The 72,089-nt window shown below is 38.6% G+C and overlaps 1 protein-coding gene across 21 annotated transcripts; it reads right to left on the bottom strand.

Annotated features, from left to right (window-relative positions):
• Positions 1-41,122: 41,122 nt before the first annotated feature.
• SLITRK2 (SLIT and NTRK like family member 2) lies at positions 41,123-53,106 on the bottom strand. 21 transcript variants are annotated; one of them, XR_004262127.1, is made up of 6 exons: positions 52,396-52,485; positions 50,384-50,446; positions 49,035-50,177; positions 48,753-48,901; positions 43,607-48,522; positions 41,123-43,044 (listed from the first exon to the last, which is right to left on the bottom strand). XR_004262127.1 is itself a non-coding variant. In XM_032256106.1 (5 exons), the coding sequence occupies exon 5, from the start codon at positions 48,477-48,479 to the stop codon at positions 45,942-45,944; it is 2,538 nt and encodes an 845-aa protein (XP_032111997.1). In that variant the 5' UTR covers positions 48,480-48,510; positions 48,753-48,901; positions 49,035-49,088; positions 50,384-50,446; positions 52,913-53,106; the 3' UTR covers positions 41,123-45,941. The 21 variants fall into 21 exon arrangements, 19 of the variants coding, with proteins under 19 accessions (XP_032111997.1, XP_032111983.1, XP_032111994.1 ...); XR_004262128.1 differs by having other exon boundaries at positions 41,123-43,827; positions 44,757-48,522; XM_032256106.1 differs by lacking the exon at positions 52,396-52,485 and adding an exon at positions 52,913-53,106 and having other exon boundaries at positions 41,123-48,510; positions 49,035-49,088.
• Positions 53,107-72,089: the final 18,983 nt, after the last annotated feature.

Below are 72,089 nucleotides of genomic sequence, written 5' to 3'. Positions count from 1 at the left end.
TCAAAGATTGAAGGAATATCATTTTGCTAAGATGAGAACGAACCAGGGCAAGAACTCTGACAGCTCAAAAAGCCAGAGTGTCTTCTTCCTTCCAATCACATTAGTTTTCCAGTAAGAGTTCTTAATCAGGCTGAGATAGCTGAACTGACAGAAATAGAGTTCAGAAAATGGATAGGGACAAAGATCATCACGATTCAGGAGAAAGGTGAAACCCAATCTAAGGAAGATAAGAATCATAATAAAATGGTACAATAACTGGCAGACAGAATAGCCAGTGTAGAAAAGAACGAACTGCCCTGATAGAAAGACATTACAAAAATTTCAAAATGCAATCACAGGTATTAACAATAGAATAGACCAAGATGAGGAAAGAATCTCAGAACCTGAGGACTGGCTTTCTGAAATAAGAGAGTCAGGCAAGAATAAAGAATGAAAAGGAATGAGCAAAATCTCTGAGAAATATGGGATTATGTAAAGAAACCAAATGTATGACTCATTGATGTCCCTGAAAGAGATAGGGAGAATGGAAGCAACTTGGAAAACATTTCATAATATCATCCTTGAGAAATTCCCCAACCTAGCTAGAGAGGCCAACATTCAAATTTAGGAAATTCAGAGAACCCTTGCAAAATATTTACAAGATGATCCCCAGGACACATAATCATCAGATACTCCAAGGTAAAAATGAAAGAAAAAAAATGTTAAAGACATCTAGAGAGAAAGGAGAGGTCACCTACAAAACGAAACCCACTGGACCAACAGCAGACTTCTCAGCAGAAACCTTGCAAGCCAAAGAGAGATTTGGGGTCTATGTCCAACATTCTTAAAGAAAAAGAATTCCAGCCAAGAATTTTATTCCAGCCAAAAAGCAAAGAGGAAGTAAAAGCCTTAACAGACAAGAAAATGCTGAAGGAATTCATTACCACCAGACCTACCTTACAGGAGCTCCTCAAAGAAGCATTAAATATGGAAAGGAAAGACTATTACCAGCCATTACAAAAGCACATTTAAGTACACAGACCAATGACACTATAAAGCCACCACAAAAACTAGTCTGCCTAATAACTAGCCACATGATGACAGGATCAAATTCATACATATTAATGTTAACTTGAATGTAAATGGGCTAAATGCCCCTAATTAGAAGACATAAAGTTACAATGGATAAAGAACCAAGACCCAATGGCATGCTGGGCCTTGCTTCTTTATCCAGATTGTTATTCTGTGCCTTTTCTCACCTATCTCACATGTAATGACACTCATAGACTCAAAGTAAAGGCATGGAGAAAAATCTACTAAGAAAATGGAAAACAAAAAAGCAGGGGTTGCGATCTTAATTGCATATGAAATAGACTTAAAGCCAACAAAGGTCAAAGAAGATAAATAATGATATTACACAATGGTAAAGGGCTCAATTTAACAAGAAGACATAACTATCCTAAATATATATGCACCCAACACAGCAGCACCCATATTGATAAAGCAAGTTCTTAGAGACCTTCAAAGAGATTTGGACTCCCACACAATAATAGTGGGAGTCTTCCACATATGACAGACAGTATTAGAGATATCATCAAGGCAGAAAACAAAGATATTCAGGACCTGAACTCAACACTGGATTAAATAGACCCAATAGACATCTACAGGTCTCTCCACTCCAAGACAGCTGAAGACACATTCTTCTCATTGCCACATGGCAAATACTCTAAAATAGACTAAACAATCAGATATAAAACAATCTTCAGCAAATGAAAAAGAACTGAAATCATACCAACCACTGTCTGAGACCACAATGCAATAAAAATAGAAATCAACACTAAGAAAATAGCTCAAAACCGTATAATTATATGGAAATTAAACAACCTGCTTCGGAATGACTTTTGGGTAAATAATGAAAATAAGACAGCAATCAAGTTCTTTGAAAATAATGAGAACAAAGATCCAACATATCAGAATCTTTCACACACAGCTAAGTCAGTGTTAAAACGAAAATTTATACCACTAGACACCCACATGAAAATGTAAGAAAGATCTCAAATTAACAAGCTAACATTCCAACTGAAAACACTAGAGAAGCAAGAGCAAACCAACCCCAAAGCTAGCAAGATAAAATAACCAAAATCAGAGCTGAACGGAGGGAGATTAAGACATGAAAAACCACTCAAAAGGTCAACAAATCAGGAGTTTGTTTTTTGAAGCAATGAATAAGACAGACAGCTAGCTAGACTAATAAAGAAGAAAAGAGAAAAGGTCCAAATAAACACAATCAGAAGCAACAACGGGGATATTACCACTGATCCCACCAAAATAAAAATAACCATCAGAGACTCTATGAACTCTGCTATATACCCAAACTAGAAAACTTAAAAGAAATGGATACATTCCTGAACAGTACACACACTCTCCCAAGAATGAACCAAGGTGAAGTTGAATCCCTGAACATACCAATAACAAGCTTCAAAATTGAATCGGTAATAAAGAATCTATCAACCAAATAAAGCCCAAATTCTACCAGATGTACAAAGAAGAGTTAGAGCTGTTTCTATGAAACATTCCAAATAATTGAGGCAGAGGAACTCCTCCCCAACTCATTTAATGAGGCCAACATTATTCTGACAACAAAAGCTGGGAGAGACACAACAACAACAGAAATTTTCAGGTCATTATCTTTGATAAACTTTGATGCAAAAATCCTCACCAAAATGCTAACAAGCTAAATCCAGCAGCACATTAAGAAGCTAATCCACCACAATCAAGTAGGTGTTATCCCTGGGATCCAAGTTTGATTCAACATATGCCAACCAATAAATGTGATTCATCACATAAGCAGAACTAAAGACAGAAACTGCATGATTATCTCAATAGATTCAGAAAAGTTTTTTGATAAAATTCAATATCGCTTTATGTTAGAAACTCTAAATTAGCTAGTTATATCTCAATATAATAAGAACCATATATGACAAATCTACAGCTGGCTTCTTACTGAATGTGGAAAAGTTGGAAGCATTACCTGTGATAACCAGCACCAGATAAAAATGCCCTCTCTCACCACGCTTATTCAAGATAATATTGAAAGCCCTTGGCAGAGTATTCAGAAAAGTGAAAGAAAGAAAGGACATTCAAACAGGAAGAGAGGAAGTCAAATTTTCCCTGTTTGCAGATGACATGATTTGATATTTAGAAATAGCCATAGTCTCAGAAGAAAAGCTCCTTAAGCTGATAAACAACTTCATTAGTTTCAAGATACAAAAGCAACATAAAAAAATCTCTAGCATTTCCATATACCAACAACAGCCAAGCCAAGAGCAAAATAAGGAATACAATCATCTTCACACTTGCCACAAAAAGAATAAAATACCCAGGAATACAGCTAACCAGGGAGGTAAATGATCTGTACAATAAGAATTACAAAATACTGCTCAGGGAAATCAGAGATGACACAAACAAACGGAAAAACATTTCATGCTCATGGATAGCAAGAATGAATATAGCTAAAATAGCCATACTTCCCAAAACAATTTACAGATTCAATGCTATTTCTAATTAAATTGCCAATAACATTCTTCACAGGACTAGAAAAAAAATTGTTTTAAAATTTCTATGGAATGCAAAATGATCCCAAATAGCGAAGGCAATCCTAAGCTAAAAGAACAAAGCTGGAGGCATCACATTACCTAACTTGAAATTATACTACAGGGCTACAGTAACCAAAACAGCATGGTACAGGTACGAAAACAGACACATAGGCCAATGGAACAGAAAAGAGAGCCCATCAATAAGGCATACAGCTACAACCATCTGATCTTTGACAAAGCTGCCAAAAACAAGCAATGGGGAAAAGACTCCCTATTCAATAAATAAAGCTGGGATGACTGGCTAGCCATATGCAGAAGATTGAACCTGGACTCCTTCCTTACACAATATATAAAAATCAACTCAAGATAGATTAACAATTTAAATGTAAAATCCAAAACCTAGGCAATATCATTCTCGACATAGGAACTAAAAGATTTCATGACAAAGACAGAAAAGGCGATTGCAGCAAAAGCAAAAATTGACAAATGGGATCTAATTAAATAAAGAGCTTCTGCACAGCAAAAGAAACTACAGGTATTGATCGACTTACGACCTATGCAACTTACGACCATTTGACTTTACGACCACAATCGCTAGCCACGACTGCTCCGCGTCTGGCAGCGCAAATGTTGCCCAGCTGGGCATACGACAGTGCGGACCAGCTTCCAGCAGCACTACCATCTCCGTGTGCACCATTTCAACTGTTATCCCAGACTCGGTACAGCAATTTGTGTTTTGTGTCTTGGATATTTTTCATCAAACCCCTCCCAATAAACTTCTTATACATTTCGAAGCAATGGACCCAAACATTGAACGATTTGCAAGGATTGAACGGATGGCTCATGATGTGTTTCGTCCGTATCGTGAAATTTATGAAGAAAAAAAGAAACGTACAATTCAGACAAAGCTCACAATGTTTATGAAAAAACCAACTCCGGTAACCCCAACTGCTGCCTCAGGTGACGACATCAACGATCCGCAGCCAAGCACCAGCGGCCAATAAAATGTTTCGTACATGTTTATATATTTTGATATGTTTTGCAATTGGGAAAATGTTTCCTATGGTATTTTTTACACCTGTATTTTGTATTTTTGTATGCACCTGTATTTTGTAATTTTGTATGTTTTGCAAATATTAAACCAGTTGTACTGGTAATGCAGTGTTTTACTTAAACCTGACAAATGTAAAAATAAGAAAAAAAATGGTGTAGAGATGATACAAATGGCATAAAATGAACAAAGAAAATTATGATATATAACAATAATGAAAGAAAATTATGATAAAATATGACTTAAAGATTTTTATAACATCATTTCACAGTACTGTACATATAGCCTACTCAACTTACGACCAAATCATGTTACGACCAGTCTGTCGGAACCAATCGTGGTCGTAAGTCGAGCACTAGCTGTATCAACAGAGTAAACAGAAAATCTACAAAATGGGAGAAATTTCTTTCAAACTATTCATCTGACAAAAGTTAAATATGCAGCATTGTAAGAAACTTAAACAGATTTACAGAAAAATTAAAAAAAAACATTAAAAAGTAAGCAATGGACATGAACAGACACTTCAAAAGGAAACATGTGCGGCCAGCGGAGATATAAAAAAAACTCAATATCACTGATTGTTAGAGAAATGCCAATCAAAGCTACAATGAGATATTATCTCACACCAGTAGAATGGCTGTTATTAAAAAGTTAAAAAAAAACAGATGCTGGTGAGGTTGCAGAGAAAGAGAACACTTATACACTGTTGCTGGGAGTATAAACTAGTTCAACTCTTGTGGAAAGTAGTGTCATGATTCCTCAAACAGCTAAAAGCAGAATTGTCATTTGACCCAGTATTTCCATTACTGGGTATATACCCAAAGAAAATAAATCATTCTACCGTAAAGACACATGCATGAATATGTTCATTGCAGCACTATTTGCAATAGCAAAGACATGGAATCGACCTAAATGCCCATCAATGACAGATTAGACAAGGAAAATGTGTTACATATATATCATGGAATATTATGCAACCATATAAAGGAACGAGATCATGTCTTTTGTGGGAACATGCATGGAGCTGGAGGCTATTATCCTAAGGAAACTAACATGGAGTCAGAATGCCAAACACTGCATGTTCTCCTCTATAAGTGGGAGCTAAATGGTGAGAACACATGGACCTATAGAGAGAAACAAGGCACACTGGGGCTTACTGGAGGGTGGAGAGTGAGAGGACAGAGAGGATCAGAAAAAAAATCTGTTGGGTACTAGGGTTAATACCTGGGTGACAAAATAATCTGTACAACAAATTTCCATGACACATGTTTACCTATATAAAAATGTTTATGTGTACCCCTGAACCTAAAATAAAAGTTTTGTTAAATAAGAAAATCACCAAAGTCTCGTAATATTGAAATTATTTCTATATATCTACTCTGTGTTATTTTAGAAAGAACATATCCAACCGAAGTATCCAAGTATTAAATCTTTACAATATAACTTCCCAAATTACTTTTCAAGGTGCCAGGGACAGGACTGTGTATCCTGAACTAAGGCCAGAAATTGCAAATTTGTTTGATAAATAATTGACTTAACTGGCCATCCAATCAAACATTTTGTCCTGGGAAATTAATTATATTTCAGAAAATATGTTTGTGTAAGGACACTTTATGATGTTGTCGAACATATCTCCATTGTTAACTAACACGTGACTATGTGTGTGTGTATGATATATACACCTCCCCACACACACACACACACACATAACATCTGTGCGCATGTGAGAAAGATTGGTATGTTCAAACAATTTTAGAAGTGATTAAACTTAAGCATTTGAGGAAAAGTATCAATTCTAAAATTAAATTATCTTTGGAAACTCCTTAAGTTACCTATACAGTTCAGAACATCTTTCGGTAAGTCAAGCATAACTAGTTCTTCCTTCAGTGTTGATGTGGATTGCTTCTTCATTTGGTCATTAGATGTATTAGTTGGCTTGTCTTTAGAGGCTATATTAGTAGTCAGGGTTCTCCAGATAAACAAAACTAATAGGATTTGTGTGTGTGTGTGTGTGTGTGTGTGTGTGTGTGTGTGTGTGTGTGTGAGAGAGAGAGAGAGAGAGAGAGAGAGAGACAGTGATTCTGTAATAAATTGGCATATGGAATGATACAGGCTGACAAGTCCCCAGAGCTGCCATCAGCAAGCTAGGGACTCAAGAAAACAAACGATATAGATTCAGTTTGAGTCTGATGTCCTGAGAAACAGGAAAGTTGGTGGATGATTAACTTCCAGTCCGAATGCTGGCAAGCTCGAGATCCAGAAAAAGCTAATGTTTTTCATCAAGTTTGGAGGCATAACAAAATGATGTCCCAGCTCAAGGTAGAATTAATTCCCTCTCATTCACGGAAGAGTTGGCCCTTTACTTTATTTAGGCCTTCAACTGATTGCATGAGGACCCCCCAACATTAGGAAGGGCCATCAACCTAGCCATTCAAATGTTAATCTCATCCAAAACACCCTAACAGGCACACCCAAAGTAATGCTGGACCAAATACCTGGACCAATGGCCCAGTAAAGTTGACACATAAAATTAACTATTGCAGTGGTTATGTTGAGTAAAAATGAGGACTCTTTTAAACTCTGGAATCATACTCTGCACAGAGAGATACTTATGTTTCAAAAGTCACAGCGCTAAGATTCTGAAAATATTTGACTTATCTACACCATCTATTGAGCTCATTCTGGGGACATAGGCTCGCAAAGTTTACTTACCGAGTAAAATGCCATGAAGATTGACCCTCATCATTTTAATTATTCTTGTTTTCTTCTGTTCACTCGTTCATTCCCTCTCCCTCTCCTCCTCCCTGTCACCCACCAGCCCTCCCTCTTTCTCTCTTCCCAGCCCACATGTTTACAATTTAAGTTAAATGCACATATGGTACATCCTTGCTATGTATGCTTCTCCCATTTCTTGCTATTGCAACAGGATGTTGAATGGATCTTTTCTATATGACTCTAGAACTTTTGTTTTAGTTAATAATTAATACTCCAAATCTGAGGACATTGGGTAATGAATACCTCCACCTTCCAAAGAGTATTTGCTAGAGACATTCCCATAAGACTTATCAAAGTGTGGTTAATTGATCTTATAAGCCTGCCCATTGCTACTAGCCTGTAGAGAGAGAAGACTAGAAATTTCTGAATTCATTAAATAAGGTGCATTCATTTAAGTGGGGCAGATTCATAGCTGGAAGAGGTAAGCCTGTTCCTACCTGTTAGTGCAGGGATATAGTTTTATGCTTTCCATAGCTTGATCCTTAGCCCAGGAAAGGGGCTCCAAGACAAACACTTAGAACACTTGGGGTTCTCTGCAACTAGGGAGGCTTATACACGATTCCCTGGTTGGATGCTTGCTAAGCTACCAAAACCACCACCCCTTACCCCGACATTGACACCAGAGTGGAAAGTAATGGGATAACTCTTGGGAAGCTGGATACATGTCTTTAAAAATGTGAACATAGAAACTTGTGTGTGTTTCTCACCTGAACATTGTTTGGCATTACTTGTAGTGGCAGGATGAAAAGAGAGTGTCAGTGGGGCAGCCTTCACTTTTCCCACTTGGCATTTCAAGATTTTGGAGTATTCTTCCCAAACTAGTAGATGCCATAGAAGGGAGCCAGCCTTTAGCCATCTTGCTTCTTATGATGGTCTTCTACAGAAATGGGACCTGGGAGATAGTGTCATGGGGAAGAACTGAGCAGGTTCACAAATTTTTGCCAAAGAATACTTTGCCCACATTTTAAGGGACCATGTAGTACTAAAGACCCTACGGGAAATTTTCTGAACAGTCTATAAATGTGCCCAACAAATGAACTAGCATTTGGGTCACTAGCCACACAAGGAATTTACAGCTGAATAAATAGTCTTCCATCCTTTCTTTCAACCACCTCTCTCAGCCTGATACTGGAGAAAAATGGAAAATAACAAATGAAAAGCAAATGACTAAGGCTACTTTCCATCTCAAGTTCAAGTACCTAAGCCACAGGTCAGGCCTGAACTTGGAGAGGGAGATGAGTGCAGGAAATAGAAGTTCTGTATTGCATGTGAGATTGAACTTGGAAAGGGCTGAACTTTCAATCCCTGGAAACATGTCATGAGGCTTTTTGTTGTTGTAACTATATGGGAAAAAATAATTCTATGGAAGTTATGCTTTCAGCTGTATGGCAGAAGATCCATCAAAGCAGGGTAGGGAGTAGTGCTGGGGGAAGAATGAATTCACTTCCTATTTGTGCCTTACCAATTTCAGTCCATTCAATAAACGGGTGTCAATTTTGGAGTAAGGTCTGAAGGGTATATAGAGGGTGGGAGAGGTTTGTGAGACGAACTGAGTATAGTCTGTCACTCTGATTTATTGGAGGGACATTATTGAGAGTCACAATTGTTTTCAGCCAGTCTGGAGAATAGATTTCATCATTTAGATGTGCTCTTGGGGAAATTATTTTCCAACCTCTTGGAAAAACCATTATCCAAAGTTGGGATTACTTTTGGGGAATATTATTGGATTACAGTCTTTGAACAATGGCTATGACAAATGGTCTGAGATTTGCTGTAAGTTGATGGAATTCCTATGAGGTCTCACCTGGAGATCATTCATGCCATCCAAGCAAACAGCCCCTCAGAGTCTAACGCAGGATTTTTTAGTGCCCTTGAAGGCTTTCAGATGAGAAAGAGAGATCTGGAGGACACAGTGCTACTTGGTGGGTCAGAGTACTGAGCTGAACCCAGCCTCCAGAAAAAGCAGGCTAGTTTGGGCTGTGCTTTCTTACAGGTTCTCAGCAGGTGTGGATTATGATAAAGCTCCGAATGTAATGAGAAAAGTGAATTATTTATCTGGAAATGAAGTGGAAATGAAGCCAACTGGACTCTGCAAGCAAGGGTGTGAAAGAAATGCTTTGGTGTAATACTGATGCATCTTAAACAAGACACAGCCATCATTACCAGATGAGGGCAACTAGGACAGCAAGACTGGGGAATATGGAGCTCCTAGGGAAGTACCAGAAATGGTCAAGATTGACTCAGATGTAATCCCAGTTGCACCTGCAGATATCAGCTGATGGCTTGTGAGAGATGTAACCGAATAGCTATGGAGTTTCAGTCTGAGTGCATTATATAGTAGGCATATTGGTTTTAATTCCTATTGAACACTGCCAGCACATAACTAATAACTAGCCAGACATCTAATGGAAGCCCCACATTGGAAGGAGGGAGGGTGAGAAGAGTAATTTTAAGTGAACCAAAGGAACTATTTAAAAATCTAAACATAAACGAAGGCATATATCTCTGCTCGGTAACTACATCATTAATTGTTTCCTGGTCTAATTCAAAGAAAGAAGAATTTTCTGTACAATCTCAAAACTCAAGTTGTCACTCACTTATTTTGTGAAGAAGACCCATCCATATAGGAATAAACTGAGATTCCTCAAATCATCAGATGTGGGAGAGATATGGAAGACACCAAGTGTTGAAATAGACATGAAAATTATATTTTCCATTAAACAGATTTTAATGGAAATCAAACCAAGTTCCTCTCTGGCTGCTAAAAGAGAATACTTCTTTCCCACACCCGAACAGGAGGATCTGGATTAATGAATGACCCCTAGCTCTCTCACTCTCTCACCTTACTCCCTCTTCCACAGGCAAGGGAAAGTAACCTAAGATGATCTGCAAGTCGTAAGAAGAGCCTGGAGCTGGAAAGCCTAGTTCCTTTTCCTGTATTTCCCTACGAAGAAAGATGCTGCAGTAGGCTTTGTGTGAGTGGGTGGGTTTTTTTTGTTTGTTTGTTTGTTTTTCTCGTTTTGAGGGAAGAGACTAAATTTTCTCTGTAAGTTGTCATTGTGTGTTAACAGGGATAGTGTCCTTAAGAGATTGAAGCAATCCATCAACTGGTCAAATACAGCAGGGGTTGGGAACCCTTGATCAGCATGAGATTTTGTGGCACTCCCACTATTCCCCATCCAAACCCATAACCTTGAAAATCATATAATTGGGGGGAACATTTTGGACTTTGGCATGATGTAGAATGGAATCTCAAGCCAATCTTATTCAGCTCTTAACGAGAAAAAGAACTGTAGTTGGTATCTGAGGTGTATATATTATTATTTGCAAAATCATTCTTTCAAATAGAATATTTTAAAATGCTTTTTCATCACTTTCATAAGGGAAGACTGAAAGTAACTATTTCCTTCTCTTTCACAGGAATGAGAACTAATGTGTTACCCTTGTGGTAAACACAGTAAAATGATCTGATTTCCCACTGATGCTAAATGACACTTCTCACTTGCCTGAGAGCAGCCAGTCATTGATTTTCATATGAAAAAATAATATGAAGCACATAATTCATACACATGTTTGGCACACAGTAAGTATACGGTTAATATGTGTTGAATTAAATTCAGTTGGAATTTAGAAGTTATTCCATGATCAATAGTATATAATCCACAGAGGCATGTGACATAAATTAAGCATTTATATATGGGAATGTGGTTCATTGCCTGTGGTTATCACACATATAATCAATATAGATATAGATACAGGGAGAAATTATGTGACATCTATTGTCAGTGTTTTTGGTTTGGTTTGGTCAAGAATGCATTTGTGGGACTATTTATTTCTTAGGAGGGGCCTTACATTCAAGTTGTCTGCCTGAAAGTGACTGGTTGACCGATGATCTTCAGAGACATTTACCTTTGGCAGGAAACCAGCAAGCTTCCATTCAGGCATTCATACTTCTTTAAGATCTTCTTTATCTTTCTTTTTACATGTCATCCAAGGAATCACTATGATTGTCCTTCCAAGTGCCAGCTGATATTTTCAGCTTCCTGTCTCTTTGCCCAAGGGAAAAATGCTGATTTCCTCTTTGCTATTTGGCAAATGTCAAAAGAAAAAGACTGGCTACACTATGTATTCCTTTCAGCAGCATGAATGGACATCCTGTATTTTTTCCTCCAAAGAAGATTTAACTAGCTAAAACTTAATTAGCCTAAACTCAAAGAGTTTTTCCTATTATTTCTCTATTGCTTCTCCTTCATTTGTTCCTTTCTGTTTCAAAAATTCCAATCCTATGTACTTAAGAATTTCATGGCCTTTACATCTTTGCATGTTATGTTTCTATCTCTTAACCCCTTTCTCTAGGTTTTAGGAGAATTTTTAAAATTCTTCTGTTTTACAGATTTGGTTTTCTACTGTTTTACAGATTTGGTTTATCTATTGTTCATTGCCTTGATGGTACTGTTTTTTTTTTTTTTTTGATTCTGTAGTTGTGTATTTAAAAGCCATCTGGCCTGATTTCTCGTTGCTTTGTTTCCATCTATAAAAATGTTTTCTTAAAACTCTTGGAGAACACAAAACATCATTTTTCTAATGTTTTCTTCAGTTCCATAGATTAAGCCTATTTCAGTGGTAGACATCTATCCTTATTCCTGGAACTGGTCTTTTTTCTTCTGGACTACTGAATCTTTTCATGTGTCTGGTGAATTCCTCCGTTTTCATGTCCTAACCTTGTACTTGCTACTAAGTTCTTCTAGTTAGTACACATGATTTATTTTTGAAAAGAAAAGTGAAGTTTGACGTTTTTGAAGTTTTGTTTTGCTAGATTGATGATCGAGTCAGTTGTAAATAAATATGGAGGGGATTCCTGTGCACAGTGCTGTGGCATCAGTTTCTCTCCATGTTTGTGTTAGTATCATAAAGTCAGCTTGAAGAGCAACACCTTCAAAAATTGTCATTACTGCCCCTTATGACCTGTTACAGCACTGGCCTCTCTCTTGTTAGCACATCACCCCTGCTAGGGGTGTCACATAGGCGAGTGAATACTCTAGTTGTCACTTAGTGGTCTGGTGCTGGAGTAGTTCTCAGATCATTGTATTGTACCCTTCTCCCACTGTCCCACAGATCCAGGCTCTTACTTACGTTCACTTCCACAGGGGGCATGGGGATTTGAAGAGGGTCTACTCAGGGATCCCGTGTATTTACCTCTCATCTGGGTTTTTCATTCATGTGTGAAAGGATGAGAGAATACTATAGCCCTAGACCTTCTCCTATCCATGTCACAGCTTTCAGAATATTCCATTTGCTGCCTGTTATGGGATCCTTCTGTTTTCTAGTAGCAGTTTAAACTTTTCTTTTTATTTATTTGTGATTATTTTAATTAACAGGAGTGTTTAGTGCAGCATTGTTAGTTTACAGTGCACAGTCAAAAACTGGCAAAAAGTTAAATAATTTGTATCCACTAAATACAAGACCATTCAAATTAATGTAAATCCACACTTGTTTCTAAGTGAAAAAAAAAAAGTTACAACATTTATTGGATAGCATGATGATCGTTTTAAAAAATTAAATTACATGTAAGCAGAAAAAGAAAAATCTTGATGTCAGCTGAAGTCATTCTAGCATTTAGGATTTGAAAAAAAATGTGTTGATCTGCCATCCCAAGTCTTGTGGAAGTCCAGTGTTTCGCCAATATGTTTGTGAATTCCTGACAGTTTATGTTCTCATGATCACTTCTGATTCAAAATCTAGGCTTCTTTAAAAGTCTTGTGCTTCTCCTCCTCTTCCTGAAACTTGGTTGCTATTCCTTTATTTGATTTTCCCAAACCATTTTTTTATTCACTCAGCAAATATTCAGTTAATAAAAAAAGTTACTTTATTTAATGGTTGGGTCTTTACGTTCAAAGACAGTTTATTGTTGTTAAGGAGGAGTTTCCTACTCTCATGAAGATTACATTTTCAACCAAGGCATTTGTAGGTGTGTTGCTCATGACTTGAGTGAATGTGGGAGTAGCTATTTAACGTCCTTATTCTTGAAATTCCTCTGCCTGTTCTTTCACAAGAATTCCTAACAGTTCCCTTTCCTTGAAGGTGCCACCTTCCTTCCTGACTGCTCAACTTTCAATTTCTTCACTTTCTCTTTTATTGAATCCCTGTCCTTTATTTTTACTTCCCAGAATGGTTTATTTATTTTATTTCATTTCCTTCCTCTAATCACATGCACGGGACCTCATCATTCTCATCCTCAAGTACTTATTAAGGTATTTATCTAGTCAAATACAGTCCCTTTCCTAAAAATAACTATCTCTAGTATTAACTGTTAAAGTAATTACTGCCTCACTGCATGTATTTGTAAGTGTAGAGAAATATATAAATTGTGACATCCAAATTTATATATTTTCCAATATAAATTTATATTATAAAACAATCTTTAAAAGCAAAGAAAAAAACCTTACTAAAACGCTCAATCTCTTCAGCTTCTGTAATTAAAAATAGAATATAATAGACCTCAACTTATCATATCAGGTTCTCAAACTTTTTTGACATGCATTTTATTTGTAAATCAAATAAGTTTACTGAAAACGGGACTGTAGTATATATTTTAAAATTAATTTCAACAACATAAATCTAATTTGAAATAAACACACAATTTGGGTATATACATATTACTAACAAAGAAAGGATAGACTAAAACATTAAAGTATTTTAATTAGAGGGGATAAATTGGGGTTTACTTTAAATCTTTCTGTATGGTTTCAATTTTTATCATCAGGTTTATGCATTACTTTTATTTTAAAAGTTGAAATGATAGAGGGCAGAAAAATGGAGGTTGAGAAGTTTGAAATAAAAGTTGAAAAGAAATGCATACTCCAAATATAAAGCTTCTCTAGAGCCTTTCCATTTATTTTCCATTAGAAAGCATCCTTCGTAGGTGATTCTGAGAAAAATCCTGGCTGACTGAGTTACAGAGCAGTGCCTTACCCAACCTTGACTAATGACAGTCTAGTAAAAACGTCTGCTACTAAGTAGTTACATGACTCTAAGCAAGTCATTTCAGCTAATACATATTTTGTGATCTGCAAAATGAGGGATTTAGACTATGTATAATTTCCAAGTCCAACATGTTTGTGACTCCTAAAATTAATTAAAACATCCAGAATAAAAGATGAAGAGTATGTGTCAGTGGATAGAGACACAAATATCTGGTTCTGAACGTAGAAAACAAGGGCCCATTCCACTGAGAAAAAACTGTTAAAGGCTCATGCCTGTTTTGACAATCTTGTAACATATAAGGTGCAGAGCTGACACTATCTTAACCCTTCCTTGCCAAGCATTTTCTATATAGATTGCGATTTTTTTTTCCTATGGCAAAAGTGATCTCATTTTATAGAATATGTAAGTAACCTATTTGATTTCCAGCCAGCTATGCTGAGCATATTTACTCTGTAGAGAGAACGATTCTGGAACTTAGATGTAAAAAGCACTCAGTTCTGTGCTATTCCCTGGTAATGACTGACCCACAGGTGCCTCAAGGAGATGTCAGATACTTCTCAACGTCACACTTCAACTTTTCCATCAATTTGAAAAATACTGCATTGCTTTAATTCTTGAAGCAATGTCCCTAGCAAGATGAAAGAGTGCTACTTCTCTAAGTGCAGGGATTTGGCAATAAAATATCTGGCCCTTCTTGTGTCCAAATTAAAACTAATGTTTTTATAGTCCTATCACTTTTATGAACATAACACAAGACAACTTGCTCTGCTTCAGCACAAGCACACAGAATTCTAATCTGTAACATAAATAAGGATATATGAATCTGCTTTCAATAATATTCTATTCTTCTTATTTAAAATTACAGAGCGACCCCAAAACAGTGGAGGTGACAGTTTTATAAAAATCAGTACCTATCCTTCTGGGCAACTGAATTTAAAAGCTTTCTGCCTGTGCAAGAAAGAGGAGCAAACTCTTAAGAAAAAGTATTGTTGTCTTTATTGGATTCAGTTTTGTTGCTGTCATTTCAAGCTTAGTTCCTTAAGCCAGGTTCCCCCTATTGCCTCTTCCATATGACACTCACTGTGAGTTCTTCAGGCCATTTAAAAATGTCTACTAATTTATTGTTCCAAGTATGTTCAAAGTATCTAAATCATAATGCACTCATTCTGTCATATTTGTTTAAATGCATATTGGTATGTAGGCTTAGTTTTCATTATTAAAAAAAGATACCACCCTTTTTGCTCTGTCTAATCTAAACAATCTTTAACTGTGTCGAGCAAGGAATTAATTAGTTGTATATTTCTCATGTTAATTTCTCTGGCTTTCCCAGTTAGTTCCAATGGAGGTTTGTTTTATTAGCTTAATAACACTTTTTTTCCTTCTGTGCTACTAATATTTTTCATTAAAAATTTAAGGATTTCGGATGAGGCTGAATAAATGAAAGTAATTGAATGACAAGGCCGATATACGGGCCTCTCCAGGTACCCAGCTGCTGTAACCCCATGAAGTCTGTAAGCAGTACCGGCTCTGTCCCATGTGTGCCATGGCAGCTTGGCAATGGATAGATCTTGTATCAAGACAGTCATCTCTGCATGACCAGAGGGGTAGGAGGAAAATGCAGGCAAATGGACTATTTCTTTAAAGGCAAGATTTCAAGGGGCTGACCTACCAAATCAGGGACAATGACTAATGTGTTCTACAGAGAGAAACAAAGCAGAGGAACAACTATTCCCAAAGGTTAGATGCCATCCATTGAACTCCATTAAGCAATCAAATACCAGATGACTCAGAGTCACACTGCTTCTTATGTTGGGAACTGTTCCACTCCACCCACCTCATCCATTAATGCCTCAGCCCCTCAGCAAGGAAGATCTCTAACCTGAGAGGGTATGTAATTATGAGAATGCTAATTGAGAGAGGGCTAACTTGAAGAGGGTTCTAATAGGCTCAATTTTAGTTATTATTCTTCAGGGAAGAATACATTAGAGAAGGAGAGTTCTGGAAGTAGCAGCCCGGGGAATAGTTGTGACTGAGGAGTTTAAACGATGTTCTTTAAGATCCACAACATCTTAAAGGGACCGAGAAGGACTAAAGAAAACAGATGTGAGGTCACAAGTTCTGGTGGTGCTAAAGTAGCCTATTTCTTCTTCTCTTTTTTTTTTCTTTTTAGAAATTGTGGTAAAATAACATAAAATTTGCCATCTTAACCATTTTTAAGTGAACAGCTTAGTGGTATTAAGTAAATTCATAGTACAGTGCTACCAGCACCACAATCCATCCACAGAACACTTTTCATCTTCCCAAACTGAAACTCTGTGCTCATTAAACACTAGCTTCCCAATCCTCCTCCCCGAGCTCCTGGCAGGCACCATTGTACTTTCCCTCGCTATCAATTGGACGACTCTAGGAACCTCAAATGAGTAGAATCATACAGTATTTGTGTCTTTGTTACTGACTTATTTCACTTAGCATGATGTCCTCCAGGTTCATCCCTGTCGTAACATGTGCCATAATTTCCTTTTAAAGGACTGAGTAGTAATACTCCATTGTATGGATAAACCACTTTTTTATTTGCCCTTTCATTGGCTGATGGATACTTGGGATACAATGGACTGTTTCTGACTTAAAATCAGATTGTTCCTGGACACTACCTAGAATTAAGTTGCTGAAAGTATGTATTATAGAAAAGTTCCTGGGCCACCCGCAAGGTCACAACAGGTCAGCTTTCTGAGAAAATAAACAAAATGACAAAAACAAAAAATAAAAAATAAAACAAACAAACAAAAAAAAACGCTACACAGCATGATTGAATTGCTGTTTGGTGGGAAGAAAGGAAATGGCACCCATCTAGTGCACTTGCTTGGTTGCTTGTGGTTTTGATAATACTCTTATACTAGAGTGATAATCACAAGTTCAAATAAAATTCTGAAAGCCCAGGTTCTCTCTTAAACATATTTAATAATTTCATATTTCTGTCCGATGAACTAAATTTCTTGGTATTGTGTGAAAGTTCACCTTGTAAAGATGTATAAAATCCTGTAGGCTTTTGATGCATTATGGATGTAAAGTGGTGCTTTTTTAAGAGCAAAATGCATATTTCATACTTTCCAAAACAGCTTATGTTTTAAAAGATAACATTCATTTGTCTTAAAAAGATCTTTTCGGAGCCTTGCGAATGTAAAAAAGCATTCGTAACAGGCTAGTACACGGGTTTTCAACTTGCAGTTATGTCATGATCTGGTATCTGATCCCCTCTCCTAATCCTCTTTTTCTTTTCTATCTCGTCTATATTTTTCACTCTCCTTCCAAAGTCAATTTCCCCCTTTTTTATTCTTTGTTACTTCTTTCTTGGCCTTGCCCATGCCTCAGCCTGCTGTATACTGCTGTGTGTCTTCGTAAACATTATTCAGCCCTGCTGATGGCTCTGAGAGAAAGAGCAGATGTGAGTGGAACGTGACAGCCAGTTAAAAGGTCCTTAGACTCCCTCTCCCATGCAAATTAATACGTGAAAATTGCCCTAAAACATGTTAGGTTACGATGAATTATTAGAGACAAATAACATACAGATGGAATCTTCTTGCTAATAGAAGGAAATTTCAAATAGTTATTTTGTTTTTAAGAAGATTAATTGCTGGTTTGGATCTTTAAGGCATTTACCGTACTAAATAATACAAACAGTTAGTGGTAATATAAATTCCCCTCTATTATGGGTAATTGTCTGAGAAGGCAAATGTTTTCAGTAAGACTTTTCCAAGGGTTCTTTTCTCACTTGAGCCTTGTAGATTTTTGGATTTCTCAGTAGTCTTAACTGTCGTCTATATTTAAATTTGGCTCATTTCAAATCCATGCTGATATTAACGTGAACATGAACATAAATAACATGACAACATTTTCCCACGCTTTCAATAGCTGTTGACTTTGGTTACTGCCAAATAGATTTGATTATATTCATCGAACCCTAAGTCACTAAAATACCCGTTGCTCAGAAGAAAGAAAGGGTTGCCACTGGTTATATGAACTCATGGTTTAATAAATTTTTCTCTTTCTGTCTGTCTCTCTCCCTATCCCACTTTCTCTTTTACCCTCTTTTTGTGCTCTCTGTCTCTCTTCTCTCTGTGTGTGCATCTGTCTTTTGTTTTTTTTTTCTTTCTTTCCCTGCACGCGCGCGCGCACACACACACACACACACACACACACACACACAGTGCTTCTTTCCACTTAAGCTTGGCAATCTTAGGCAAATGCATTCCTCTCTCTTGCCCTGACTTTCTCTCTGTGTAAAAAGAAGTTAGACTAGATGATCTTTAAGACCTTTTCTGGCTCAAACATGCTTTGCTTTAAAGTCTATGAATAAACATGACACCGATATCCACATTGCTACTTCTCTTTTAAAATGACCTATACTCTGGGAAAGAGAGTTTGATGAATGTTGTAAAAAATCACTTCCTGGAAATGAGACAAGCTATTTTCATAATGAATATGATTTCATGCACCCAGCTTTTAAAGAAGCATTTTACTTGCCTGGTTGCTAAATTGAAGATTATCATGGCATTAAGAAAATTAATGGTTAACATTTATGGCCATTTACAGAATCCACTCCACATTGATAAGTTCTGAAACATAGCCTAGTGGCTTCCCCGAAAAGGTTGCTATTTCTTTTGTGCAGCTGAAAACCTTAAAGGAGAATTACTAGTGAATTGAGATATAGTGCTATAGTCAATGTATTTAAATGTAAATTTGTCATATGTCAGTATGTACTGAACACACCATAAAGCTAACCGCAAGTGTTTTATTTACTTTTAAAAAGTGACATGTAATAATATTTCTGGGCAAATAAAGTTTATTTAATTGATTGATGATGATATTCACCTCTTTAAAATGAAGTGCATCTAAAATACATATTTATCTTTCTGAGCCCAAACCAATGGAAAAGCATGCTGATTACTGGCTACATCAAGTATCACCCATAGCTTTATAAGCAGAGACTAATGGTAGGGGGACCTGTAACCAAGATATTAAACTATTGATTCAGGAAGACACGTAACACTTCCAATTTTATCTTCAAAATATCTCTGAACGTTAGCAACAGTAAGCAAATAAAATGTGATGCAATATGGATTGTGCTAAGTTATCTCTTCCTCAAACCTCCATTCATCAGAGAAACTGGAAAGCATGCACAGCTCCAGACACTGGAAAGGAGAATCACCATAATTGTGGAAGGCTCTTACTTTGCTGTCTTCATAGAACATCACTGTCCAGGAAGGAAAACATACTGTGAACCCAGTTGGTCCCATGAGTCCGAGACAACACAATAGATGTCTGGCTGGCCTCTCTTATAAGTTATAATATTGCTCTTGATTTTCAAATAGAATGCCTACATGAGCACTTTGAAAATGAACACTTGTGTTGTGGGATTTGGGCTGTTGGAAAAATCCCAATGTATGTAACCTAACTGGGCTCAGTTTTAAATAATAGAGAAAGCCTTCTCTATTTATTTACATTTCTTTCTTCCTTTTTTCCTTCTTCTCTTACATAGTCAGTTATTAAATGTTGAAAAACAAAAAAGAATGTGTAAAATTTATGACATGGTAGGTGAAATCAAAAGAAGGGATAAAATATCGAAGAGAAAAGAAGTTTGGTGCCAAAGTAATCTAGGTGTGACCTATAATTGCAGATCATGATATTCTACATAATATGGCCACGAAATTGTCTCCAAGAGCCCTAGCAGCCATTAGGGAAAAAGAGAATCTATATGCTGTAAAATCCACCGTGTACATGAAATAGAAATATATTAATTATGCAATGGCTGTGTAATCATTCTTTGTAGACGGAAAGGCCAGGAATTTTTCCCAGGCATTCATGTAAATAGTAAGTAGTATTGGTCATCTAGTGACTAAAGTCTCAAACAGTATCTCTATACGTAACAATGAGTGACACTGGGTTTTTATTTACCATGGCCCTTTTTTTGAAACAGGGACTTGCTTTGTTGCCCAGGATGGAGTGCAGTGGCATAATGGTAGCTCACTGTAGCGTACACCTCCCAGGCTCAATTGATCTTCCCATCCCAGCTTCCCAAGTAGCTGGGACTGTAGGCACATGCCACCATCCCCAGTGCCTGGCTAATTCTTTCTTTTTTAGAAATAAGGTCTTACTATGTGGTCCTGACTGGTCCCAAACTCCTGGACTCAAATAATCGTCCTGTCTTGGTCTCTCAAAGTGCTGATAAAAGGTTATACTTAGCCTGAGCCATAGCAGCTGGCCACCATGACCCTTAATAGAGGTTAAAGGATTAGTATCATTCCAAAGCATAATTTGGGAAAAGACATTCTACTGGATGGCCAGTAGGATTATATTTATGTGCCTAGCTATCAGCTAATATACCCAAATCCTGGGATGTATCAGCAGAGTGGCTGGACCATGTACGCTCTTAGAAATTTTTCCACATAAGGCGATGTTCTTTTTAATTCAGCTTTTGACCAGAATTGAGTGACAAAACTTGGGATTGTTGTCTCATAAATAGTTAGAGCCCTGCTGCTTTATGTTGCAGTTGAATTTATAATACAATCAGACCTACATGATTTTACCAACAGTAGAGCTGAGAAAAGTGTAAATATGATTTTCTTGAAGTTGAGGAATGATGAGATAAAGACAGTTGAAATATATTATGAAATTAAAGGTCCTAATTAGATTACTTGAAATATATTAGGAAATGAAAGGTGCTAATCAAATTAATTGAATACTTGTCAGGCATTGTTCAAAATACTTTGTATGCGTGATCTCATTTACTCATTATATCAAACATTATTATACCCATTTTCTACATGAGGATAGTGAATATCAGGGAAGTTAAGAAATTTGTCCAATAACCTACAAGTTGGAAGTGATGAAGCCACGATTTAAAACTTGCCGGTATGGTTCTTCATTCTTAACTACTTGCCTCCTTGTGAGTGTGCTCCCCTCATTACGCCAAAATGATACCTCTAAAAGGAGCCGAGAGTCACCAGACAGCAGATAGTTTCGCAAAAACAGCTTGGCTATGATGCCGATTGGATTATCCAAGTAGAACAAAGTAGGTACTTCCCAAATCCTGAATTTACTTTGGCCTGGCAGTCAGAGGGAAGAGATCAGCAGTTGAAATCAGGCTTCCTGGCTTTCAGTCCTTTGACTACAATCCTTGGTAAGTGTCTACTCCTATTTGGCTCAGTTTCCCCAACTGTACAACGAGAGCTTTTAACTAGAATCTAGAGTGTCTTAACCAGGGACAGAGAGTAATACCACCTGGGAAACTTTCTTTTTTTTTTTTTTTTTTTTTTTTCCACTATCCTGATCTTTGTTGGAACTTTCAAAGTGATATGGAAAGGAAGTCCTGGGAAGGGAAGAGCATGGTCCCTTTATACGCTACACAAATGGGGGAGGGAAGTGCTGGGAAGAGGCGGGCATGGTCTTTGGCTAGGGCTCCACTCCCATGGACCTAAGTAAGGACAGGTATTTCCTGCCCAAATGTCACGTTTCCCAAGACTACCTTGGCCTGCCACACCCCCATCCTGTGCCTATAAAAATCCACAGACCCTAACAGGCAGACCCAGAAGCAGCTGGAAGTCGAAAGGAGCACATCAGTGGGAGGAACACACAGGCAGCTGAACGTCCAGAGGAACACACAGACAGGCACCGGCACTCGGGCAAGCCACCGATTGGCAGAGGCAGATTGATGCGGAGCTTGGCTGAGGCGGTAAGAGGAGAGCCCAGGTTCACTGCATCCCCTTCTGACTTCCCCCGAGCTACCTCCATGCAATAAATCCTTGCACTCATTCTCTAAGCCCAGGTGTGATCCAATTCTTTCAGTACACCAAGGCAAGAATCTGGGATACAGGAAGCCCTCTGTCCTTGTGACAAGGAAGAGGGTCTAATTGAGCTGGTTACCACAAGCCACCTATATAGATGACAAAATGACAAGAGCTATACTAAAAGAGCACCCTGTCACACATACCCAAGTGGGGCTTCAGGAGCTGTGAACATTCACCCCTAGACACTGCAGTGGGGTCAGAGCCCCACAGCCTTCCCGTCTGCATGCTCCCCTAGAGGTTTGAGTAGCGAGGCACTGAAAAAGTGAGCCACACCCCCATCATGCCCTTCGTGGGGGACAAGGGAACTTTTCCCATTTCAACAGCACCTATGCTCAGGCCCTGCTCCAGACTTCCTGAGCTCCCATTGTGAGTTAGGTGCGGAGGAGGACACAGCGGCAAGTTTTCCAAGACAAGTTTATCCTTTGGAAAGACCATCATGGTTTGATGCATAAATAAATGATTCTGCCTCTGTAGATGATTTAATTGTGCTAAAAGCTAGAGGTACTTGTATGAATGTAGCTCTTTGTATAAAAGCAGGAACATTATTAACACTATTACTCTTTCATGGTGAAGGACACTTGAAAAGGGGCCATGGGGGAAAGCAGAGAAGCAACAGCTAAACCAAACCTATAAGGACCCAGGATAGGCTGCTGAAGTGAGCAAACCCCAAGCACTGGCTACTGAAGTGAGGAAGGCATGAATAGCAGTAGGGAGTCTGAAAGCAGATCTAGGCAAGTTAAGAATCGCAATAAAGCAATGACGAATAAAGACAAGCACACTGGCGTCTTCTGTGCTACCGGTACTGACTTGAACACTCAGATTTGCCATTTACCAGCTGTGTCACAGAGGCCATGTTTATTTGATTTCCCTGAGCTTCAGTTTCTGTGATTGGCATATGGAGACAACAGTACACTAGAGTCGTGGGGGTTTTATTTGGATTATTTCTTGCTCGCACTTTTTCTTTGAAATTTATTATATCCTTTCTGCTTGCCAGGTACTTTTCTAAGTGCTTTTTGAGTGTTATCTCATTTTACCTTTTTTTTTTTTCAGACAGAATCTCACCCTGTCGCCAGGTTGGACTGCAGTGGCATGATCTTGGCTCACTGCAGCCTCTGCCTCCTGAGTAACTGGTACAACAGGCACATGCCACCACTCCCAATTAATTTTTGTATTTTTAGTAGAGATGGGGTTTCATCATGTTGGCCAGGATGGTCTCTATCTCCTGACCTCGTGATCCACCCACCTCAGCCTTCCAAAGTGATGGGATTACAGGCAAGAGCCACCACATCTGGCCACATCATTTCATCTTTACCAGACCCCAAGAAACAGGTCCAAGAAACACAGCAGTCAGTCTAGATCCACTTAGTTTGATTCCAGAGGCTACACTCAGTCTCTGAGAGATGGTTGGTTCTCAAGGATTATGTGTTTCTCTCTCCTTTATTTCTGCTTAGCATGGGCAACTGTTCCAAATGGACAGAAGCTACTAAATTGCTTCTTTACAAGCTAAGTCCATTAAATTCTCTCCATTATGAAAATGGTCTCTCTTGTTCCAGAAACTGCTTTTTATAAGATTCATTAAACTCCCTTTCCCATGTTCATGTCATTTTACGAGGGTGGCAAAAATATAGTTATCAGTGCCATGGGTTTTCGTAGACTTGTAGAAAGACAGTGTTAGAGCTAAAATGGCCCTTGGGATCATCTAGTTCACTCCCCTCATCTTACACATGGGGAAACTGAGGCTCTGAGTAGTTAAGTGATTTAACCCTGAAAACCCACCAAGCTTGTGACTGAATCAGACTAAAAACCCAAGTTATCTGACTCCTAAGTCTCTGCCCTTTCCACTTTATCATTCACTAACACCAATCAGCAACGTTGTGAGCATATACCACTGGCGATTCATTCATTCATTCACGGAACATTTATGGAGTATTTATTATACACCAGGCACTGTGTGAAGTCCCAGACTGAAAGAAATAAACAGGAGGTTATGGCTGGCTTAGACAACACATCGTCACTATTACTGGAAGAGGGTGAGGGATAGAGGGGATCAAGGAAAACCGTGTAAATCAGCATTTCTTAACTTTGGCCACATACTAAAATTGCCTCAGGATCAGTTGAAAATGCCAATGCAAAAAAAAAAAATATATATATATATATATATATCTAGAGACCCATCCTAGATAAGTTGAGCAAGAATCAGAGCATAGGGTCTGGACATCTGTGGTTGCCCCTGTGATTTTAATGTGACCCTAAAGTTGGTAACCACTGCTCTAAGTGTGTGGTCTTCTAAAAATAGGTGAGAAGCGTACTGAAAGGATGTGCTGACGCTAAGGCTTAGCAGGAAATTACTGTTGTAGGTTAACGAAAGACTGGCTGGAAAAGTAATGGCTCTGGGGACAACTGAAATATATTAAACTGAAGTTCATATCTTAGCATATTCATGAGTGGGTCAAGCCACACTGCAAGATATTGGGCAATTTCTCGTTACTTACATTGAGATGTTAAAAAAGTATGAATCACTTGTCGAATGCCAAGCACTATACTAGGCACTTTGACGTATCTGAGTGAATGTAAGTAACACATATACCACTGTGAAGTAAGTGCAGTTATTATGCTCAATTACCAGTTGAGGAAACTGAGACCCAAGGGGACAAAACTGCTCCAGATCACAGAGGATGCGGCAGAACCAAGGTTAGAACAAATGTTTTCTAACTTCAAGACTCTTTTCCACCATGTCATATTGCAAACAAGTCCTTTTATAAGACACAATCTGCTGTTGCGTCATGTGTGATTTAAATTGTACAGTTATTGTGGTAATCAATAAAGTGTTAGATTGGTCTTTTCTTTCCCTAATTCTTTTCTCCCTCATCATGCCTGCCTGCTTGCTGTATGTTTTCCTGTTAATGCCACCACAGATGCAATCATGAAAGATAGAAAAAGGAAGACACTTGCCATTCAATCCTCTCTTTTCCCGGAGGAATATGTCATGTCTCTGACTTGGAAATCACTTCCTGTAATGAGTTTTGCCAAAGTAGAGGCACAAAGAATTGTGTCTTATTCTTAGCACATATTCTCAGCATGCCTTTTAATGACTCCCGTGGAAGGAGTTCCATGCATGCTGTGTTTCTGTCTATACTGAGCATCAGCAAGCACAAACAAACATTTCTCTACAATGCTTTGAAATTAACAAGACAATGTTGGATACATTTCTGCTCTATTGTTGCTAAAAACTAAAATACGTATTTACTTTCCTCTGAAGAAACCCAAAATTTCAGACTATACTGTGTCTGTCTGTTTTGGCTGCATTTAAGGGAAGCACACCCGTTGACATACTATGTAGATTTCAGCCCTGGACTGCAAGTATTTTCATCTGCTTCTTGGAGGTGGTAGGGAGAGTGATGGAAGTATTTTTATTTCATCTGTTTGCAGCCCATTCACACGTCCAACGTGCTCATAAAAAGTCTCTGCAATGAAAAGCCAGCATAGGGTGTCAGAAGAAAGAAAAGGCAAACCAAATTTAATCTGGTGATTTTTATGGGTACGGCGAGGGAAAAGTAAATGTCACAATGCTGCCTGCAAGATGCTGCCACTTGTATGCCAGCCTTCCTTTCCAGGGCGGCTTATCAACGAACTTCAGTAGCCACTGAATGAGAATCTTTTTGGAATAAAAACATGCTGACATACACCATGGCTCCACAGACATTCATGCCCAAAGGAAGACAGACTGCACTGTGCAACATCCAAAGTTTATGCAGTGTTGACACTGGGGAGCAGTGGCATATGTGATGTCTGCCATATGCCCCAAAGTCCTTCCTGCTCAGGCAGGGGGTGGGGTTGGTATGACGGAATCATAATCATAAAAAAACTCATTAGAACACACAACCACTGTCGTTTACTGCTACTCCCTGGCAGAAGGACAAGGCCTTTGTGCTTCAGTTGCCAGAGTAAATTAGATAGTGAAATCGAACTTCCATAGCTCTCAGTAAAGAGATAAGAGATCATTAGTGTCTCACAAAATAATGTTGAGTTTCCCCTCTCTTTCCTAGTGACGGTTCAGGCCTGGTTTTCATATCTGGTCCAGAGACTTAAAATATCATCAAGTATGCTGGTTTTTATAAATGTTGCACTGATAGATGTGCTTTTTTAAATTGCTTGGTGAGACCATGACAAGTGTGCTATGCGGATTGCCAAACACCCTTCCCAGAACATTTTAAAAATTTGACTCCTTTGTTACAAAACCTGACAGTGTGACCTATGACTGACTGTCCTGATGCTCTGCGTCACTACAGTGCTGCCTTCAAATACTCGGAGTGACTGTCTGGACGGCTGCAGAGCTTTCAGGAAGAGCACGCTCTCAGGCACTTGGAGGAGAACAACACTCCACGTTTCTTCCAAAATGAGCCTCTCCCTTGGCTGTACATCTCCCTGTACAGCTCTGTGCCACATGAAGCCTGCTGGACCTCGCATATCAGGCAAACCAGCACTCTGATGAGCACATGGTGTTTTGCTTCTGCTCTTGCTCCCAGTGGTATCCCTGCTTGGGCTCTTGACGCTGCCAAAATATTTTGGGGGCATAAAAGGTTGCCAGGGATGGGCTGAGTGTCATGATAAGGGAGGAGAGAAATATGCCAATGAAGGCAATTTTTCTTTTCCCTAACAACTCCAAACTAAAAATAAAATACAAAACATTATAACCACAACAAATACGAACCAGCATGGGGAAAACACTCACCAGCATGCACACACACGCACGCACATACACACAAGCTCACTGATAGGGTGGTTGTGACATGGCATGAATTTATACATGCAAAGCACTTAGAATATTATATTGGCAGAAATTAAGTGCTATATAACTGTTTGTTGTTATTATTATTTGCATTAGGATGGGCATATGTCCATGTTGGATCAATCAAAAGAATAAAGCTCCCCTGGTTGCCCATCTATTTCCTTCATATTCAAGTCTTAACAAGAATGGATTAAGCTGTAAGAGGACTTATCTTTGCATATTGAAATTGATAAAGGAAGGAAAAAGAATGAGAGCAACTAGGATGATGCTAACTAACCATAGAAAGCAAAGAGAAGCTGTGCCCGGTGACTTATGCCTGTAATTCCAGCGCATTGGGAGGCCATAGTAGGTAGATAACCTGAGATCAGAAGTTCGAGACCAGACTGGCCAACATGGTGTAAGCTTGTCTATACTAAAAAAAAAAAAAAAAAAAAAAATGCAGAAAATAGGAGTGGTGGCGGGCACCTGTAATTTCACCTACTTGGGAGACTGAGGCAAGAGAATTGCTTGAACTCAGGAGGCGGAGGTTGCAGTGCGCAGCCTCACTGATCTCACCACTGCACTGGGTGACAGAGCAAGACTTCCTCTCAAGAAAAAACAAAAATAATAAGGAAAAAAAATGCTATTTAACGGTATCCTAAGCAGAAGCCGGAAGAAAAACAAGTATCAGTTGGTTGAATAAGATCACCAAAGATACTTCAGAAAATCTTTTCAGAACCACCTCCTATACACACGCACACACACACACACACACACACACACACGCACACACATCTTGAATGATCTTGAATGTCTGGAGTCTTTTAAACAGCTATGTGATTACAAAGGTGAAATGTTCTCAGGCTTATATTAAGAGAAACCAAATGCTGAAATTATTTTCCTGTCTGCTTACTTTCTACCTGAGGTCAGAGCACCCCTTGTTTATGTAGTGTGGTGGTCAGGATCTCCATATTTATTTAGCACAACTTCGACTGAACCACCCCTCTTCAACACCTGGATGCAGGATAGGCTGTCCATACCTCTGATTTCTGAATGACCAATAACCACCAGGGTGCTTATCATGCATAAGCCTAATTCATTGGCCTGTTTAATTTCCTTTCCAAGTTATCATTCTTGAGACATATTTAGAATCCTAGACTGTGAGAGCCAGAAAGCACCTTTGAGATCAACTTGTCCAACTTCCTTATTTTACACTCAGAACTGATAACTGCATTCCAGTTTGTCACCAACATCGCTTCTGGCATAATTAGGGCTGCTAGCACTGGGAAAATGGGAACTGTTCCTCTTCCCCACATTCTCAGAAAGGCCAAGGTCACAGCCACCCCTCCCCCAGGCAGCCTCACACACAGTTTTCACTGTTTCCTTTCTGCTGCTGTGTGAGGCAGCTCATAAGCAACAGCCTTTTGTTGCCGAGGGAAGAACAAAACCCTGGCTTCCCAGCAGTGGAAAGATTTATAAGAGCTCAAGGAAGGTCAAAAGGCTAAATTACCCTGTGACTTCTATGTAATCGGCATCTTCTAGCTTGCTGCAGGATGAGCCTGATTACATGGAAGGCAAAGGTGAAGACAAAAGAGCATAAATAATCAAAGAAAATGAAGCTTGACGTAGTTACAGTCCTCATCTTTTTTTTTTTCAGTCTTCACACTGCCTTCTGCTAAATATTTTTTTGTAAGAGCACTTAGAAAGAACAAACCTTAAAGATTCTTCCCCGATTTATCTAAAAGTAGAAATTAAAAAGCGACTTTTTATTATATGGGATTTTCTTTATTTTTAAGAGCATCAAGAAAAAACATGCTCATATATTAGAAAAATATGGCACAGAATCAAAAGGCGTAATTATGGAGGAGTCAGTTCCGTTTGGAGGAATCACTGAAGCCTTCAGGGAAGAGGTGTACCTTTCCCATTTCTTGCCCCTCTCCTGTTTTATTCTTTATTGCTTTTTTTCAGGATGACTGCAAGGATAAAATACTTAGGTAAAACCGAGATAAGCATATCTTTGCTTCTCTCTCTTTCTCACTGTTTCTATCTTTGTCTCTGTCTCTGTCTCTCTCTGTTTCTCTCTCTCTCTCATACACCCGTGCTTATAAATCTCAAGTGTCCATTACATTCTGGGAACTTTCTGTCTCTAGCTAACCCTATGCCAGCACCCAGCACACTGTATTTCAAGTGCTCACTAGGTGACAGTAAGCTCCATGAGAGCAGAAACCTTGTCTATTTTATTTACCACCATCTGCTCAGCCCCACACACAGTGCTCAGCATAGAGGAAGTGCCCAGTAAATACCAGTTGCATAAATGAATGATTTTGGCACCAGTTTTTTGGACAATTTCATGGCTGTGATTTAAAACCAAACAAAAAAAAATATATTCCCAGGTAGTGTTTTTTCACATCCTTCTGACCTTTATATGGATCATTACTTCATCTGCCTTGTCCATGAAGAATTCCAGAGCTTCACGAGGTGTAGGTAATTTAATGTTGGTTTAGTGACATCATGAATACATCATAGAAATCATTTAATAAAGAAATCATAACAAACCTAGAGGTTTTAGGAAAGCCACTTTCAGTGTAACATACACAAGCCCTGTTAAGTAACAAAGTTGGAAAAAAGTCAAATTTAAGTCATAGCTAAATTATAATTATCTATTTGAATGCTTTCCAACTATTGCTGTGTGTAAGACATGACTGACATCCAAGCTGTATTGACCTTCCCTCTAAAAGTAATCTCAGGCTTCCAATAATTTCACATGTTGCAGAAGTTCTATATACCATACAGAATGTATACCTTCATATAGTCACTACCTACATGCCCATACTAAATAACAGATCTCAGCGAATGTTCATGATATGGAGGAAGTGTTAGCACATTCATTAATTGGGGTGTTTGTAGGTAATTCTCATGGAAGTATAGCTACTATTTTTTCACTTTTCTACAAAAGCCTTCAATGCATATTCAGAAGGAAAAATATTTATGTTTCTTATAAGTACTTCGGAATTCCACACAAATGGGGATATTAACTTAGTAAATGCTTTTTATGATGAGACTTTATTAATTATACAAAGCTTTAGCCAAATATATGTGAGAATCCTGTATGCTAGAAATATATAAGATTCTAGAAGGATTTGACCTCTCCCTTTTTCTCATCCTGTAAAGATAAATGATAATAGGTTCTCTAATTTTTTAGTTTTCTTTCTCATTAGGACTTCCATATGCCTAGTTTCAGTTGCTCCAGCTACTGTTCTGACTTCTACATTATTCTTCTCACTTCTGTTTTTTCTTGGATAATGAACCTGAGTTCATTATCTAAGACGCCACAATGATTTTATCTAAATACAAATTTGATCGTGTTACTACCCAACTCAAACCCACAATGTCAATCTCCTTAGACTGGCATATAAGACCCTTCACAATATGCTTGCAGCCTACCATATCAGTCTCAGTGTCTCTCTTCTCCCCTTACATCCTATGCTGTAGTTACACCAGATGCCTGGTGCACAGGTCTCCGTTTTTGAGCCTGATGTTCTCTTTTTCGCCTTTTCAGCCAACACAATTCCACTTATCCTTCTATGTCTTCCCTGAGTGCACTTTTGCTACGTCTTCCTACCTAGACTGAGTTAGTGGCTGCCTCCACTGTTTTCTCAAGGCACTCTGTGTATTCGTCTTTCACAGCCTTTACAACTCTGCATTAGCGTTCATTTTATGCATGACTTTCTGCACCACTTGATTGTGAACTCCTTGAGGATTAGAGGGGGAGTTTCACATAGTGTTTAATAAATGTTTGTTACATGAATGAATGAATGAGTTAATGAGTTAATTATTTCCCCTGGCTATGAACGTTAGTCAGCATTCAAAACAGTTTTTTCTCCCTTTGGGAATCTCTTTATTTCCATATAGTATAATGAGACCTCTTAAGTTTACCAGAGGTCTGGGAAAAGGAAATGTAATAAATGGGAAAGTATTTTTAAGTTGGCATGTGTGGGCATTAGCTTAAACCTTTTAAAGACAGATGTTACACTCCAGAAAACATTATGAATGAGAATGTTGAAAAAAGTTTGTTGCATAATAGCTAGGAGTGAAAAGTTCTTTTCTTTGTCCCTGGGAACAATAAGGTGATAACCCATATTTCAATCTCCTTCCCCTACTTGCTCTTGTCAGTGTTTACCATATGAAAAAAAAAAAACCAAGTTACTTCATCCAGACTTCTGATCACGTCTAAAAAATGAGAAGGAATATATTTTCATATTTTGTGGTTGATTTTTGTAATTTTATGAAGATCAGGTGAGATTTCCAGCCATCTTGCAGCAGCATGGTTTAAAAGCAAAGTTGTGGGCTATAAGCACAAATTGTGCCATTAACAAGACTGCAAATATCTTAATCTAAAATTTATACACTGGTTCATTTTAGTATTATTTGAATGATGGAACAATTTTTAAAGTAAGTGACAGAATTGTACGTTTTTACATCACGACTAGTCTTAGGACCATTTTTGTCCAATGTAGATGACAGATTTGGAGAGACTTGATATCATTACTACATATAGAAAAAATAGCCCTTGGCAATATAAGATATGTTTTTTTTAAAAAAGTCACACTGCAGTTTTTAATCTACCAGTTCTAGGGATAGCTAAAAATAAACATAAGGAATTCTTGATTTGCGTATTTAAGAATTAAGCCAGAGAGCTATGTACTTATTCACCATGTCGGCTTTTAAAGTTTATTTCCATAATCGTTACTTGGTTTGATTGTTTGCAGCAATCATGAATGAAATTCAGTAACGTTAAGGTTATTAGGGGAAAAAAAAGACAAACAAAATGAAACAAAACAAATAATGCCAGAAGTTTTATAAGTCACAAGCTAGCTCTCTACTGTGATTCAGCAACTTTTAGCAGCTGAATCTAAATCAGATTCAAAGCTTTCTGAATCTGTAGCCATCAGACAAGTCCCAGAGCTCAATGAAAGAGCTTTCTGGTGCCTGAATCCACTCTTCCGTGCTTGAGGTAACAAAGCAGCCAACCCAGTGATATAGCCTACCCCTCTTCAGGGCTCCAGGCCTCTGCACTATTTGGCACTATTGGGATTTTGTCAGATTAAGGAATCAATGGACAATGTCCTGAGTGCTTTTCTTTAAAAAGTAAATAAATAAATGTAAGCCCTAACTGGAGCCCAACATACAGTCTGAACTGCCCAAGTCACAACAACGCTTACACAACCCTTCAATAACTGATGTGTTTTCCGGTCAAATAGACCAAACCCATAAATCAAAGACAATGCTGTCCCTATGACTCACTCATTTGCATTCTGAGTGAGACACACGGTTTTAGGTCATATAAAAACAGAAGACTGATATGCGATCCAGTGGCTCAGGGTTCCAAACACGCCAGCTTTAAAGGCAGCTGTGAGGTTTGCCTATGAGCTCCTCCTATGTGTATTTCAAATGCTTGTTAGAAATCTTTGCATGGGCATTGCGGAAGTGTTTTCTTGTACAATAATGTCCTAATGTGACCTTCTTCATTTACTATTTAAGGAGTTTTACTAGAAAACTTATCCGGATGCCATTTAATCGAAATTCTCAAAGCCTCTTAAAACAATTTTATCTACAATGAAGCAATAGAATGAAACCAAAGCATCCATCCTGTGAATCAGGAGTTCATCATTTCTATACCTGCTCAAACGTATTGTGTCAACTTTTCCAAGTTCTTTTCTCCTCAAAATGCTCCTGTTTCTTTACCTTCTTAAATGAAGAAAACTCTGCTCCCTTCTTTTTACTTTCCTTTTAAGGTTGCTCTGCTGAGTAAAACCTGGCCCCACTTGAAGTTATTCTGTGGCCACAGCATAGGTGACAGAGGTAAATGGAGGGTTTTTAAAAGCACACAATTTCTTTCCAACAAAGCCTCCTCAAATAATGCAAGCCATTTTTTACCTGCCCTACAAAAACCAAATTGCTCTTCTTGCATTGGAAAATCATCCAGCTACTCTGAACAGCTCTACACCATTGAGATAACAACAGGCTCTACACAGAACAGAAATGCTGCATTGCCCCCCACTTCTGCTGCTTTAGCATAGGATGCTTTACTTTTCTTAAATACACACACACACACACACACACACACACACACACACACAATCTGAATTAGCTAAAAAGGAGAGTAAACTGTGAATAAAGAGCGTTTAAGGAGAGTATTTAAAGAGTGTATAAAAGAGAAACATCCACACTTCCATTTAGTTCACTACCTTATCTGAGAGGACAATGTGGTACAACACATGTAGTCAGAAAAATGAGAGGATGTGGGATGTTCAGAAGGTAATGGACCTATTTGAAGTAGGTCTGCCTTACACAAGAGGAATTCGTGGCAGGTTAATTGAGCCACAATTGTCATAAACCCAGGAAGGGTTAGATAAGTTGTGAGGCCGAGTGAAAACTAAAAATGCAGAGGCCCTTGTTCCACAGCTATTCATAATTCAAGAACCATCAGAGGAGCAGAGCATTAAACCAAGTCTGAGACCCTTCTAAGCTTGAGGCTCTGAGCAATGGCACAGATCGTATGCCTGTGAAGTTGGTCCTGCACGTATCTAAAACCTCCATGGCCCATGTGAATCTTGTGTAAGATGGAAATTCTTCCTCAGGTGGCCTCAGGTTTATTCTTTAATAACCAAACCCCTTCAAGATTCTCTCCCTTTAAAAACCATGAAGAAAGTAGTCCTTTTTCAAAATCCATTTGCTTCATGCCTTTTCCTTAGAGAATACTAATATTATTATGCTTAACATCTGCTGATTATAAAAGATGGATATGTTACTAAATATGACTCTCTAAAAGAGCAATCTTATTGATAAAACTCAACAGCAAAAAAACAAGCAATCCAATTCAAAAGTTGGCAAAAGACCTGAAAACACATTTCTCAAAAGAAGACATACAAATGGCCAACAGGTATATGAAAAAAATGTTTAGTATCACTAATCATCATGGAAATGCAAATCAAAACCACAATGAGTTACTACCTTACCTCAGTTAGCCTGGCTATAATCAAAGACAGAAAATAATAGATGCTGGAGAAGATGCAGGGAAGGGGAACACTTGTGCTCTGTTGGTGGAAACATAAAATGGTGCAGCCATATGGAAAATAACTTGGAGAGTCCTCAAAAAACTAAAAATCAAACTACCCTATGATCTAGCAATCTCATTACTGGGCTTGTATCTGAAGGAGTATACGGGATTGAAGTATGGGAAGATATATCTGTGATATATCATCCCCTGTTCATTGCAACACTATTCACAATAGCCAGTATAAGGAATCGACCTAAGAGGCAATCTGTGTATGAATGGATGAAGAAAATGCAGTATACACCCAATGGAATACTATTCAGCCATAAAACAGAATGCAATCCTGTCATTTACAGTAATCTGGATGAACCTGAAGGACATCATGTTGAGAAAACCCAGCACAGAAAGATAAATACTGCGTGATTTCTCTTTTATGTCGAATCTGGAAACATTGATCTCATAGAAATAGAGAGCAAAATAGTGGTTACTGGAGGTTGGGGAGGGTAGGGAGAACTGCAGACTGGAAAAGGTTGCTTGAGAGGTATAGATCCAGCCAGACAGGAAGAATAAACTCTGGTGCTTTATTAGACAGCTAGATGACTATAGCTAATAACAATTCAGTGTATATTTCAAGAGGCAGAAGAGAGGATTTTGAATGTTATCACTATAAAGAAATTAATATTTACAGTGATGGTTATGCTGGCTATCCTGATTCTATCACTACACAATGTATGCGTGTGTTGAAACAGCATGCACTACCCTATAAACATGTACAGTTATTGTCTGTCTATAGATAGAAAAGAATGAAGGATAGAAGAAAAAAAATAAATTAAATAAAGCAAAAGGTGCTATTAAAGGCAATAGTTCCGTTTATGCTTCTATGGAAAGATCTTTGAGATGGAATGTTAAATAGTAAGAGAAAGATGCAGAAAGAAAAGAGAAAAATAAAACAAAAAATCAATGTGTCCTCTCAGCTTGTGGACAGCCTGTGGCTGAACATAGAAGCAGAGTTTCCTCTGTCTTCTCTTCATTTCCCCAATTGCGGGGGTTCTTTTCCTTATCCCTGAATTACCATAGCAACTTCCTAGAACCGAGTCTCCTCTCTACCCAAATGCTCAGATCACTCTTTCAGCCAGACAACTCAATGCATCTCTGTTTATCCAGTGAAAATCAGTGATGGAGTGGACGGACGTGGGTAAAAAGTCAGTCATAACTCGTTTCAAATTACCCCTTTGGCATCTTTTGTTTTGTACAACAAATATATTTTGTTTTTCAAGTATTAACTCATTGATACTCAAAAGCACACTGTGAGTTATAGATAATCATTGTTGCCCTGTTTCAGATGAGAAAACTGAGCCCCGGAGAAGTTAAATGACTGGCTCAATGTGACACAGTTGGTAAGTGACAGAGCTGGGTTTCAAACCCGGGCATGATGGCTCCAGAGTGCCTGCTCTTCAACACTGATCTGTGCTTATTCTTGCTGACCTGGCCTCTCCCTATAGTCACTGGGTCAGCGGAGCAAGCCCTAAAACTTCCTAAACCTCAGTGTCCTCCTTCTAACATAGATATAACAACCTCAAGTGGTGATGACAAGGAATAGCAATAGAAGTGCGTGCAATGCGTTTTATAAGACCCCATACAAATGTTAGTAGTCACATTTGTTTTGCTTGGAGAACCTTCCATTATTTTTGGACTCAAGGCCAAGTTTCCTTTCCTGGCTTTCAGAACCATGAAAAGGCAAGTTCAGCCAGTAGTATTCTTGTCACTGTTGTATGTATGCATATTTCTGTCTTTACATTTTCAAGCTTGCCGATTCCCCAAGCCTTTTTCAATTCAAGGCTGTTTTGGTGTCCTGCTTGCTTCACACAGCCTTCTCAGAGAATGCCGGTCTAGTCCATATTGACCTTTTCCTTTACTGATCCCGACCTCCCACATCCTCTTCAACGATTAGCTCTTTGAGATGTAATGTTATATAAGAAGAGAAAGATGCATAAAGAGAAAAAAACAAAAAAATCAATCTGTCCTCTCAGCTTGTGGATAGCCCGTGGTTGAAGGATTGGTAGCTCATCTTGCCAATTTGGCAATAAATTCCTTAAGAGCGGGCATCATGTCTTATTTCGAGTGTATATGTTGTGTTTCCCCCACATACAGGGTCCTTGAGGGAGATTCAGTGGTTATTGACTTTTCCATTTTCCCCCAGCATCTTGCCCCAGGGCTGAGCCCACACACAGCCTGCAGAAACACTTGTGGATTTGTTTTAGATGTGCACAGCATCTGCTTGAGTGTTCAGCACACAGTGAGCACTGCATAAATTGTATTTTTAGAGACAATCTGTTACCACATAAGGATTACCAGAAGTTACTCATACTCTTTGTGTAAGTAGATTTATACAATTATAATATCTAAGAGCTGAAATAAGAATGAGGGAAGTAAAATCATGAGGCCTTTTTTAAGCAAAAAGACATGTTAGAGCTTCTGGTCAAAATGTGTTCACTGGTGTGTCAGAGAACAGGTGTGTAGTTTGTTGAAAATAACTTGTTATTAATGAGAATGTGTCAAGTTTGAGAATGATTTACTATTTTCAATGAATTAAAGTGGATTCCAGTTTTCTCCAATGGCATCATTTTTATTGAACTGTTTTATCGAGTGAGAAGGCTAAACCTAACTACTTTATCTGACAAAAAAAGCAAAAACAAAAACAAAAACAAAACGGAGGCTCCGTGAATGGAAGGACCTGGTCCAATGTCACACAGAGAGTTCGCAGAAACGTGGAGGCTAAATCCCATTGTCCTCAGATCCTCCTCAGGTCAGCAAACAAGAAAGAATCAGTGTGACTTAAGAAAAACAAAACAGAACCCAGTAAAATTTTAAATCTTATTCAAATAGCAAAAATATTTATCTCCTACTCGGAGATCAGGGCTTAGGAAGGATTTCTCTTGGACAGGCACAGCAAGACGAGTTTGTGAAATGTCTTATTTCCTAGCCCTCTGTTATAAATCATTTGAGAAAGTATATATTTACCCCTCTCTTTCTAAGACTTGACTTTATCTTTGTACAAATATCCATCCTTGTATATTTGATTTTGCCCGACAGAGAAACTCAGAAATCCTGATTGAAAAACAAACTGCATCAATACGGACAGAGCTTCTCCTCCTTTTAGTCTGTAAGAGCAGGAAAATTAGCTTGTTTTTAAAATTTTGGAACATTTGACCTCTTTGCATAGTAGAACTGAAAAATTTTCTGATGAATTTGCACGAAGCAAAATCTAAATAAATGCAGTTTAAAACGAATGAATTATTTCAACAAACCCCTACCCTGACTTACACAGATTATTACTTAACATATATTTGCTTTTCAGAGATCAACTTAGCAAATAAAATCTATTTTGTTCAAAAATTTCAAGTTAAATATTTGAAATGGAATTACATTTTAAGTCGTCAGTATTCCAGTGACATCCTTTTAAATGTATTTTTAAGATGGTGGGGGTTTGGACAAGGATAACTCACACTGCCTTTTTAATAAACTTCTGTAACATGACAGAAAAACACACAGGAAACTGTTGTTGGATTTTCTTTTCATTCACTAATGCTTTTAATAAGCCCCTCAGAAACCTCTGGAAAGCAGAGAAATTTTTTGAATGGATACATTTTTCCTCTTTTTTATTCTTACATGAGAACACGTCAGCTGAAAATTACAATATTGAGGGCTTTATTTCTTTGTTTCCAGTTAAAAATCTATATGAGCAGATAGAGACACATTGGTCCAGCAACAAAACTATGACTGAAGTTTATGATGGTGAAGAGGCCAAATACCTCCTGTCAGCTAAGAGCTTTGCTCATTGGAATGAATCATTGAATTTCTGAAGCTCAACTAAGTTGTCCAAGGGTCTGTCAGTCTCCCTGATAATAAGAAACTTGGCAGTGTTGGTTAAAAGGGTGGGGTGATAAATCAGTAAATGGGAAAAAAATGCTATTTTCCCTGAAATGTGATAATGTGCTCTTCTTAGATAGATTGATAGTTTAGTTTGTTTAATTATCACAGTGGATAACTAAATTCATTTATCCATAAAAAAGACAACTCCTTGAAAAATAAACAGAAAACCCATCACAATTCCCCCCCACCCAACACACACACACAAAAAGGCGGTAGGATTTTGTGATTTACAAAGAAGTAAGAAAAATGGTTTAAACTTTTGTTTAAAGTCAAGCTTGGGAGGAGAGATTAACCCAAGATAAATTGTGCATTTGGATGCTGTAGGAAAAAAAAAATCGGAATAGGGCTATATCCAAAGTAGAAAAATGAAAACAGAAGTATAAGAGATTTTCAGGCTTAAATAATACTTGTCTCAATCCCTATTTTGTTTTGTGTGAGCAGCCATTTCCAAAGAGGTCTAAACTCACAGAGAACCAAGGTTGAATGTGTCCACTGAGTTCATCCAGTTCAACACTGTTCCTGATGGGGACCTGAGGCCCAATGAGAACCATGACTTATCTGTACAGCTTTATTGCCACACTAAGGCCAGAACCTCAGATCCTAGGACTCTTCACTGTGAAATACCACTTGTAGGCTCTTATTTTGTCTAAATTGAACTGTATGTAACAATCTTGTTCCGACAGAAATATGATTTACTATGGTTTTTTAACTCTGATTGATTTGTTTCTTATGTCTTCCAGAGAAAAGATAAATTATTTGAGTCATAATAAAAACTAAATGATAAGCTCTGGAAGAATTTATCATTCAAGCTGATCAGAGAGTGCATTTTCTCTTAACTGATAATGTCCCAATTCCAAAAGCCAATAACAAGACAATCTCACAGCTCAGCAGCAGTAAAGCTACTTTTCACTCTAGAATGAAATCTTTGGATTCGATGAACAGACCCAAGTATCACTTAAAAAATCGGGCCTGCCTGCATGTGATTAACTTTAGATCTTGGCTATGTGTTACTACACTTCTCTGCCATCTTCATGGGGTATGTCTCTGTGTGTGTGTGTGTGTGTGTGTGTGTGTGTGTGTGTGCGCGCGCGTGCATGCGCTTGTGTCTCATAAAGTTCTGAAAATTTTCAAACAAAATAATGTAAGACTTCCAGGAACAGCTGATAATTCATTGTAATTATGCTTTAAACTTAGATCCTCTAGTTTTCAACCATTTCTTCAGCGTTTATATGAGAACCACAGACTCATTCACTCATTCATTCATTTATTGACTAAACAGAAATATTTATTGGAGAGTTAGGTATTATGGTCCAAAACACTATGCCAGTATTAACGATATAAAAGTAAAAGAGGCAGATAGGGGAGGGATTTGTCTGAGGATTACCCAGAGTATAGTCCATCAGGAATCCTGTCTGCCTGATAGTTGCTTTGTGAGCTAGAAAGTAACTTAGATTGTCTGTTGTGGAACACATTCTGCCAAGATCGAAATGTCCCAAAATTCTAGGAAACAATCTGACACATAACTAGCTTAAATGTTCTTTTTATGGTAAATGTTGATAGGAAACATAAAATAATTTAAAATAAAATTAACAAAAATGATATATAAGTAATTATAAAAAATTTTTGCCCAGGGAAGTATGGATGAGGCACACTTTCCACCCCAACCAGGATTGACAAAATCTGTTTTGATGCTCTATTTTTGTTTTTATTTTTGAGACAGAGTTTCACTGTTCTTGCCCAGGTTGGAGTATGATGGTGCAATCTTGGCTCTCTGTAACCTCTACCTCCTGGGTTCAAGCAATTCTCCTGCCTCAGGCTCCCAAGTAGCTGGGATCACAGGCATGCGCCGCCATGCCCAGCTAATTTTCTGTATTTAGTAGAGACAGGGTTTCACCATGTTGGTCTCGAACTCCTGACCTAAGGTAATCCGCCCACCTCAGCCTCCCAAAGTGCTGGGATTACAGGCATGAGACATTGTGCCCAGCCTATTCTGATGCTCTTTTTCTAGTATCAACGGGCACATAAGGAACTTAATATTTGATATTACATGTGTCCAGAATGGGGAGCTGTACATTACCTTTATTCCCATTTCAAATGATCTTGTCAAGGGATCTAGTAATCTGGTATACTAGCACCAATTCTCCTTTAGCAAAACACTTCGGAATGTGGTTATTCCAATTGTTTCAGCTACCTTATGAAAGCTACATGAATAAACTAAATATATTGCACATATATTGGTAATCCTAAGAGAGGATAACTTGTTTTAAGCCCTCATGTCCCCACAGGAATCTCAAATCCTTTGTTACATTATATATTTGTGATTTGGAGCATGCCTGGCAGATACACTCTAATATTCAACTAAATGTAAATAGTCAAATAAGTAAGTTTGCCATTGCATCACCATAATCACAGGAACAAATGAACCCCCTCCTTTTCTCTCTCATTATTTTTTCTAACTCTACTTTTTAGGAATATAGTGATGGAATGTCTATTAATGAACTCATAATTTCTATTCCTTGGATTTCTATGTCAGTCTCTTGTTTTATTAAATACAAATGTATTAGGTCACATATGGTATTAGACTAAAATTTATAATAAAAAACCAATTGGCTTTGGTGTAGGTGTGTGTCTGTGTCTGGTGAGGAGAGTAAGCAATCAGCAGACCTAATCAGTACTTAGAGAGGCATCTCTATTTGAATTGCTTTTGTTGTTGCTTACTGGTAATTTTTTAAGTCCAATACTAATGGACAGTCATGGGAAAGTATTAAGATATGTTTTTATAAAGCTCATTTTACCTGAAACATGTAAACTAATCATATAAAGAATCAAAGCCTTTATCTGTAAGCATATCAAGACAAGGAAAACTGTCCCAACGATATTTTGTCCTTCATTCCTCTTTATAGATTCTAGTTATCTTTTCTAACTAATTTAAATGTTCATTGTTTATGAACATTTATTTATTAACTGAAAGCTAATTACACATAAAGTAACTATGTAAACAATTTATCCAGTAAAATCCAATATCATTTGATCACATTTCCAATGTTTCATTTTGCCTCATAACAGCTCAAACTATGACTTTTATTTTTTGAAACAATGTCACCATTAGGCACAGAAGTCTATTTACACAAGAGCTTGTTTCATTTGACATTTATTCCAATAACTTGAGAACAATTATTTGCAACTAAATCTAACAGTATTTGTACAAGTACTTTCAAGCTAAAGTACTGCTGAAAAATTTCAACATACATGCAATTCAATATGTTTACATAATAACATACTTTATTATAAAACCTGTGACTCTAAGCACTTTATGGAATATGAATAAAGGAGTCATTCTACACTCTACTGTAACGTGGCCATATCTGAGAAAGGAGATGCTGCTGAGCAGAAGAGTCCTGTGTTCAATTGTGTTGAAATGGGCTGGCTACTTGGACTCTTCAGGACTGCTACTGTGCTGTCATAGCATTGCTCGAAAGCCTAATTCACACTAAACTTCAGCAGACTTTCAAACACAAACCCTTAGCCACCAAGAAACTGGTAACCTGAGCAGCCTTGGCAAAACACAGTTACTATGCAGGTGGGCTCTGTTTTAAGCAAAGTTGATATTGAAAATCCAAAAATACAAAACAGATAAATTAGAGAATGGTTATTTGTATTATAAAATGGTTTTACACTTTATGAAAGAATTCACAAGTTTCCTCTAAATGGAAGCTCCTCTAATGCATTTAAAATACAATTTGATTTACAAAAGTTCCATTTACACGTGACTTTTTGCACAATCATTGTGAGAAACAAATTACACCTATATACAGTACTTAATTTTTTCTCTCTTAAGATTAAGGTGTCTTATCAAAGTACTGATAAAAGACACTTAAGCCAAAATGTTGTATTTCAAGCCACTGAAATAGAAAGTAAATATTCCCTCTGAAACATGGATATTCTTCCCGAAAATTTAAGAACATTTAAAAATTTTGTATTTACAATCTTGATAGTGATAGTCATCTTTACAAAGTAGCGCTTTAGATAGCACAAGTACATAGCTTTCTTTAGGCCATGATAATGGGTCTTATTTTGCAGAAATTTGTTTTAATTTATCTTATTTTGGTGTTTTTTTTTCTTTTTAACTGTGTAATTCTAAAGAGATGTTAGACTATAGCTAGACTATTTATTATATATCACTTTTATACCTTACTGCACAGAATCGCCTTTAAAAACTTAACTTCCTGCATTGCATTACTGTCTCCACTGTTTAATCTGGGTGATTGCTATTCAGGTAAGATTCTCCCTTATTAGCACTAAGCTCCTTGCCAGGGTGAGGGTGAGTAGTAGGGGGTGGGGTGGAGAGTGAAGAGGGTGTTGTGAGGAGGGGAGAGATCCTGCCTACTGTGCCTCAGCACATAGCCTAGAGCCAGGCCCCCAGGAAATAAACACTCCATAACTACTGAATGAACAAATGAATGAAGAAATGAATGTACTGGGAGAATTGTCTGGAAGGCTTTCTTCACTCTAGCATTCAATCCAGTATATTTATGGAATATGTACAATCAAAATGAATTTTCAGAGTCTGAAAAATCACAGAACCTGTCTCTTGTTCCTTAAATGCTTTTTGTAAAATTCATAAATTATTAAGCCCTTGATGACTTGGAGGCATTAAGAAAAATTAAGTCACATTAGAGGTCAGAGGAAAGACAAGAGGAAATCGAAGGATCATTTGCTTACTCACCAGCTGCTGGATAGAACTAACAAGGCACACAGGTCGACCAAAGTTCAGAGCCAAAATAGGCTCTTAGCAATTGTGTTCAGACTGAGAAGTGGTACTTTTGAGTGTTTCAATAAAAACTTAGCCACAGGTATATTCGGAAACAGTGAACACAACTAATTAAGAGCTAAAATAGAAGGGAATTACCATTTTTCATTTGTAGGGTCAGACATACAGATCTGTTCCTGGCAGGGCCCTGGGAGACCACATTCTGTAGGCTGGAACCATTTTGCTGTGCTGATGCTCATACCTCTTAAAGCTGCATGTGAAATAAAAGTGAAATAGCAATATCCAGCTGTGGAAGATAAAAATAAAAATCCTAAAATAAAATATGGTGGAAAGTGCTTGAGCAGATAAAGCAAAACAGAATATAGTCAGTGGGAATGCTAGTGAGTTAATAAAAATTAAAGTGTTTATGATTGCATTAGGAAATAAAGGTTCGAATGGTATGTTGTATGATGCTTTTAAATAAAATAGTATGGACTACATTCAAAGAATTACATTTAAAAATCTACTGCAAATAAAATATAAATCTAACAAGCAAGAGGATATAGAATTAAGCCATACTTATTAGGCAAAAGAGTTTATAAATTTTAGTTCTTCTAGAAGTCTTCATTAAAATCTTGTAAGTAAATTAATATTAAGGTATCATCTCTCTTTAAGCTTAATGAGTTATTATTTTTTTTTCTATGGACAATGGCATTTTATAGGAATGGGTTTACTTTCAGAAACATAAAAATAAACACTTAAGTGGAATCACTGCATCAAGAGCTCTAGTCACATAATTTAAGCCCCAGAAGTTCTTAACAGGACATATATGCAAATTTGCCTTCATAATCACTTCCCAAAATACCTACCTCTGTATTCTGTATGTATCATTGCATCAAATGAGAGCAGTCAGAAAAGGGTTTTTGAAACTCTTTTATATATAAATACTTCACTGAAAGATGAAACGGTTTCCCGGAGTCATCTCCAAATTCAACTAGCAGAATATTCTAGCTTCTCTTCTGCGAAATGTAAAATATCTGTACATTAACTTTCTCGTAGATCATTTCAGCCCACCATTTTCAACTTCCTTCTAATGGACCAAAATAGGAATTATCACTTGTTACCAAAGAATGAGCATGTTAGCTTGCCACTGTAGATATTCAGAGATTTTATGTTGTTAAAGGTATTTCCTTCTTGAATGCCCTTTACATGATTATATATACACAATTACCTTCTATTGCTTTTACAAACAAGTATTTTGCACCAGTAATTATTAATCCAAATAATTTGGATTTAAGAAATTTCTAACTGAAAGCCTATCACGTGAATTGTTTATAGTGACAGACAATATGCTATTAGTAATTTTAAAGCTTTAAAAGTAAGTTATCAGGATCCACTTCAATCTCCACGTGATGATAAAGGATTATTATGTGCAGTAACCTATTTATGAAAAGGAAACAGTGTGCTTCTTTCAGACACCATCACTTGCTTTAATAAGGAATTGAAAAGCTGAACTACTTTATATGCAGATCACCATCCCAGTTGCATAAGGATTTACAATAGACAAAACAAAACTATTTTTTGTTGTAAAGAAGGGCTGTTTGTTTAAATCACACAATAATGTTTGCATCTAAAAATTATTTACAGTCTAATAAGGCTCATAAATGTTATATAGACTTGGCTAATTAAAGTCATTTTAATGCTAAGACCAAAACAAAAATCTTGCTCAAGCTGACAGGGAAAACTCCAAGTTACACATGCCTCAAGACGGCAGAAGGAAAAAAAATAAAAAATGTTTCCTGTCTTGGTTTAGGTAACTGTTAATCGCTTTGGAGATGCAAATAGTACGTGATTTGATAGCACCCCATGCATGCTCCAATTAAACTCAAGAGGGAAATGCTGTCTTGTCAGAAAATGTTAAATTGAGAAGGATTATGAGTCTAACCTGTGATCTAAAATAAATAGAAAGTAATGTATATGTTTTTATCTCTGCTACCTTAAATTTTGCAGAGAACTTACTTGGGAAGATTTAATCTCACCCATGAAGTCTTCCTTCAAGGTATTTAATGGCTCATATGTCTTTGTTAAATGAGGTGTGTGGCGGCCTCTACTGGTGTGTGTTTATAGAAAATGTTTCAATAGGCAGAAAAAATATTAATTTCAATTAAAAAGTTAGAAATACAGACTTCTTCATTTAAATATATAAAAATATCTAATCAATGCAGAAAAATATACTACTAGCTGTGTCATGTCCTTTTAATTAGGAAAATAATCTAAAACACTCACCATGTTAGTGTAAAGTAATGATTTACGGAAGGGCATTAATTGCTCAATTCACTCTGATATTGGGTTAAATATATTTTATTAATGAATTATTAATCCTGACTGAGGTGGCTTATTACCTCTAGTCCACTGTTAAATCCCCTTAGTTGGCTTAAATAAAATCACTTAAACCCAGAGGAAAGGAAATATCGTATAGTTAAGCCTACAAAGTCCTAGAACTAGAATCATTTGTTGACAGGCTGGTTTCTATAACTCAAGCAAACTGCACGTTGACTTAATATAGCTGACACATCGATCTATTTTACAGTGTTTTCAATTTCAAAAATACAACACATTAAAATAGTTTCAATTTATCAAAGCTAAAAGCAACATTTAAGTAATGTACTTAAAGTGCGAAGGCACTTTAACACAAAGTAGTGAGGCCCAGTGGCTATACTTGGTAACTGAAGATGGAAATACCATATATCATTATTTACAAAAGAAGTTGTAGTCACAAAAGATCTTTGGAGATCTTCTACAAAATACACTAAATATCCATTTTCATTTGCAAAGTTTGCCTATTCTTTCTTCAGTCACTATAATCTCCTCTTCCCACTCCCACACCGAAAAACAAAGAAGAAAAAAGAAACAAAACCATAAACAAAATATTTGAAGAAATGCATTACAGAAACATTCAGGTCCACTGATCGTTCCTAAGAAGAGAAGGAAAAAAAAAGGAGGGGAGGAGAACGAGAGAGAAATAATTTAAAGGAAAACTTGCAAAAGCAATATCATTACTTCACCCCATCTCCCAAACATCTTCAAAGTCCCCCATTTACACTGGGAAAGGGAGAACACAAACAAACACAAAAGCTAATGTCCTTGTTTCCAACAGTTTGGAGTAGCATCCTGTGATGTCTTAGGGTTGTAAATGATTTCCCTTCACAGCTGACTGATTGCAGTTTGTTTTTCCAGAACTTCGAGGTAGTCCGGTTCTGACTGCGGCTTAGCTTGCAGTAAAGGGTGGCTGGGTTTTGACTGCCCCACAAAGCATTTCCTGGGAGTTCCATATAAAACGGTTTTATTGATTCTGTCTTGGTTTTGGCGTCGAGATTCATAGGCAGGGGCAAACTGCCGTTTAGGTAAGGTACAAAAGTTATAGTGAACTAGGCCTGCGCTGGGGAGTTCCTTGACTCGCTCAGCAATATTTTGATACAGCAGCTCAGGCTCTCTTGGTGTGGCCTGCTTTTCTAGCAGCTCAGTGGCACTTATTGTGTAAGCAGGAGTGGCTGGCTCTTCTTTTTTCTCCTCCAGGTTGCTATAGCTGAACTCTTGCAGGTTTCGGTAATAAGCTACTGGGTCTCCTTCCTTCTGCATGTAGATGGGGTTTTGGCACATCTGACCCACAGGTGGGGTGATATAGTTGTAGACATGGCCGTCTGTTTTATCGTGAGTCTCAGTGTTGTAAGACCCATACTGTAATTGAAAGGAACTTGCGTCTAAGCTGTTGGTATTCCTGCGAACACTTGGCACTCCCTTTCGGCGTTTCAAGACAAAGACGAATAAGCCGGCCCCAAAACAGACGGATAAGATGAAAACAACAAGCAATCCCAAAATTAAGACAGAAAGTGGAACTTCGGTGTGTAGTTCAGGATAGGAACTAGGAGACACACTAAGTGACCGAGGTGTGTCTGTATTGTGATTCATTGATAAAATGGTCCCATCTGACAAGTTTGGACTCTCCGGACAGATAGCCTCCCTCCCCAGAAATTTTAGTATCTCCCCTGCATGCTTAGCAGGAGATTCACAAGTCACCTCATTAATGATGACAGGGGAATTGGCATGTTCTGTCCAATCTTTTAACCCCATGATGTCACACGTACAGTCCCATGGGTTCTCTTGCAGATCTATCTGGATGAAAGCTGGAAGTTGATCCAAGACCCCTTTCACAGGCAGGTGAGAAAAATGATTGTTTCTCAGATTCAGCCTGGTGAGGGCCGTACCCCCAAAGATGTTATCAGGTAAGGACCGGAGAAGGTTGTTATTCAGAAACAGTAGCTGTAGGTTAATCAAAGCATCAAATGTCAGAGGCTTAATTTCCTTAATGACATTATACTCTAAATAGAGATATTGCAAGCTCTGCAGTCCATCAAACATAGAAGGATACAGCACTTCAAGGTAATTGCCATTCAGATAAAGTCTGCGTAAACTGGTCAGGTTTGTAAAGGCACCTTCCTGAATGACTGCAATCCGGTTGTTTCCTAAATGCAGTAAGTCCAAAGAACCGTATTCTAAGAGGTCATTCTTATAGACAGTTTGAAGATAGTTCCCTGTTAGGTAAAGTTTCTTTGGACTGGTAGGTTTGGGCTGCAGGTCAGAGATATTAGTGAACTTCCTTTCTTGGCAGTTTACATTCAGACCGTTGTCTGAGCTCTGAGAAGTGCAGACGCAGCTGCTGGGACATGTGAGAGGCACAGGAGGCTTGGTCTGGTACACCATGATGGGTCCAAAACTTTGCCTGTCCTTTGACACAGTCACCCGGGGAGTTGGACGATTTCGCATTTTGGGTGGCCGGCTGGCTTTGGGAGCCCTGGTTGGACTGAGGGCAGGATTCATTGTAGGTGACAGCCTTTGGACGTGTGTGTCGGCATGGCTGCCCCTCTGACTGGAATCACTGGCACTTTTTCTGGGACAGAGGTCTTGCCTGGTCAGCTGGGTCACATCTTTCCCATGCAACCTAAAGGGCGTTTCGCAGACAATCTCTCCCACAAACACAGTTATGGTGTCTAGCCAAGCCTTGAGAGGAAGTAAGTCACAGGTGCAATTCCAGGGGTTTTCCTCCAGCTGAATCTCCATGATCCCTCCAATATGTTCAAGGACGCCAGCAAAAGGCATTACTTTTAGCCTATTCCCCCTGAGGTCTAAGTGGGTCAGCAGGACAAAGCGGAACACATTGCTGGGCAGTGAAAGCAGAAGGTTGTCATTGAGGATGAGCACTTTGAGCTTGTTAAGTTTGCTGAATGCACCAGCCTCGATGGCACTGATGTAATTGTAGTCAGCCTGGAGATACTCCAGGCTCTCCAGGCCCAGGAAAGTGTCCTCCCTCAATACCTCGAGCTTGTTGTTGTTAAGATGCAGTCTCTTGAGGGTTTTCAGGCCACTGAATGCCCCCGTTCGGATCTCCTGTAACCCGTTGTTACCTAGGTGAAGAGTCACTGCGTTGGAGTAATTGACAAATTCGTTTGGATACAGTCTTGTCAAGAGGTTTCCATTGAGAAAAAGCTGATAGATTCTATACTGGGGGGGCTGGAGCAGGCTAACTGTTGTAAATCCTTTGTTTTCACAGTTAATATTCAGTACGTTTTCCTTCTCTTCGCACAGACAGCGGATCTTGCAAATGTCTTTGGCAGTTTTGCGACTCTCCGTCTGTAAGATCCCGGCCACGGTTAGCACACTGAGGAACCAAACGCCGCTCAGCATCTTTAGGCACCTTCGGTGTCAACTCAGGTACCTGCAGGCAAACCTTAGGTGGAGGGCAAGGGGAAGAAGTGGGTGCAGGGAAGAAAGAAACAAGGAAGCCCGATTAAAAATGGTAAAGCAAGGAGGCGGAGTGGGAGCGAGGGAGAATGAGGGGGTTGGCAACACGGCAGAATGAAATCATTGCATTTTTCAAAGCGGTTTCTTTTCTCCGCTCCCTATTCCCCCACCCCGAGGCCACCCACACACGCGCCCCGGGAACACACATGCTTGCACCTGATTTCCCGGGGGGTCGCAGCCAGCCGCCAAGTCATTAGTAACCAAGTTGTCCTACTAAATCCTGCCCATCTCCTCCTCCCCTGGGATATCTCGAAGAGATCTCGGGCGGCTCGCCCGTCTTGGGCTTCCAGCAGAAATCGTAATGGCTTTATTAAAAAAAAAAAAAAAAAAAAAAAAAACCGCAAAAAGGGGGTGGGAAAATCAGGAATAAGGGGGCTGGCGGCAGGGATAGAGGGGGGATAGAGATGGCAAAGACAGCGCGGGGTGGAGGGTACTCACACATCAGGAGAAGACAGAACCCCGCTCCTCTGCAGTCCACCAGGAGTTTAGCATCTTCAGGAAGAGGGAGAACAAGGTACAATAAGACGCTGCTTCCAGGGGGGGATGCTCTGCTTTTTGTTGGTTGATTTAATTTGACTGGGGGTGTGCAGAAATTAAAAATCCGACAGGAGGCAGGAGCGGAAGAGGAGAGTTGGAGCGGAGGGAGTTGGAGCGGAGGGAAGCCGAGCTGCCAGGGAGGGACTGGGGTGCGATTCTGTAGGGAGGTCGCAGAGCCGGCTGGCCCGGTCGCCGGACGAAGGCGACGGCGGAGCCTGGGCGCGCGTTTCCAATCCGGTGGCGGCGGCAGCAGTGCGTCTAGCAGTTTGAATTTGAGAGGCTTTGCAGGCTCGCTGGGACAGGACTAGGGTGACGTCACAGGGGAGGGGGCAGGCAGAGGATCCAGGGCGCGCGGTGGGGGAGGGTTGGACAGATGCTTCCCTTCCTTGCAAGTGGCTTTGCAAAGCTCAATTCCTGGCTGCGTCAGTTGATTCTGAACTACTCCACCTCCAACCTGGCTGGTGGCAGGAGACGCTCCTGCAGAGGGATTTCTCAAGGAGGGACCCTGCTCTTGGGCTGGCACCTCCTCTGGCCCCTCTCTGTGTTCTCTTTGACTCCTCCCTCTTTCTCTCACCTACACAATACCTTTGGAGGGCAGGGGTGGGGGTGGGGGATTCTTACCCCAGATTCCCAAGCAAGGGAGAACTGTGTAAGAGTGTGTGTCTGTGTGTGTGTGTGTGTGTGTGTGTGTGCGCGCGCGCGCGCCCATGTGGTGTGCCTCTTTGCTACAGGACTGGTGCCCCACTTGCCAGCTCCTAGCTCAGATGCTCTCTGTGCAGAGAGTGGGGTGTGTGTGCATGCACCAGTGTGTCTGTGTAGGAGGGCGAGGAGTTCTCTTAGGGGATTTATGCTTTACATACAGAGCCTTGATTCAGTGCTTGGGAGAATTCCTTTCTGGGTGGTGACCCACCAAACAGATATTTGCCTGGACTCTGAAAGTCAGCTCAACGTTAGCTTACAGACTGAGAAAAACAAAAACAAAACCGTTTTCTCCCTGAGGTTTATACTTAGCCAGATAATGAGGTTTAAACGTGCGCTTCTTGCCTGGAGGAAGGAGAAAAGAAGTGGGTGTCAGAAAAGCACTGCCAGGCTGAGCCTCAGCTGGGAGTGGGAGCCAAGGGAAGGGTGGTTGAGCCCTCCATGCTGCAGGGGCAGGGGAGCTAGGAGAAAAGAGGGAGCTGCTACAGAAAGACTGGCCCCTGAGGAAGAGAGGAGGCGTGGCAGGAGTCCTAGCCTGAGACCCAGCCTACCTGGGTTCTCATCTGGCTCTGTTGCTAGATGTGTCACTGGCTCCTGGATCTTCCTGTCTCCATCTGCAAAAGGGGAGTAGGGAGACTATGTGGGCCCTCCCAGCTCTGACATCCAAATCGGGTTGAAATAACATTTTCAGAGCATTGATAACAGCTAGGTGTTGGATTTTTGCCTTCATTATCTGTTTTCTCCCTAATTATCTTACAGTTCCTTGGACCCAAGAGTCTTTCATTGTGGAGGCAATTCACAAGGGGTAAATCATGTCTGCTGTTGCCTAAAAAGGCCTTGGGTTGCCTCTGGTAGGAAGAGGGAGATGGGTCCGGAAAAGCAGGGAATGAAATAACCTGGGAAAAAGAATTGTGCAAATGATGTGCCTGTGTTTGTGCCCACCATACACTTCGGCTTGCTTTCCCAGGTTCCCACTACTTGGCCAAATGTGGAATAGACAAAACCACAGATATAACAAACCACTTGAGAACAGAACGCCCCCTGCCCCCTGCTCCTCCCCTTCTCCTTCCTTGTCAAGCCTAGGCCCTAGGATTTTTCACTTTATACAACCTTATTCCTCTTCAGGAAGAGCCTGGGTAGTTTATAAACTTAGGCACTACGGCAACCTGTAGCTCTGTGATCTACCGTGCATTGTGCATTATTTTCTGGGGCTTTCTCCCTTTCCATTCCTTCTTCTTCCAAGAAAAGCCTTGGACCAGGCATCAGCAGTCCCCTTACCCTCTAAATCTTGTTTGGCCTTTAGCAAAATATTTGCCTTCTGGGGACTCAAAATCTCCTTCTCTATACCATATGGCAAACTTCAGATGAGTTCTGAGGCAGAGCAACAGCCCTGCGGATGGCCTTCCACTCTAGATTGCAATTGCATCATTAGATGGAAGCAGTCTGATGCAGTGGGAGCAGAATTAAACTACCTTTCCTAGCAAAGGAGGCATTTGTTTATAAGTATTTCCAAATATTCAAAGCACATAGTTCCTAGAGCAATAAGATTGATTCATTCAGTCATTCATTCAACAAACATTTGTTATGTTAATATCTAACTAAAGTAAAAGCCAGTGTGAGAGCTGAACGAGACCCTAGAAGTCAGGTTCATTTTACAGATGAAGTCATTTCTCAACCAGGGAAAGTGCTGACTTACTCCAGAAACTGCAATTAGAAATAAAACCCAGAGATGATGAGTCCCAGTCCATCATCTTTCCAGAAAGCACACTACTGCTTACTATGAATTAAACATCTACTTAAACTTAAATAGTGGGGGTGCTGTTTTACTTAAAGGTATGCTTTTTATTTTAAAAAGTATATTTGAAAGTTAAACAACAAATACTAGTTTTACTTCTCACATACAGTAATTTCCTTCAAGACATTGATGACGCTTTCAATATTACTTGAGGACAGACTGTTTTTGCTAAAAATTTCAGAGAGGAGAGAGATTGAGAGATAAAGGTGGAGGCGATTGGGGGCTCTTGAAATTCTTGAGACCTACAGAATCAAGGAAATTCATTGGTAATCTAACTGTGGGGAGCGACACGGGGACCCTAAGGGGGTGTTCCTTCCTGCCTGTGCCTGAGAATTAACAGCCGCTTTCCAAAACATAGTTACTGGGAACAAATCAGCCTGAAACGCGATAACCACTTTAAGTAAGTTTCATTTGGTCCAGTTCATTCTGAAGAACTGCCGCAGCACCCAGCTAAGGAGAGCAGGCTTTTAAGGCCAAAGGTTGGGGTGAACTGGAACCCCAAGGGAGGCAACGGCGGTCATTAAAATCAGAAGAACGCTCCCTGTCTTTGCTGAGGCGAGGGAGGCTTCAAGAAGAACTCTGTCGCCTGTGTATCCGAGTAAAGCCTGGCTCAGGTCGCCAAGGCTTTCACAGGACAAGGTGGGTGCCGGCGGGCTTTAAGCCCACCTCCGTACCCGCTGCCCATCAGGCCACGAGGGGGCTAAGCAGAGTCCAGGAGGACTGAGTGGGGGCACGGCTTGCCCGCAGCCTCCTACTCTAAACACTCACCGCCCAAAAGCCGGGTCGAATCCCGTTTCCGAAGGGCGCTTCCCGAATACCAGGTGTCTCCGCGGGTCCCCGATCGCCAGTCACCGGGCACCGGCCGTCAGCGCCGCCCTACCTTCCCTGCCCCTACCTGCAAGACGCCTGGTGCGGTGTCCGGCATGCGACTCCACAGCCGCGACGGCCACTCGGGGTGCCCTCGCCTCGGGGCTTGGATAGTGCAGGCCGACCCGAGGCTTCTAGCTCACGCCGGGTGTGTGGGGCCTCCCTGGCCGCCTGTGCCACCAGGCTACGCGACGCGCGGTGCCCGACCACGCCCGCGCGGACGGTCCGGGGGTGAGGAATCCCTAGTGGGGATTCAGGGTAGAGGGCGGCCGCCAGCGAGCCGCCTGACGCGGATGGCGAGCAGCCTTGCGACCCTGTCCCCCTCGCAAGGAGAGGTGGCCCGGAAAGGCAACGGACTGGGGAGAAAGCCGGCTCCTTGGCCGCGTCGCCACCGCGTCCCTGAGCGCTCAGAACTTACCCGGCGAGCGCGGTGCCGAGATCGTCCCCCGGAGGAGCCCGCAGCATCTGCGACTCGGAGAGGCACTGGAGCCGGCACTGCTTCGGACTAGCGCAGCCCGGGAGCTAGAGGACCGCGGGGAGCCCGGGCGGAGCCCCCAGGGCAAGCAGATCCCCACCGGAGCTGCTAGCCAACTGGCAACGTTTCTCGCAAGAAGGAGGAGGGGAGGCGACAGGGAGTAGGGAAGTCGGGCGGGAGGGAGGAGAGGGGAATAAGGGAGGGCGGCAGGGAGGGAGAGATCGCGGCCCCTCTCCCTCACTGATCAATCACCCGGCAGATCAAATATCCAGGCTGGGCGCCCAGGACTGGGATGTTAGAGCCCACAGAGGAACCGCTGCTCCATTTCTTTGACAAGCGCTGCGGAGCACTGCTCACGCCTCTCGGCCCCTCTTGCCTGGAACTCTGCCCAGCCCTTGCGGCTCTACCCTGGGCTGCAGATCGGGCTCGGTCAAGTGAAATAAGAATGGCACTCGGTCCGTACCCTGTCCAAGGGGAGACTGAGACCACTGGCTGGAAGTGAACGACAAGTGAAAGAGCCGTCAGCCGTCCGAGCTGGACACCCTCCGGGACAGCTGCCTCCCTTAACTAGTAAGCGCCCAATCTTTCGGAGTTCGCAGGCATATATTGAAGAACCTCCTACGAGGATGGTAAACAAGGACTCTCAACATAATCTAGAGAGGAACTGCAGTTGTGCAAGTGTGTTAACCAAAGCAAGCCCTTAGCAGAGTTCCAGTGCCCATTTTGATTCCCTTTATTCTTCACCACGACGTTGCCTGGATCTTCCAGAGAGTTATTTTTGCCATCCTCCTTCCCATTTGTCGTTTCTTCTTCCTCTTATTAGTAGTCCAGGTGGTTGTGATTCTATTAAGGGAATGCGCTCCGTGAAAAAGTCAATGTAGTTCAACAGAAACGTGCCATTTTTGCCAAGAGCATTGCGGTTTCTCTTAAGACTTGGTTTCTTTAGGGCCTCTCGTCTCCTCTTCCAGAGTATTCGAGATAAAGTTGCAGTTTTATAAATTTATGCCAGGAGTAGGGAATTCATTTGATGACGCTAAGACATTTTCCCCTCGTTCCTGTAGGAGAACGTCATTAATTAAAGTTGTCACCACCCCCTATCCTTTTCACGTCCACTAGAGTCTGCAAAAAGCCGAATCCTTCGGAATATCTAAAAGCTTGGTGGCACAGAGCACACGGGGAGGAGAGGAGATGATTGCAAAATTAGACCCCAAATTTACTCTCCACCTAGTGAATCTGCATTGGGATTTGTCTATTTTCACATTCCCGGCATCTTTAAACTCGTTCTCACAGTGCTGACAACAGCCTTACTCTCTCCCTTCCCTTGGGAATGTTTTGTGCTTATTCTGTCCTCTCTTCTTGGCTTTCTTTCATAATGGTTTTCTAAGGAGATTACGCAGGGCTTTTTAAAAAGAAAACTACTGATAATCTTATACGATGAAGATGTACAGATTTTGCTTTAATAATAGTCTAAAGAATTATAATCATTATCTTTGGAGTTGTAAGGGTCATTACTGTACCTTTTACTTCATTCTTGAGAAAGCCTTTTGAAATATCCCTACCATGCAGATAAGCAACTTCAGAATAACATATTTCTCACATAAACACATGGGCAGAGTAGGTATAGTTATAGATTCAAGAGCACTGCTCTTCGTTTTACAATATCTGTATTAGTGTAAATGTCCAATGTGCTGTTTGCTACGGACCAGAGGCAGCGGACTGGGTGCATCATATTATTAACTAAGTGAGGTCAGTGAATACTGTTACCACTGTCTTTACCTTATTTCTGATTGTGTCATCTTTTCATGTAGGTTTTCATAAGTGTTATAAACAACTGCAAAACCCAGAGCTAAGAGGCCGTTCGAATACAGAAATAATGAGAAAGTCATGCTGAAAAAGGAGACAGTTTACTAAGAAGGCTGATGTGTCTGTAGCCAAAGGTAATATATAACAATGTAGTAACTTCTATACAGATTATATGAGGGACATGGCATTAATGATGAAACTGGATATTTTATTTAGATCCAGTAGTAACATGTCAGTTTTAATTAGCCTTGTAGGCAAGCCTAACATGTTCACCAGCCTTCAAAAAGTATTTAGCAGCCTGCTTTTCCACATGGGACCACAGTGATAGTAAGATAAAATTAAAAAGAGCAGACTTTTCTTTTGTCAGCATAAAATTTTCAGGTAGGCGGGTAGCTGTCCCTTCAATGCACAGACACAAAAAAATGATGAGAAATATACAACTTTCTGAGAGAGTTTTGCATAAACAGTTATAATGAAGGAGAATGTGAAGTCTGTGAAAAATTTAAATGTATCAATTAATTTGAAAGCTGCTTTATACTGAATTTTCTAAAAGTTTCTGTGTTAGAGAAAAATTTCCAAATAGATTTGAATACTAAAGACAGTCATATTAATGTACTTCTGTTGATGAATAAAAATGACACTATTCTTTTTTATAGTAGCACTGTAAATGTATTTCTATATCCATGTGCTGTTTTCTTTTTAAAAAACTTTTATTTTAGGTTCAGGTATACATGTGCAGGCTTGTTGTATAGGTACATTGCATGTGGTGGGGGATTTCGTGTACCCTGTGCTATTTTCTATTTTAAACTTCATGTTACTAAACAGCAGAGAAATCTCGGATTGCAAAACTACTAAAAAAATGCAGAAAATGAAATCTTTCCTGGGTTTTTATAATTTCATTCTAAGATTAGAGGAAAACCAGAAATTTCATCTAGGATGAATGAGATAGAAGTGCCTATGTTTCTGGGATGATGTAAAGGATGTCCTTTTACTGTGAGGTACATAATTACCTGAGAATGATGTTTTTTTCATCTTCCTCACACCTATCCAGAACTAGAAAGCTTTAAAACATAAAAGAAGACAAAATGCAAAGTCAGTAACTCTAAGACAGATGTGCTGCAATTTCAGTGACTATTGTTCCTTTTCAACCAAAGGTTTCAAAGAAGAGTTCCACAGAACAAATTCCTAAATAAAGAAATGCAACAAAGAGGACATGGCCTTAAGATTAGTAATTATTGTTTAAAGGATATTGTAGACTTTTGTTCCTGATGCTATTGAAAAAGTGGATATTTTTAAATTCAATTCAATTATTTTGATTATTTGGCAGGCATTTTGGCTTGGTTGAAATAGTGCTGGGCCAACACCCACAGCAGTTTTTCTTTTAATCAAATTCATTTTCAAGCCCTTGGAGCCCAATGACCTGGGTTCAAATTTCACCCATGCTACTTTCTCACAATGGGACCAGAACAGGCATTACACCAATTTCAGTTCCCCAACTGAAAGACTGGCCCCTGCCATGTGGAGTCACTAAGGATGCAATGTATACAGAACTCTTGAAAATTATAATGTGGTACATATATTTGCAGAGAAATCTTAAACTGGAAAAATTTTTAACTCACTTCTTAAAAAATAAATTATACAAAAAAGTTTATATCTGTTTTTATGTTTATATCTGTTTTTTATGTTTCTCGTGACAATCCTCAACAGGCCAGTATGATTATCCAGGCTTTACACAAGAGGAAAATGAGACTCGGAAAATTTAAAGATTTTGCCCATACTCACGTTCTTGATAAATGGTTGATTTTAGTCAGAAACCAATGTTTGAATTTAATCTACCTAATAGAATTAGGATTAGAAAAAATATTTATGATTCCAGTTGGGGCTATGTCATATCAAACATTCAAAAGAACTTCAAAAAATTCCACCTTTTATTTTACAGATGATGTTTTCAAATAGGTACATATATGTATATATCAGGGCTCCACCTCAACACTAATGACATATTTGCATATTTGGCCAAATGATGATTTGTTGTGAGGGCTGCCCTGTGCAATGTATGAGGATTAGCAGCATCCCTCGCTCTTGTATGTGTGTAATGTATATATGTATATTTTGTATACATACGTGTATTTATATTATGTATACAAAATAACATAGATACATAATATATATAAATGTTTTTATAAATATGTATCAATACATATTATATATACATGTATTTATATTATATAATACATAATATATGCCTTTATATATAAACATATAAACACAAATATACATATAAATACATATATAAATGTATAAATATATATAATATATGTATATATGTATAAATATGTATATATGTATATATACATATATACATACATGTATATATACATATACATGTATATATATGTATAAATACTATGAATACACGCATGTATAAATACATAAATGTATTTATACTATACATATAATGTATACATTATATACATTATCAAATACATATATACAATATATACATATACATATGACATATTATATACACGTATATGTATACATATATGTATATACACATTGTATGTAATACATGTTATGTATATGATATGTATTACATATAATATATATAATACATATACATAAATGTTTAAATATATATCAATGTATATATTATGTGTAATTATATATTATATAAATACATGCATGTATAAGTACATAACTACATGTATGTATTTATATTATGTATTACGTAGAAATATATTCATTTCTACATAATATATACCTTTACATTATATATTTATACATTTATATTATGTATAATATATATTTATGCATTTATGTTATGTATAAAGCATATATAATATAAATGTATATATTATGTATAAAAATATATATGTACAAATATTATATATTATATATTATATATATTTAATATTATTTATCTATAACATAAATAAATATATGTATAATATGTGTATGTATATAAACGCCTTCATTTTTTAAATCACTTAAAAATTTAAAGGAACAAAATACATGCTATGACTTAGCAACAGTGCACAAGCTAGATTCCAGGCTGCCTGGTGCTCTGCTTTGTGACCTACTGACTACACTCTGCATCCTTCTATCTCTTATGGCCAAGTACTATCAGTGGAGGCAGGCAATGCATACTGGTACTGCTCCACAGAAATAAATATATTTTACATCATGATCCAAGGCAGTCATGGATTGAAACATGAGTTTTCTGAAACAATATTACCCTCATCATGGCCTTGCACCCTGAAATATTATTCTGTTGTAGTCGATTTTAAAAATGGATCGCTGTGGTCCACTAAACTGAACTCAGGAGTGAGTATAGATTGCATCTTACAGTTTGAATAATGCCAGCACACTGGAATGGGCGGGAAAGGAAGGAAAATTGGATAGAAAGGAGAAAAGAGGCAGGAGACCAGGAGGGAAAATATAGAAACCGAAGGAAAAGACAACTGCATGTCATACAAAGTTTTAGAAAAACTTATGGTGACCCCATCCATTACACCAAGTGCCACGTATTAAGGACACTTGTTCTCTAAGGGCTTTGGATCTCCCTCTTTGTTGACTGAGTCTAGTGATTTATCAGTAGGAACCACATTTAAGCTTAGTAGACTTGGGAGCACATACACATGGCAAAAGCCACAAATTTAACAGATAAAGCTCAGGACAGCATTAGTAGGTATTTCATCTATCCTGACACATTCTATCTTTTTAATTTTGCTGCAGCTGGAAGTTATATTTTGGTTTGGAGTTACAATCTAATGTGTTCTGGAGGAAGCCAAATTTATTAGGTTTGACATTGCACTTTATGGGAATGGTACAATGAAGTTGAGCCTCTGTAATAAGTTCTGTTGATTTTATTTATGTATTTGCGTTTGGCTAGTATAAATATATGGTAAAGTATGTGCTGTGGTGGAGAATTTAATGCTGACTCTGCTGGAAAATTCAAAAATGGCTGCATGCAAGATGCCCAGTTCCAAAGAGTTACCGCCAGAATAGCAGCTACTCAGGATTTGCATTAAGTATTTCTGATTTTTAAAAATGTCATCATTTGCGAAGAGGACTGGTCTATTAGTATAAAAAAAATGGCAAGAATGACATACTCCAGGTCTACGTGAAGTTGTGATTTGCACACAATGAGGCAGAGTTTAGAAACTGTAGGTTTAGAAATGAGGCAAGTAAGATCTAGAATGCAAATAAAATCATTTCCAGGTAATACCTGGATGCAACATTCAACCATCATTGCAAATCAATGCGAAGAGAATGGATGATTTTTACCTTGAATCCTGATGACTTATTACTCAGATGTGATATCTATTATTTTTGTCCCCTTTTATTTTTCATCTTCGAGGAAGTTTCTTAAGTGACAGTACAATGACACTTGGAACACAGCCCTATTCATCTGATTATTGCAGGTCAGGTAATCTCTTAGTCAAACATAATGGCCCCAGGACATATATTAAGTAACTTTTGCATCTGCCTGTAGGCTCAGTAGATTCCTAAGTAAATTGAGAAGAAAAAGAACTTCATATTTTATGAGGTTTAGATAATGTATATATACCTGAAGTTCTCTTAGAAAAATAGCCAGAGGTGTATCTGAGGTGGAAGAATTAGATGCAATATCTTAAAAGCATCACTTTGTGGTGATCTCAGGAAACCATGACAATATTGAAAGCGTAATTATCACCCAATTTTTCCTGTACTGTGGACATCACCACAGCAACACAAGTACAGGAGTGGGGTCAATGTCACCTCATTAATATTTTGAAAGGAAGCAAAATCAAGCTTTTTTCTTGCTACACATCGTTGCTTCAGAATAATGAATTCAGTATGCCTGTCCTTTAGCTTTTCATATATAGATCTAGTTGACCCAGGTCAGGGAATGGCACTATTTGAACTGGAAAATTTATTTGCCTTAATTTGAATATATTGAACTATTTTATTTTAATGTATTTTTTAATGGAAATACTAATATGTAGGGAGCTTTGTACATGACTGCTAAATGATGAACGCTGGTTATTATTTGAAGCAAGGAAAGACAGCTGTCAAATTAATGAATTGATGTTCTGTTTACAATTTTTAAAAATATAATCACTCAATTTTAGATAACTCCTATACTTGAATATAAGTAAACATTGTATGACAATTTTGGCTATACCTGGATCCCTGCTGTAAAGTTCCAGTTGCTTGGAATGGAAATATCCTATGATTTACTCCAGGTTCTGAATGGATCTGCTTTGATTTATGTTGCAACATTGGGGTGTATTGAACTCCAATGAAATTGTTGATTTGTTATCTTTGCTATAACCATTAGCCAAATTCATTCTTGAGCTGCAATGGTGATATAGATCACAGGCTACCTGGCTTCATCAAGTTGTGCTTCTCTATGGATTTTTAAGTAAGTAAGTGATTTGGCTAAAATAGAGTTCAAGGGCACAGATGGGCCATAATACCTATATTAAGTTAAACATCACATTTCTTGATCCATTTTCAGTTGTTATATGCAAAGCACCTGTATTAGTCTGTTCTCACATGGCTGATAAAGCCGTACCCAAGACTGGGAAATTTACAAAGAAAAAGAGGTTTAATGGACTAACAGCTCCACATGGCTGAGGAAGCCTCACTATTATGGCAGAAGGTGAAAGGCATGTCTTACATGGTGGCAGACAAGAGAAAATGAGAGCCAAGTGAAAGGTGAAACCCCTTATAAAATTATCAAATCACATCAGGAGACTTACTACCATGAGAACAGTATAGGGGAAACCACCCCATGATTCAATTGTCTCTCACCAGGTCCCTCCCAAAACACATGGGAATTATAGGAATTACAATTCACGGTGAGATTTGGGTGGGGACACAGCCAAACCCTATCCGCACCTTAAATAATTTAAAAAACCCACCACAGTATATTAATGTAACTGATACTTCTATGTAAAAAGTTTCAAAATACAGGGGAACAGGGCAAGTGATATACAATTAAACTGCAGGCTTCCAAAGCTGCTTGCATGTGTGTTCAGTTCTTTGGAATACAAAAGCAATGCCATATTTAAGAATTTTCTGCTTACAAAATGTTGATGATTAGTTTGAGTATAAAAGCACTTGATAGAATAAGAGTTTGTGTTTTGTGTATGTGCCTATCTATCAAACCTTCCTTTCCTTCTTTCCTCCCTTCCTTTCTTGTTTACTTTCTTTTAGAGTTGTTTTGGGAATTACTTCATTCACAGATGTTTTATCAACAAAAAGTATAAACAGCACAGGGAGCAGTCTATATTCTGATAAAATGATTACTTGAAATGGATCATCACTACATAGAAGTTTCTGCAATAAAAATATCATCATAATTGTTATTTTCACTAAAAGGTTCCTAGGCTATTAGAAAGGTAGGATGGGAAGGGGAACTAGATTCAGTGTACCTTATTTTATAGTTTGTGTTCATCTCCAACATCCACATCCCCTGGGCCTTTGTTAAACAGGAAGATTTCTGAGCTCCTCTAAAATCTTACTGAATAGAACTTTCTGGAGGCGAAGTCATGGAATGATACTTTTATAGGACTCTCAAAGGAATCTGATGCAAACGACAAGATCCATTCTAGTCCAACATCTTCATTTTATAGATGGGGAAAATGAGGCTCAGAGAGGTGACGTGACTTTCTTGGTCATACAGGCAGAATCAAAAGGAAAATTCGCATAGCACAACTCTCAAGTCAATGCCTCTGCTTGGTTGTTTGATGATTTGATACTTTAATTTTAGAATTATATTTTTTCATTGATGTTCATTGTTAAAATTGAACATAGCACAATACACTCTGCTTATAAAGAGCGTTGTAATAGCCCTGCAGAAAGTGCATGGTTGGTCAGCCACATGAAGCCATACCGTTTTATTTTCAAATTCTTTTAACTAAAAGTGTACTACTTATGTTGTGCTTTGGGATAAACTGTATAAAATGGAATAAAATGCTTGGTAAATACTTATTGAGTTGAAAAAATAAGCACAAATCTCAGTATTGAGTTTGGAAAGATTTACTTTATTATTGTCACATAGATGCTAAAATGTCAAATTTAATAAAATCTGAAGTAGCTTACTTTTCATGCTATTATTTACTAGATCTACTGAATAATTTTGAAGCTATTGCACAGAGACCCAGGTCCATAATCGTTTTTCTTTTCTCTTTCATTTTTGCATCTTCTTTATTTCAAAATTTTGAATAGAGTTATATAAGCCCTTCAGAATAGGCTTCTGAAGCATGGGGGCTGAGGACATTATCATGAAGCTCACTTGACCTATAAGTGTCAACTTCAAGAAAATTTCTGCTACAAACTTTTGAAAATAAAATAGAACATCTGACGAATATTCAGAAGAAGAAGATATATATCCATTTCAAGTAAGCTGACCTGGATTTCAGCTGCAGAATCTCTTCTTGACACATTTATAACTCATTTTAATTGCTAATAGGTACCGTGTGTACACACCCAAGGCAGAATGGGACTAAGCCTCTCAGATTTACAAAGGTGAATTAACTTAAAATTAAACAATAGGTTTTTGTGAAAAGACATTTCATTTGGCATAATCTTATACTGGGCCAAATACATGTGATTGACAAGCACCAATTATCCAAGGAAGTTGAAAGGACTAGTGACATTTTTATGCCCCAGCTACATTACTCTAATTATTTAAAAGAAGAATTAGGTGATCCATTTGCATAAAGTGCAGATAGTAGAAAGTATGTGGGCTTTGGAGTCAAACAGTCCTGGATTTGAATTCCAGCTCAACTATCTAACCAAGAATTTGAGTTGGAGTATGGGCATGTTACTTAAAATCTCTGAGTCTCACTTTCCTCTTTTGTAAAGCCTGGATAATTATACTGACCTAGTGAGTATAGGTTGTGAGAAACATAGAAAAAAAGATATAACATGTTTCGTACTGTACCTAGCATTTAGTAGGTGAAAAGGGAAACGTGTTCTACCCCAAGTGTCCTTTAGCTTGGTCCATAGAATAGGGAATACCATCCTTCTGGAAATAATAAGAAGAGTGGGTCTCTCTCTCTCTTCTCTCTCTGTCTGTCTCTTCCTCCTCCTTTTCCTCCTGATCCTCCTCCTCCCTGCCTCCCTTCTCCTCCTCCTCCTGACTCCAAGAAAGAAGCGGTCTCCCTGGTGAGTTTGAGAGAACAATCTGGACAAGCTGAGCTCAGTGTATTTTGTGTCCTTCTTTCTTTCCAGGGCCACCTACTCTCAGAATATGCCCAGCACTGCCTGGGACTGGATGGCTAAATTAACTCAGAAGTATTTGCGGGAAGTCCAGTTATCGCCATAGACCAAACCAAGTTATTGAATTTATTATTGACGGTAATGAAGCTGGTATTCTGAGCTCCATCTGTGTGATACTTGCATTTACTTCTTAATTAGTTATGAAACCACAGTGTATTTAAAAGAGTTAACATGATCACCACCAATTGCCCACCAGTAGGCAGTCAATAAATTACAGCTATCATCACAGAAGTTTTTGACTGTACCCTCACGATTTCTGTAGTAATTTGATCTATTCAATATACAAAATGTCTATAACTTAATGAACTCCTTATGGGGTATTGCTATATACTTTAATTCCTTATTAATTAGGAGAAAAAAGACCATTAGTATCTTTTATCTCTGTGAGTACCATAACTGCCTCCCAGTTTGTCAAAAGTGAAATTAACTTCAAATTGAGAAGAAATACTAGGTTTGCTTCTCCCTCAAGGTCAATTGTACTTAGTCATACATTGTGTGTACTCTTTCTAAGCCTAGACGATGTCTAGTATATCAAAAGTAACTGGATTTAGAGGTATTATGAAGTAATAGTCTTCATCATAGAAAGACCAATTCTCTTATTGTATCTTCACCTGGTTTGTGAGAAAATGTGCACGTGGGTATGTGTGTATGTGTGTGTGTGAATTTAATTGTCATTTATACTTTGGGAGATGAATATAGCCAGTGGCAGAACACAAATGTGTGGGTCCAAGGAAACGTATTAGGAACAGGATCCTTACTCCTTGGTAGGCCAAAAAGTTCTTTATCTTTTTTTAATTAAAATAACAAAGGAATGAAAAAAGAGAGAAGAGAAAAAATAGAGAATAACATACAAGATCCCTTGTTCCTACCGTGTAAATCTACTGTGTTAAAAAGACCAGAGGCAAATGTTAACAATATTATCAACATAAAAATAAACAACTAAAGATGAAGTTTCATTCTTTTCACCTCTCCCCAAATGCAGGCGTGTTGATGTGCACAGATCCAGTTTCTTTTAGTTAACTACATACGTATTTACTCATGGGCAATATAATAGGCTCATTTTTTGAGAAAAGTCATGTATGTATTTTTATCTATTTTTACTCATTTCTTTTAGATTTTTCCATTTTGATACATAGACATCTATTTAATAACTCAGTTTAACTGCGACATAGTAGTCATCACATAAATACATCAAAATATATATTTATCAGTTCTCCTAAGGTGTTTCCAACTTTTTCACCAGTATAAACAAGCCACATTCTTACAAAAAATACTTTTCCTTGCCATCTTGCCTTCAGTGTTCTGAGTAGGTGCCTTCTTTTTCCTTCTATAGTGCAGACTCCTGTATTTTTTATTTCGTTTTTATCTCATGGCATTTAACATCATTTATAACATTGTATTTAGTTATTTTATTTACTGTTTATTTTTTTAATGAGTAACTTTCTCACTAGACTGGTCTGTATGCAGGAACCGTGTTTGTTTTTGCTGCATTTTAAATGACTGTCATACAGCATGTGCTCAATAAGTATTTGTTGAATAAAGGAAAGAAATGAGAACAACGAGTGGATGACTTTTTCCCTAAGTTGGATTATCTACCATGAATTTCCTTATTCCTTTACAAAAATATATTTCTGGCAGGACTGCACCAACTGGTTAGCTAAAAATACCCAGACCTCTTTAGCTCCCCATTGTTACTGTGGCTTAGACTTAATCTTGGATTTCTCCTATGGGAGAAATAATCCAAGAAACCAGACAATGTATAGATATGTCATTTCTCTGAATCTTAGAGCCACCAATAACAGAAGCGAGTGTCACTGTTTGTGAATATAAAGTCATCCTCAGAAGAAGATGTACCTTAAGACAAGCAGAAGCGACTATAGCAGATTTTACATTACCAGTAGCCTCTTAGTGACTGTTCTCCATTGCTTGGTTAGACTAAGAAACCCGATTTTTATTCCAGGACATTGCCTGCCAGAATGAAACTTTTCAACTTCTTTTCAACTATCTTTGCAACTAAGCAAGCCCTGTCATTAAGTTCTGGCCAATGAGAGTGGAAGTCTCATTTGGGAGCTGCAGGAAGTCTTCTTATAAAGGAAACGAATGCTCTTATTCTGAACTCGTTTGATACTGTTTCCATGGCCATCTTGGATCATCAAGGCTAGGGCTACCCTCTAGGGTGGCAGAATGAATTCCCAGAACATTCTGAGGTCCCTAAGAACCATGTAAAACCATCATACTAGCCCTCAATTGCCTAGCTGTGGGCATTCTTTTATTTTAACTTTTAAGTTCAGAGGTACATGCACAGGTTTGTTATATAAACACATGTCATGGGGGTTTGTTGTACAGATTATTCTGTCACCCAAATATGAAGCCTACTACCTCTAGTTATTTCTCCTGATCCTCTCCTTCCTCTCACCTTCCACCCTCCTATAGGCCCCAGCGTGCCTTGTTCCCCTATATGTGTCCATGTGTTCTGATAATTTAGTTCCCACTTAAAAGTGAGAACATACTGTATTTGGTTTTCTGTTCTTGCATTAGTTTGCTAAGGATAGTGGCCTACAGCTCCACCCGTGTTCCTGCAAAGGGCATGATCTCATTTTTTCTGGCTGCGTAGTATTCCATGGTGTATGTACCAGATTTTCTTTCCCCAGTCTGTCATTGATATGCATTTAGGTTGACTCCATGTCTTTGCTGTTGTGAATAGTGCTGCAGTGAACATACACATGCATGTGTCTTCATGATAGAACAATTTATATTCCTTTGGGTATATACCCAGTAATAGCATTGCTGGGTCCAATGGTAGTTCTCTTTATCCTTTTAGTAATCACCCCACTGCTTTTCATGATTAAATTAATTTACATTTCCACCAACAGCATATAAGCATTCCTTTTTCTCTGCAACCTTGACAGCATCTGTTATCTTTTGATTTTTTAACAATAGCCATCCTGACTGGGGTAAGATGGAATCTCATTGAGGTTTTGATTTGCATTTCTCTATGATTTGTGATGTTGAGCTATTTTCATATGACTGTTGGCTACATGTGTGTCTTTTGAAAAATGTATTCATGTTCTCTTCTGGCTTTTTGATGAAGTTGTTTGTTTTCTGCTTGTAAATTTGTTGAAATTGCTTATAGGTTCTGGATATCTGACCTTTGTTGAATGTACAGGTTGCAAATGTATTCTCCCATTCTGTAAGTTGCCACTTTCCTCTACTGACAGTTTCTTTTGTTGTACAGAAGCTCTTTAATTAGGTCACATTTGTGAAGTTTTGTTTTTGTAGCAATTGTTTTTGACATCTTTACCGCCATGAAATCTTGGCCAGATCCTATGTCCAGAATGGTATTGCCTAAATTATCTTCCGGGGTTTTTATAGTTTTGGGTTTTACACTTAAGTCTTTAATCCATATTGAGCTGATTTTTATATATAGTAGACAGAAGGGGTCCAGTTTCAATATTCTGCATGTGGCCAGCCAGTTATTCCATCAGCATTTATTGAATAGGGGGTCCTTTCCCCATTGCTTATTTTTGTTAGCTTTGTTGAACATCAGATGGCTGTAGGTGTGCAGCCTTATTTCTGGGCTCTCTCTTCTAGTCCTACGTCTCTGTTTTTGTACCAGTACAATGCTGCTTTGATTAGTGTAGCCCTGTAATATAGTTTGAAGTCATATTCTTTTTCAACATGAGAATTAACCTTCTGTATTCAAGTGACACTAATTCAAATAGATATATTTAGCTAAAGCAAAACTGTCTTAGAAATCTTGCCTTTTGACAAAAAATATCTATACATACTGACACAGAAGCCACTTAATAGCTATAAACCTAAGCAGCTAACTCTTTTTTTCCCCCATTTATTTATTTTATTGCATTTTAGGTTTTGGGGTACATGTGAAGAACATGCAAGATTGTTGCATAGGTACACACGTGGCATTGTGATTTGCTGCCTTCCTCCCCATCACCTACATCTGGCATCTCTCCCCTTGCTATCTTTCCCCAGCTCCCCACCCCCCACCGTCCCTCCCCTATTTCCCCCCAACTGACCCCAGTGTAGTGCTCCCCTCCCTGTGTCCATGTGTTCTCACTATTTAACACCCACCTATGAGTGAGAACATGCGGTGTTTGATCTTCTGCTCTTCTGTCAGTTTGCTGAGAATGATGGTTTCCAGGTTCATCCATGTCCCTACAAAGGACACATACTCATCGGTTTTGATGAGCAGCTAACTCTTATGGCCTATTGTTTTCTTTTATAAAACGACAAGATAAACTCAAAATTAAAAAAAAAAATTCTTTGCGTCTGCTATATAATTCTGTGATTAGATCTAAATAAAATCACTCTGGATTGTTTTGGGGCTAACATTTGGAAGAAATGAAGCCTGTCTTTACAGTTTGGCAAAAAAGTTCATTAATTGGATTTTTTTTGATCATTCGAATGCAGGGTAGACTGAAGCTTATCTTTGTACTATCTAAAAAACACTCAACAAATCTGCAAGGTAATTATTGGCTTACTTTAGCAACCAACTGCTTTCTAATTGAAACTTGGCAGCTTCTATTTACATAAAAACAGTTAATGTACTAATTTAAATTTTTTTAAAAAAAGAATACATTTGCTAAAATAGTCTGGCAAGACCTCATTAATGTTACTCATACTGTGGTGAGGTGGTCCAAGACAGAACCTCACTATTTCTGTTTCCTTCATGACAGATAGTAGGGATAAAACTGCTTTTCAAAAATTGCAGGAAATTAGCTTCCTGGGGCTGGAAAAGCAAAAATGGGGCTGTGCCTTTCTGTTCATTCTAGAAGGGATTACTTGTGAGCCTTATTGTCATGCAGAAGAACGTTAAGTGCTTATTCTTTGTCCTCTGATATTGGAAGTAATCTCAGTGTAAATAATTCAGGGTGGGATGCTAACTTATTCTAATAATGAAAAAGTATACTTTTGGTAAGAGTGAGGCGGTGGGAATCCAAGCCCTTGCTGATATCTAGAGATTTTCTATTTCCTTTGCCCTGAGCTGGGACAAACGTGTTCAAGAATTTTGGAACTGGAAGGAGAAAGAGGACAGGAGAAGAAACTCTGGCTTGCAAGACCCTACATATTGTTACGTGTCCTGCGGGTTTGGGGAGCAGCAATATCTGATATTAAGCTAAATTTTCCTTTCTGAATTATAATATTCTTACAAACTTCTCAAATTTCCAGTACAATGTGTTAACCACTGGACCTGATCGCAGGCTTGTGTTAACACTACGTTGGGGAGGGAAGAAAGGGACTCTACTGTTGCATTCAGGCAGAAGTTTTTGAGAACTAGTGTGGCTTGACTTAATGGGAAGTAGATGGGTAAGATTCGGGAGTGATCCAGAGACACTGGAAGCAGCAGTATAGAAACAAGAGGAACAAGTAGAACAGGCAAATTCATACTCTCCAGGAATCATTCAAAATACACAGGAGGGCTCTCTATTACTCATGGTCACTGGGGTGAAGTTGCAAGTTATTTTACTTAGATGTTTAAGAAAGGCGATTCCTTGTAGGCTAGAAATTTGGGGCACTAGGGTTCCAATGATAATACAACTACTATTTCTATTAAATGTCTATTCTAGTCCCAATGCATGTTGCTTCAAACGCATCGAAAGGGCAGCATTATCTTTATTATCAGATGAGGAAATGTTTAGAAATACTTTGATAATTAGGTATTTGTCTTCTTTTATGTTCTTGTAATAGAAGTATATTTATTTAACTTTTATTCACCAGTTAATGCTGGCCTTCCTTGCATTAATATGAATTGGCACTTTGCTAGGCAGATTATAATAAAACTGGTATAAGTTATTGATGGATAGAATTCATTTCCAGGAAGAACAGAAAAACATTTATGAAATTCCAAAATATTTTTAAAATATTAATTATGCTTAAAATAGGTAAGGAAAGAGTTTTTATGGCTTATGGTCAAACTAAACTTTTTTAAAAAAAATTACTTAAATTTCTGGGGTACATGTGCAGATCTTGCAGGATTGTTACATAGGCACACACATGCCATGGGAGTTGCTGCCTCCGTTCCCCCTGTCACCTCCATTAGAAATTTCTCCTAATGTTATCCCTCCCCAACCTCCCTACCTGCTGCTTTCCCTCCCCTAGCCCCCACACCCCTCAACAGATCCCGGTGTGTGATGTTCCCCTCCCTGTGTCCATGTGTTCTCAGTGTTCAACACCCACTTATGAGTGAAGACATAAACTAAACTTTTAAAGTAATTATATTTCTTGTTTTAAATCATGATGCAAAATAATGAGAATATTGTGTTGAATTTTCTAGTATAAGATAACTAAAAGTTACTGATATTTTGTAATAAGATTCAAGATTCACATTTTATTACCATGTTATAGAATGAGTAGGATGAGTGTTCCCAATATGGTATACTATATGCAGGCATGCTAATGAAAATATACAACAATAAGAGGCTACATTAGTAAAGAATAACAAAGTCAGAGAAAGTCTTCACGATGAGCAATATTTCAGTTGCCAGGTCTGCTGCTTTTCTTAGATCCATTTATTTTTACTACTGCTTCCCCATGGAGGGTTTAATACTTCTTTTTTCTTCCTTAACCAACTCAACAGTTGAAGATTACATGGAGAAACGCACTTAAGTGTAAGTGGAAATGCCTGGCTGTAAATGTCTACTGGCTTTTCTTAAAATTAGGAGAAAACTGTATAGTCATAGAAAAAACAGAGTTGATTGATTACAAAGGAGAGTAGACTATGAACTTACGTGAGCTACTTGAGGAAACTTTTGCCACTTTATCGTATTCACAATGGCACAAAGTTGAGTTGTGATGTGCTGTGACTTGAGAAAGGAGTGGTTATAGCATATTTATCACTCTCCCACCCCCAGGACCTAACTCCCCCATTGAATCACCTAAGAAGCTCTTGGAGATGTGTGCCTGATGTAAGGCAAAAGTGTAGCCTCCCAGGTCCTTGTGGATTCAAGTAGGAGAGAGAGGTGGTCAAGTTGCCAGAAGACAAGACAAGTCATAGCATAGGCACAGCTTAAGCTAGAGGCCTAGTTGGATAGATAAGTGGTGGGGCACTTGTGGATACGTTGACAGAAATAGAATCAAAATCTTATTCTTAGGCAGGAAACAAAGAAACTTAAAATGATTTGACACATTGAGGCTGGATCCCCAAGAAAAGTCTGGATAGAAGCAATGGACAGGAGGCTGCTTCGCTGAGCATAAGGCAAAAATGGAGCAGGCTTTCAGACGGAGTTTGAGATTGGTGTCTTGGTGCAAGAGGACTGATCTCCAATGTGTCTTGTGGCTTTTCCAAGCCCCTACATCAAAGCTTACCTCCCAGGACGTAAATAGTCATAGCCCTTTTGGACTGACAGTTTCTAGTCTCCAAGGAAGGAGGCTGGATCCCTGCCCTCTGAGAAGTCCCCACTGCCCACTGCATAAAATGATAACACATTTTCTGGATGTGTTATAGTCTGGCCATGATTTTGGGGATCGTTTGTGAACCAGCTGGGTACAAACTCCTCCCCAGGGTCATTGCCATTCATACTTTACTTTCACAAAACTCTCATTTGAGGGTTCAAACTTCTCTCTTTCAGGTCCTGACACCTAGAATCTTGGCAGTATGTTTTGGGTTTTTTTTTTTTTTTTTTTTTTTTTTTAAAGATACCATGTTTCTTGAGCCTAGCAACACTTTAATTGTTTAAAAAATCTACAGTACCAGCAATATCTCTGGTCATTGACTCTGACATCTCTTTTATCTCTAATTCAAGGCCTTACACAAATGTCCACAAATATTCATTGAACGTGTTTTAGATAAACTTAGGGTATTCAGTGCTATGAGAGATACGAAAGGCACATGTCATATAGTAATTTCTATTGAGGACTGTTCAGTCTTGGAGAAAGAAAATCTACCCACAAATATTTAAATAACAATTCATGGCAGTATGTAATTACAGGCCAAAGTAATGAGACAGCCAATTAGCAGTGTGTGGTTTGGAGTGATCCCAAAAATTTCATGTGAAGAGGGAAGAATCCCTAGGACTTAAAGAATAAATGTTAGAATTTGTATGTGAAAGAAGGGTAGGAGAGCCTACTGATTTATTTGACAAACACATATAATGCTCACTATATAAAAGGCACTCTTTTGAGTACATCACAAGTACTAACTCATTTAAGGCTCACAACAGCCCTATGAGGAAGACCAAATCATTAAAAAACTGAGGCACAAATAGGTGAAAGAACTTATGCAAGATCATGCAACTAAGTAGTGAATCTGTAAGTTGGACTCAGATTGTCTTACTCTAGAATTGTCCTGCTCAATCCGAAAGTTGCTGGTGTCTATTTAAATTTAAATGTACTAAAATTAAATAGAAATAAAATTCAGTTCATTGGTTGTACTAACCACATTTCACGTGCTCAAGAGCCACATGCGGCTAGTGGCTGCCATAGTGGACAGCACGAATATAGAACATTTCCATCAGCACAGACATTTCTGGCAGACAGCCCTGGTCTACTATCCATGCATTTCACCATTCCTCTAAGCCATCTCTTTCTGAGCTAATGGTATGAGCGAGCACGTGGAGGGTGACTGCATACTTTTGTTTCCTATTATAGATAAATATCTTGGGATGCAACAAAGAGAAGAAGATGATTTCGTGAAAACAAGAAATAGAGGCTGGTCTTGAATGCCAGCAAGAAACTTGACATAACACTTGTATTAGTTTTATATCCCTGTCTAACAAATTAGCACATAATTAACAGCTTAAAACAACACACAGTTGTCTCACAGTTTGCATGGGTCAGGAGTCTGGGCATGCTTACTTAGCTGGATCCTCTGCTCAGGCGCTAATCAGGCTGCAACCAAGATGTCTGGAAGGGCTGCGGTCTCATCTGATGTTTGGATTTTTCTTCCCAGTTTGTTGGAAATTGGCAGGATTCAGTGTCTTGATGCTGCACAACAGAGGCTTTCAGCATGTAGTCTTTTTGCCATTTCCTGTCACATGTTCCACTAAATGACATGATAGTTTGCTTTTTCAAAACCAATACG

Source organism: Sapajus apella, unplaced genomic scaffold (assembly GCF_009761245.1).
Source record: "Sapajus apella isolate SASKATOON/1434 unplaced genomic scaffold, GSC_monkey_1.0 scaffold93, whole genome shotgun sequence".
Taxonomy (NCBI): domain Eukaryota; kingdom Metazoa; phylum Chordata; class Mammalia; order Primates; family Cebidae; genus Sapajus; species Sapajus apella.
Note: the sequence above shows the minus strand (reverse complement) of the source record. Positions and strands in the feature narration are given on the sequence as shown.

Coding starts and splice junctions, on each gene's coding strand:
- SLITRK2 (XM_032256106.1), bottom strand. CDS start 48,479: ATGCTGAGCGGCGTTTGGTTCCTCAGTGTGCTAACCGTGGCCGGGATC.